This window comes from Coffea arabica, chromosome 4e (genome assembly GCF_036785885.1).
Source record: "Coffea arabica cultivar ET-39 chromosome 4e, Coffea Arabica ET-39 HiFi, whole genome shotgun sequence".
Classification (NCBI taxonomy): domain Eukaryota; kingdom Viridiplantae; phylum Streptophyta; class Magnoliopsida; order Gentianales; family Rubiaceae; genus Coffea; species Coffea arabica.
The window spans coordinates 13,015,209-13,087,297 of record NC_092317.1 but is presented as its reverse complement, the minus strand read 5'-3'; the positions used below and the strand labels follow the sequence as shown (position 1 = coordinate 13,087,297).

At 35.6% G+C, this 72,089-nt stretch overlaps 2 protein-coding genes, 1 long non-coding RNA gene, 1 other non-coding gene and 1 pseudogene across 8 annotated transcripts; all 5 read left to right on the top strand.

Moving 5' to 3' along the window:
* Nucleotides 1-7,634: 7,634 nt before the first annotated feature.
* Nucleotides 7,635-12,948, top strand: LOC113742432 (4-hydroxybenzoate geranyltransferase 2). 2 transcript variants are annotated; one of them, XR_011813639.1, is made up of 9 exons: nucleotides 7,636-8,232; nucleotides 8,955-9,076; nucleotides 9,703-9,772; nucleotides 9,918-10,067; nucleotides 10,239-10,374; nucleotides 10,523-10,619; nucleotides 10,948-11,019; nucleotides 11,104-11,184; nucleotides 12,615-12,948. XR_011813639.1 is itself a non-coding variant. In XM_072047687.1 (8 exons), exons 1-7 carry the CDS (start codon nucleotides 7,681-7,683, stop codon nucleotides 11,015-11,017), a joined length of 1,197 nt encoding a protein of 398 aa, XP_071903788.1. In that variant the 5' UTR covers nucleotides 7,635-7,680; the 3' UTR covers nucleotides 11,018-11,039; nucleotides 12,615-12,948. The 2 variants fall into 2 exon arrangements, 1 of the variants encoding a protein (XP_071903788.1); XM_072047687.1 differs by lacking the exon at nucleotides 11,104-11,184 and having other exon boundaries at nucleotides 7,635-8,232; nucleotides 10,948-11,039.
* Nucleotides 12,949-18,469: 5,521 nt separating this feature from the next.
* Nucleotides 18,470-19,967, top strand: LOC113741549 (uncharacterized). Its single transcript, XR_003460648.2, has 2 exons — nucleotides 18,470-18,967; nucleotides 19,564-19,967. It is a non-coding gene; the product is annotated as an uncharacterized lncRNA (long non-coding RNA).
* Nucleotides 19,968-34,394: 14,427 nt separating this feature from the next.
* On the top strand, nucleotides 34,395-42,141 carry LOC113741296 (serine/threonine/tyrosine-protein kinase HT1). 4 transcript variants are annotated; one of them, XM_027268791.2, is made up of 4 exons: nucleotides 34,395-35,498; nucleotides 36,754-37,209; nucleotides 39,939-40,078; nucleotides 41,606-41,735. In XM_027268791.2, exons 1-3 carry the CDS (start codon nucleotides 35,130-35,132, stop codon nucleotides 40,032-40,034), a joined length of 921 nt encoding a protein of 306 aa, XP_027124592.1. In that variant the 5' UTR covers nucleotides 34,395-35,129; the 3' UTR covers nucleotides 40,035-40,078; nucleotides 41,606-41,735. The 4 variants fall into 4 exon arrangements, with proteins under 4 accessions (XP_027124592.1, XP_071903787.1, XP_027124591.1 ...); XM_072047686.1 differs by lacking the exons at nucleotides 39,939-40,078; nucleotides 41,606-41,735 and adding an exon at nucleotides 37,643-39,225; XM_027268790.2 differs by lacking the exon at nucleotides 39,939-40,078 and having other exon boundaries at nucleotides 34,406-35,498; nucleotides 36,844-37,209; nucleotides 41,606-42,141.
* A 3,318-nt stretch (nucleotides 42,142-45,459) lies between these two features.
* Nucleotides 45,460-45,539, top strand: TRNAL-UAG (transfer RNA leucine (anticodon UAG)). Its single transcript has one exon. It is a non-coding gene; the product is annotated as a tRNA-Leu (tRNA).
* Nucleotides 45,540-71,407: 25,868 nt separating this feature from the next.
* Nucleotides 71,408-71,938, top strand: LOC113740800 (uncharacterized; annotated as a pseudogene).
* Nucleotides 71,939-72,089: the final 151 nt, after the last annotated feature.

Sequence of the window (72,089 nt, the reverse complement as noted above, 5' to 3'; positions counted from 1 at the left end):
TGGCGAATAGCTCTTTGTAATGATTGCACTGCACTTTCAATGTTCTATCGGCCTACTTTACTATTGTCATGTTGTCCCATATCGTTGACTTCTTTTTCCTTTGCTTTTTTTCAAACAGTTTTGCTCCTTCATCAGGACCTTTTTGCCCTATTTCTGCTCCTTTATTCGACTGCTCTAAGATATCTAAATCTATTTCTTCTTCGCTCATCTCATCAGCATTTTCCTTCACCTCAAATTCTTGATCTATAGCTTCATTTCCAATCTCTATAATAGGACTTGATAATGATCCTTGGTGTGAATGAAATGGAGGAGTGTACATACCTATTTTTTTAAGAAAAAATCAATCAATTTTGCTATTAGCATGATCCAAAAAAAAAGAACATGATTAGCTGGAAAAGAAATAACATGGACAATTGTTAGCATGATCCAAAATTCTATGATATTATAGCACATGGATAGATAAATCCCTCTAAAATATAGCTGATTGTGGATTAACACATGCACATTTTATATTCAGAACATTGATGGCCAAAGGTTAAAAAATATGAAAGCATTAAATAATTTTACTACAAACTAAAGCTTAACAAGTAAAAGGTCGCAATCAAAAATGTCCAAAAGACATTTGGAGATAAAGCTTATGCAAGACATAGATTAAATTGCTATAATTGGCCACAAAAGTCACATGTAATAGTTCAGTCAGGAACTTTAAACACAGAGCACCAAATAAAACACAGCATGCGCGATTACATCTTGAAGTAGATAAACTAGTTATAAATCTCATGACTTGGCAGAGCAAAGACAGCTCCTTTAAAGTAGATAAACTCATTCTACCAATAGGGATTTAGATTGTGAATTGACTCAAGCAACAAGATATATGATTATTGAACTCTATGTCTAAAATTTTTGGACATGTAGATGCAGAATAACATTAATATAAAATTGTAAGGCCAAATAAACAACATTCCCAATTCCAACGGCAGAGGATCCTCTCCTCTGTCTAGATAAGGCGTTCTGTCTTCTGTTTTTTTAACCTTCTTCAGTCTTCACACTTGAAATCCACATCACTTTCTTAACCCCATATCCCTAATCTCTCTAGTTTCTCTATATGTATTTCCTTCAACAATGGTCTCCAATGTCCTTCCCCAGGTCATCCTTTTTCTCCAATGCCTCAAGGGTTTCGCTGTGCTAGTCTAGCTTCGATTTTGGAAAATTAAAGGGTAATAGTTTTGTGATTAGAGCTGAAGGGGATGCAGATAGAGTAGAAACTGAAAATGTAGAAAATGAGGAAGAACAGTTTCTTTTCCAAGTTACCACTTTTTCATGATTTAGAAGCCTTCTCGAGAAGGGGAAGTGTGTTACATGTTGGTCATTACCAGACCATTAAAGCACATGCTTGAAACATAGTTTTATGGAAAATTCTACTTACCAAAAATCATGGTGGTAACGGGAAACCAGCCAAATTGGACTAGTTAGTGATTGTTTGCAGTAATTTTTGGTAGAGACTAGAGTGCAAAGATGGTTAAAGTAGCGGCGGTGATGAGTCTTGGCCATGAAAAATGGAGGACTTTGTGATAGTGGTGGATTGGTGGTTGACCATGACAAATGGAAACTTCCGCAGTTCCTCGTGATTGTTTTTGTGGAAAGCAAAGATGGCTAGACGTCCAACATTGTGGTGATGGCTATGATCGGCGGTTCAGTGGTGGTATAGATTGTTAATGGCTGTAGGGTGTGGCAGAGAGGCAGAGGCGAAGTGAAATCGAAGAAGAAGAAGTGAAGATTCGGGAAAAATAACCCTAATCCAAGTTTCTATTCTTTTGATATATGAAATGACATATATGCCCTCCCTTATCAAGCCCATATGAGGTACTCAAATAATGAAGGATCTAAGCTTACTCGGCTCGATTAGTTATCAAGTATGTTTCTAGTTTGAACTCGACTCGTTTACTAAAATTAACGAGTCGAGTTCGAGCCTTATTGAGTCAAGCTCAATCTAGTTTTTGAGCTGCTCGTTCTGTTTAATAGTACTAGTTCCACTAAAGGTATTAGGACAAATGTTAGACCTAAAATTATTTGCATAGTAAACCACAGTGAGGTATCAAGATTCCTGCTAAAAGTAATAACTAACTCATGTGAATGCCTATTTATTCATTCATTTCGTATTCATTCTAAAAAAAATATTAGATAATTTGATAATTTCTCCCTCTGAAATCTTTACTAACTCATGTACCAAATTATATTGAACCACTTTTTGGCATTAACATTTTAATAAACTCTGAGTGTGTTTGGACAATAGATTATTTGGGATAATTTTTTTTTTAAAAAAAATACTATACCACTCTTTTTACATAATATATGTGAGAAAAAAGATGGTTGAAAAATGTGTTGATAAGATAAGCAACTAAAACTTGGTAAATAATCTATAGTGTAGTAGGAGGGAAAGCATGAATCGATATTTCACTTTTGCATTCCAATTTAATAATTCAAATACTGATTTAGAAAACAATAGAAAGTATCATTATGTCATAATCATAAAAAAAACACTCCTCAACCCCAAACCTATGGGTATAATCGAGTCGAGTCGAACTTGAGTTAAAAAACTTGGACTCGAACTTTAGCTCGTCGAGTTCTTGAAAGTTAAACTCGAGCTTGAATTCGATTTTATTTTGCATTACTCGAACTCATGCTTATTGAGCCCAATTGAGTTTAAGAAATATAATTTTATATTTTATATAATTTTAAATAAGGGACAAAATAGATATTTCATGCCAATAAATAAAAAAATTAAAAAAATAGATATATATATGTGTGTGTGTGTGTGTGTATGTGTGTGAAGCTCGATTAAACTCGACGACCTTTCGAACTTCACATATTAAGTTTGAACTCGACTCGTCAAGTAGCTTGAGTTCGATCTCGAACTCGGTCAATGCGAGTTTAAACTCGAGTTTTGATCGAGCAAGTTTGCAAGCTACTCGATTAAACTCGACTCGTTTGCATCCCTAGTCACCACACATAAATAACTTTTGTTTTTGTGATATTCCATAAATACCCCTGTGGGGAAATTCTTGAAGAATTTGACATACAATCCCTTATTTTTGGTTAACGATGGAAATGGGCCTAGGTTTGTTTTTCTTCTTTTGACAATGGATTTTAATATTTGTTTTTCCAAGGTTCTTGTACCATTTTTTGGTTGTTTTTTGGAGATTCCAAACATATTTGTGTCATGGAGCCAAAAAAAAATGTTTGTGTCTATATCAATTGTAACAAGTATCAATGAATCAAATTTTAATTTTGCAAAATTTGGAAATATAGGATAGGTATCACTCAAAAATCCAATAGCTTCATAAGTTTTAAGAGAGATACTATTATATTAATTTGAGACATAAGACATGCATATACTTATATTTCTCAACTTTAAAGTTTTTTTAATATTAAATAAACAATTGTTCTCATGAAAAAGGGAATAAGTTAATTTCCCTATATTTATTCGATATTTAATAAATAACCAAAGTTATTAGACCAAAGTTAGTTAAAAAAATAGTTTTAAAAGAAATTCTTCATATAAAAGTTAATACAAAGTTAAAGAATACCTCAATTTAATAATAATAATAATAATAATAATAATAATGACGTTTGCCTATTCATTACTCTTGATAAAATATAGGAAAAAACTCCGTTTTATTTCTTAAATTTTCAACCTAATCGAGTTAACATGAACACTAGCACTTGTAATAAATCAATTAAGGATATATAATTGATCTATAAAGTGTTTTTACAAATTTTTCAAACATACATGTGTTTATATAGAAATAAGATTTACATACTTATATATCTGTAAAAATGCATACATACATCATTATATAAGTGTGCGTGCGTGCGTACACGTGTTGCATATACCTGCACTCTATATAAAGATTGATAATTACATAGTAAATCATATTTAAATAATTTATTTGATGAAATTCTTTTGATCACAAATTTAAAAAACAAAATTTTAATATTTTTTACCAAGTAAGTGTTTTCAAATTTCTTATTAGATCCAAAATATCTAACATATTACGTCTAACTAATAGTCATCTAACAATTAAAAAAATCTCTATGTCTAAAAATAAACAAGATGATAGATCTAATAAATCAAAATATAATAAACTAAATCAAAGTTAGATTTTTGTCTTTCTAACTTGTGGATTTGCCTTTATATGCATTTTCCTATAGCCAAATAGGCAAATCTTGCAAATTAAATAGAAATCAAACCCAAAAATCATTTGAAACTACAAATTAAGAGTAAGATTGGATTACCTAAACTTCTTCGTTGTTCAAAGACAACACTTGGCTAATCAAACCCAAATAAGCAAATCTTGCAAATTAAATAGAAATCAAACCCAAAAATCATTTAAAACTACAAACCAAGAGTAAGATTGGATTACCTAAACTTCTTCGTTGTTCAAAAACAACGCTTGGCTGATCAGAAAAAAAATGTTATCACAACCTTTGATCTCGAAATAAATAGTATATAAAAATGAAAATCCTGCAAAATAGAGCATAGAATTAAAGAAGATTTCAACCAAATCTTCTATCATTAATTTTGAAATGAACAATTAATTTTTTTTAAAGTTTAAGCTAACCTAAACAAGAAGGAAATGTTGAGATAAAGAGAGAGCGGCGCAAGAGACAACAATTGACAGAGCAGAGAAGAAATAAGATTTTTCCCTAATTAAGTGTATATACAGACTTAGAATTTGATTGAACTACTAGGTGAATTAACCATCCGGTCTAATTATATGAATTGAAAAGCCACAGCAACTTGTTTCTTCTTAAATACATCGGTTTTAACGATTAAAGCAATAACGACAAAAAACTTTTGACACTTCAAATTGCTTTGTATGTGTAACTGAAAGAGAACCAATTGAGTTTTTTGCTTTTATTTTCAAAGTTTAATTTTCTTGTCAGAAATTTTTTAGCCTTAGTAATTTTTAGTTGCATATGATGATTTATACAAGAGTAAAAATTTGCATAATACCAATTTTAATTAGTGAAAAGTTTAAAAGTATGATTAAGTTAAGTCATAAAACCCCAATAATTATGATTAAGCATGTCAATGGGCCAGATCTTATCCAAATTCAACCCTGACTCAATATACTTAGGTAGGATTTAAGTTTAATTTATCAAACCCAAACCTAAACCCTATAATAGAGTCATGGGTTTGGGTAAGGTCTGATTTTCTATGATTCATGCCTAAACTCATATCCAAATTAGAACTTATCCAGAATGACTTTTAGATTGAATATAGTAAAACTTCATGACTGTTAGATTAAAGGATACACTCTTAATTTAAGAAAACACTACCTAATCCAACCTAATATTGCATTCAACTTCTTGAATGTTAATTTTATTATTTGAAAAAAAAAATCCAATATTATTTATATTATAGTTTAGCTCTATATATTTTTAAAATATTATTACTTTAATTCTTCACTATATGTATAGAAAAATACTCATGAATATCTGATGGATATCCAAACCTATGACATTTGGATTTGGATTTACTTTTTCAGACTCATAAGGTTTTGGATTTGGGTCTAACTAAATTTAATAGGTTTGGATCTGAATTAAAGAGATCCAATCCAAATCCAAACCATTGATATGCCTAATTATGATAGCCAAGTCATTTTTTTTTTGGTTAACTATTTTAAGAGCCTCATGTAGTTCCACACCAATCATAATATATATGTCTTCCAATATTGACTTTTAGATTGTTTCCTAGTAAAATATCTTACCCATGTTGGTATATTAAAAGTATCTTTTAAGATTTATTATGAGAAACGGTAGAAAACAAAGATTAATTGTGCTTGGAAATAGGAATCAAATGTATGACATGTATAATAATTCATCTAATGAATTGTCATGGTATCTCATTTAACAACATATTCATTATATCTACGAATTTAATTTGGCAATCATAATTTGCTATTATACGAAAGACAAAATTGTAACAACACCTTTGAAATATCAAATGTGTCACCTCGCCTTACAGTTAAGTTCTTGCCTAGTATATATCTAAATTTATAGTAGCTTTATGAAAATGTGTCTAAATCATATAAATTCTACTAGGGCAGAGGTGCTATACAAACCTCTTTTCTTTTGTTTAAATTTATTTTTTTGTCTTTGATTGATACTATGATCTCTTGTTCTAATTCTTTTATTGGTTTTCTAGTTCTTATAATCATTCTTTGTTCTTGTCATTTCATTTGGGACCCTAGTTATTTTTTTGCCACCTTCCTTCTATCATTACCAACTTGCTATCATTGACCATAACTATATTATTTTGACTAGTATAATCTAAATCTGCAACTCTAATCCCCTAAAGTCGAATTAGAGAAGTATTAAGTAGGAACAACAGCGAGTAGGTTAAAACCAATGCCCATGAGTACTTGATCCGATGATTAATACGATTAGACGATTGATAGGCAATATGTTAGGATTTGATATTGATGAGAAGTTACTGACAGATAATCCGATAGGTTAAGTAAGAGAATTCTAAAAGATAATACCCGACACAGACACACACACACACACACACATATATATATATTGAGGAATTAATACCTCTATAAAATATGTTTATTCTCTTTAGTTTGGATTCAATTGGCACATATGTTTGTCTTATAGACTATTATTCGTCATGCATTTTACATAACTCTTTGTTGGAAAATGTGGGATAATTATTTGAGTCTTCTTTTGGAATACTGTTAAATTTTCCCTTCATAAAATGTTGAATTTCTCTATGGTTTTACCCAAATTTAAAATTCAACGTAGTGTGTTGATTTAACATGATGTCTACTGATTTTAGTTTGATGAAAACTAATTCTTTTTTTTTTAATTATTCAAATTGGCGGGTAGAGGGTACCCAATGAGTAATTCTAAAACTAAAACGAAAGAATTTGGTAATAAGAGCTCAAACCCACAGGGTTACCTAATAGGGTTTAGTAAAAAATTTAAATATACAAATTACGATTTGGTAAGAGGAATTCTTGAGAGTACCTAATCTCCTACTATCTAAGGATATAATCGAGTCGAGTTGAGTTCGAATAGTGTACTACTTGATTTCAACTCGAGTTAAAAAACTTGAATTCGAACTCGAACTCCAGCTCATTGAGCTCATGAAAATTAAGCTCGATCTCGAGCTCGATTTTATTTTACATTACTCGAGTTTGAACTCGAACTTATTCTTATTGAGTCCAATCAAGCCTAATCGAATTTAAGAAATATAAATTTATATTTTATATAATTTTAAACATGGGACAAAATAGATATTTTATATTAATAAATAAAAAATTAAAAAACATATATATGTGAAATTCGATTAAGCTCGACGAGCTTTCAAATTTATATATTAAACCCGAGTTCGACTTGTCAAATATCTCAATTTGCTCAAATTCGGTCAATGCGAGTTCGAGCTCGAGTTTCGACCAAACAAACTCACGAGCTACTCAATTAAGCTTGACTCATTTGTGCCTTTACCCAAACCCATAACCCGGATTTAATTAGCTTCCTAAATGTGGATAACAAAAAATTCAGCTCCAAAAGTTCAACTTCACCCATAATTACGGGGTTTAAGTGTAAATAAGCATTCAAAAACCAACAACCAGACGAGACCCTCCACTTTCCTCCTCTCTCAGACTGATGGCCCTGTATCGGCGCTTCTCTCGAGTATATGGCACCCTCCACCGCCATGGTCGCCTCGCCGCCGCTGCCACTCTTTCCGGTCACTCCTCCGCCGGCAAAGCGTTTCCACAGCACCCGTCAATTCCCTCATTTTCCAACAGTTTAACCCCATTTGATCCCACAAATTCCACGTACAAACACTTCATTTGCACTCGTTTCTATCCCGAAAACCAAACCCTAGTTCAATTACTTCATTATTCAACCCTAGCAAGCCCTAAGAAGGAGAATGATGACAAGCATAGTGGTAAGAATAATGGGCTGGAAGTATTATCATGGATTGATTTGTATTTACCCAAGAAAATCCGGCCATACGCCCGCCTTGCACGGCTGGATAAGCCGATAGGGACCTGGCTGTTAGCTTGGCCTTGTATGTGGTCGATTACAATGGCGGCAGAATCCGGAAGCCTTCCTGATGTGAAAATGATGGCCCTTTTTGGTTGTGGAGCTTTACTATTACGCGGCGCCGGCTGTACTATTAATGATCTTCTTGACCGGGATATCGATACCAAGGTGATGATTATTAATCTGCAAGAAGTTCAATGATTTGGTTGAATATATGGAGAATTTGTTGATGTTCGTTTTGCTCTCTCTCTCTCTCTCAAAAAAAAAAAAAGAAAAAGAAAAACTTGTTAGCTTCGAATTTAGTTTAGTGACTCGTTGCTAAACTCCCATTTCTCAGCCAGACTTTGGACTGCGTTTTATGTGGTGAATATTTAAGAAGTTGTTCGATATTATTCTAGTACGACGCAGGAATTTGAGTTGAAGATTAGCAACTTTTGTGTCCAAAATTAGTTGATGGTTTTTGTTTTCAAGAAATTTGAATAGTTTTCATTAAGCTTCCATTGCTCTTTTGGTTATTGAATAAGGGCTTGATAAATCTTTAGAGCGCAATATGGGTAGCTCGGAATGAACTTGGTATTGTTAGGCTGATGGTTTGGGAATGAGGGTTTCTTTCCATCTTTGTTTTTTCTCCTTACAAATTCAGTTTATTTGGTTTTATTGTCTGCCTTTTGATCCTCATCTTTTAGCTTCTTTCAAACACTATGTGATGGATAGTTGAAGTGTCATTTTCATTTGTGACCATGATTTTTGAGGATCAACAGCTGAAAAATCTCTTTTTGTTGACAGTTGAGGTTCTTTTGTGCATCTTTTCATCTATTGTCATTGTTTTCTGCACTTTCCCCTTCCTCACGCGAACTCGGTTCCTTAGTTTCCAGCATGTTATAGTGCAGGTAGAGCGGACAAGGTTGAGACCAGTTGCCAGTGGTGCTTTAACGCCATTTCAAGGGCTTTGCTTTCTTGGTTTTCAACTGCTATTAGGCCTTGGGATTCTTCTTCAACTCAATAATTTCAGGTTGTGTACTTTGCATTTGAAAGTTATTTAATTAGTATCAGCCAGTTACAAACTTTTGCAAGTCATAGACTGTTGAGACTTGAGAGAGGAGGCGAAGGAGGAGAGGTAAAAATGAACCTGCCACGTTTAAAAAAAAAAGATTCTGTGTGAAACAATTCAAGAGGATAATTTATGATATAACTAGGGAATAAAGGATGCTTTCAAGAGTGATAAAGGTTGTCTCAGTGATTATATATTTCTTTGAACTACATGGTTGAAGAATGGGATAAAGTTCAAACTGCATACCTAGCCCACAGGCAATGATTAGCTCTACTCTTTGGTGGGGACCTTTGGCTCATGAATTAGTTCCTGTTCAAAACAAGACGGTTAATTGACTATTAGAAACCAACAGAGTTTCATATCATTCATCCTCTATTTGGATGCTCCAAAGGGCTATAATAATCCTATACAATGGGAATCTGCGCATTTAAGTGAATAATAACTTTTCGAATATCAACAGTTTTCTATTGTCTTTGATTTTCTTAATTCTAGTTTGAATTCATGTCACTTGCTTATATTGTGTGTGTTCATCATGCATGACTTCACAAAGTTGTTTTTTCATCTGCTGTAGTATCTTGTTTTTGCAGCCAGATTTTAGGAGCTTCATCCTTATTATTGGTCTTCTCGTATCCCCTTATGAAAAGGTTCACATTTTGGGTATGCATCTGAGTCTTTTTTGTTTGTTGTCAGGATTGCTCTCTCTCTCTCTGTGCGCGTGTGCGTGCATGTGTGTGTGTGTACTGCAATGAGCTTGTGTCAAAAATTTTTAATGTCATCTGACATTGTGTCTCTATTTTTGCAGCCTCAGGCATATCTTGGTTTAACATTTAACTGGGGAGCACTACTTGGTTGGGCTGCTATTCGAGGGAGTCTTGATCCCGCAGTTGTGCTGCCGCTTTATGCATCTGGTGTATTTTGGACACTTGTGTATGATACAATTTATGCACATCAGGTACTTAGACATATTTTATGAAGTCTAGTTGTGATACTTGTCACCTGGCAGGTGTGTTCATATTTTATCCTTGTATATATTTTTTATGTCTCATTGGTTTTAGATATGATATAGGGATAGCTTTTGTTGCTGCCTGATACTATGGTAATGATTTAAGTACTGCTTCTCCAGGATAAGGATGATGATCTTAAAGTTGGTGTTAAATCGACTGCCTTGAGGTTTGGGGATTCAACAAAAGAGTGGCTTACTGGATTTGGACTTGCATGCATTGGCAGTCTTGCCCTCAGTGGACTGAATGCTGAAATTGGTAGAAATTCACCTTTTAGTCATACTCTGCAGTTGGCCTGTAGTGGCAATAACATGTCATCTCTTCCCCTCTCCCCTTTCTTCCTATATAGAGTTATAAGTTGTTTTGTCTCTCAGCCTCATTTTCTCTTTTACTGTTCTTGGAGCAGGATGGCCATACTATGCATTTTTAGCTGCTGCATCGAGCCATTTAGCTTGGCAGATACGGACAGTTGATTTGTCATGTCGTGCAGATTGCAACAAGAAGTGCGTGTTACCCATAGAGTTTTGTTATCTAGTTTGTTAAATTATAAGTTTGACCATTTAACTGCTGCTTCTTGTTCTTTAAATTCATTGATATCCTCTTGGAATAGAAGATAATTGCTTCCCTCAATTTTTGAGTAAATCTGATTTCAGGGCATGGTAATATTGCAATTTTATTTTAGTAGTTTTGTTTAGTCAATTGATTTACGAAGGTGTTTTATATGTGTAGCAGTTTATAATTGAGTTTTTTTTTTGTTCTTTTCTTTTTGGGCCTATGCAATCGAATGCTGTGACTTAATGACTTACTTGTTTGTCTCTTCTTTGTCTCTAGATTTGTATCCAATAAGTGGTTTGGCGCGATTGTCTATAGTGGCATTCTATTTGGACGACTCTTTTCTTAGTGGTATGGATACAATATTCAAGGTAAACTGGTGCTTATAATTGGCCTTTGAAAACTATTGACAAAATCTGCATTGTATTCTTTCAGGTTTGGTATAATTTCTTAACTGAATTGTCAATTATGCATATATACCTTAAGTCAAATAGACTGCGAGGGCTGCTGAGTAAGGTACTGAAATTTCTGTCCTCTCTCTACTCTTTTCTCGCTCACTCTCCCATGTGTGTGTCTGGGGTATGTGTCTGTATTAGTAATGGATTTAATCTCATGAGATTTATTTTTGTTATGTTATATTGTTGGACTGGAGCTTATTTTTCCTACTCTGTTTCTTTTAACCAAATTAGTTGAGTGCTTGACTATGATGTAACCACAGAGTTCTTTCACTGCTGATAGTTGAATTGTTCCTGAAGGATTATAATATCTGCATGGGCTTTTGAGAGTTAATGCATGGAATGTGTTTTAGACTTTATTGACTTGAATTCGATATATGCTTTTGGTCTACAATTTGGCAAGTTGATGAATCATAGATTAAAGGGCAAGCAGAACTCTAAATTCTAATATGCTCGTGGTTGGGAGAATAGGCTCAAACTTTATTTGGAGGGAACACCTTAAGGCTGGATACCAACTTGTATTGCAAGTTGATGACTTGTAGACTAAAGGGCAAAGCAGAACTCTGAATTATACACATTGACTTTAGCAGGTTGATGACTATGAGCAAAAAGAACTCTGAATTCTAAGGCTTGTGCTATGCTTGAGTTTGGGAGAATAGGCTCAAACTTTATTTGGAGGGAGCACCTTAAGGCCGAATATCTACTTGCATGAAAATATTAAGTTAATATTACCTCTATCCAATTGAAGGCAAAATTCGATTGTGAAATATGAACTCATCCACATTTATGCATTTAAGTGCTGAAAGTACTCAATCATTGATGACATATTTTTAAGTTTCTCATGTTGAACTGAAATTTTTAAGTTTCCTTGCCATTGACTAACAATGTAAAGGAAAGGATGACGTTCAAACTGAACCACCTGATATAGCAAGTCTATCTGTCAAGATACATGGTCTTCAGCATGTGGTGTGATCTAAAATGAGCTCTGATTACCATTTAATGGTGGTGTTATTTGTTTTATAGCCCTAATGTCGGATAGTTTTTCTTAGAAAAGCATGTGTAGAATAACAAGTATATTCCCAAGATATGAGACAGAGGTATTATATACTAAGAGCTTGCATAAGCTAGTTAGCATTACAAAGTACGATGGGATGCACTTTATCACATCCCTGACTCCCGGCCCTGGATTGTGCTTTAAAAATTTGTTCATCTCAAAAGTGAATTCAGTCTTCACCTTCTGTCTGACTAGGGAAAAATACTTTTTAAGGCTTTACTAGGAAGATTTATCCATCCTTGTGTGCCAAACAAAACTTTTCCTGTGTCATCACCGCTCTCTCTCTCTCTCTCTCTCTCACACACACACACACAATGCGCTTATTTATCATCTCTGTACATGATCTGGTACTTCAATGTTTTCTGAATGTCTATTCTCTTGTTGTTGGTCTGTATGGAGAGAATGAAATTTTGTTTAAATCTTTGCCTTTCGGCTAGAGTTTTTGCTTGGATGGGATGAAAAAAATCACTGGCAAGGTGGTAGAGATTCAGTAATTTGCCTTGCACAAATACGTTGGATACAAGGAAGTGAGCTTCTACGTTCTTTTGTCATCTTGCTCACCGGAAATTTTGCCTAGATTTTGCAAATTTTAGTGTGCACTTCGTATGGACATGGTGCTTTTCATCTGTGTGATTTTATAGCCTTGGAGTAATTATAGTTCCATACACTGTTGTTGTAAGATCTATGTATTAATAGGATGTGCAAATGTGAAGGACAATGTAACAGTTTGACAACAAACCCTCTCTGGAAAAGTCGAATATCCGTTAAATATCTGTAGTTGTTTTCGTGTAGTAGCTGTTGAAATATGAATAATGCTTGGTTTGTTTATTAGGTTGCCAGAAGGTAATAGACTGCGATCTATCGTCTTCCCCCCCCCCCCCCCCTCCCCTTTTTTCCCTGTAAGTGAGAAGTGTTGAACTCCGGATCTCTTACTTACAATTCTTCGCTTTACCATCCAACACAATACCCTCCCTGCCTGGAAGTAGAGGTGGCAAAATGGGCGGGATGGGCGGGATTTGCTTGGGTTTGAGATGGAACCGAGTCATATGGGTTTGGGCCCAACCTTACCCATATGTGTTTTGGGACTAATTTGGGCGGGATCATTTTGGGATGGGTTTAGATTGATCCCGCCCAATACCCAAATCCATTTTCTACATATTTTTTTTCCTTTAATTCATTTTTTTTTAATATAATTTTAATATTTTTGATTTATTAAATTTCTTTTAGTTTTATTAAATAAACATGCAAGTGCTTTATACTCAAGATTCCCACCAAAAATTGAATTAAAAAATAAAGGAAAAGATAGATATACAGCCATATTCCAACATATATCAAGATGGCCAAGATCCTTAGGATGTTGAATATTTATCCTTATCATTGTCCAAGGATGACAGGTCGAAACTAACTGAAATGCTGGAAATTCTTGTGGATAATGACTAGGAAGACTACTAGATTATATTCGCTGGTATGACTATAAAAATTGTTAAAGATTATTTTTGAATCTAAGATTCCGTTTGGATTGACTTTTTTTTCAAAAAATAAGTTTTTCAAATACAATGTTACAGTAATATACAATCAAGAAACATCCCATCCATATTAATATATCAAATATTTCAAAAAAATTTTATAGTAAAAATTTTTCATATACACTGCTACAATAAAATATTTCAAAAACACATACCAAAAACAGCTAATCCAAACGGAGCCCTTGCCATTTGAGCCCAATGGGTACCCAAGTATTTTCCATCCTTTCCCATTCATTAATGGGTATAGTTGGGATGTGTCCCAACTTAAATCCAATACCAAATTATAATACCCATCCCGCCCAAAGTTCCTTTGGGCATGGGTAGCCCATTGGGACTTGGGACAAATTGCCAGCTCTACCTGGAAGCATCAAGCTTCTAGTAACTCAAGGCTGGCAACTCACCTGGAGGATATAAAAGATCTTAGCTCAATGTTTAGGAAATGCTCATTGGATAGCCTACCTGTTGAAGTGAATAGGCTCAGTGAAAAACTGAGTAAACTAGCTATGCATATACTTTAATGAGGAACTCTAAGCTCGTCAGTGGCTTGGTCTACTTTTGTAAAGTCTAATCTGTTTGGATCTCCTGTTTTTGGAGTGTTTTTCAAAAACTAGTTTTTCAAATACAATAAAAGTTACAATAAAGTACTCTAAAAGATAATCTAAAAATTAGTTTAAATTTTTTTAAAATTTTACCAAATATCTCATAATAAAGTGCCAATAAAAAATATTTCAAAATATTTTCTAAAAATATTTCAAAATATACTCTAAAAACTCTGTTACAGCAAAGTTTTTCAAAAATACCTCCAAAAACAGCTAATCCAAACGGAGAGCCCTTGCTCATATAATGTATTGTTCTTATTATTATTATGAATAAAATCTCTATCGTTTCTGGGAAAAAAAAAAAACAATACCCTCTCCGCCTCTTGTCTTTGCCAAAGCTTATATTTTGGTGAATGAATTGTTCACTCAAATGATGATTCTTTTTTCCTTTTTTTGATAATATTTTTGAAAACTTTATTAATTCACTAGTACAAAGCATCAAACATAAAAAAAAAGACTCAAAATATTAAAACAGAAGGATAACATGTAATAAATGTAAACATGTATAAGGAAAAAAAACATGGTATGCGACGTTCTCATTGGATTTCGTAAATTATATATATATATAAAATCCTTTTAAATTCGTTAGGTATGAATATACATCCGTATTCCTACGGTGTCGCTACAACTTTTGGGCCGATGTTGTTTAAATTCTTTGTTGGCCAGCCCAAACAGTACACCTTCTGAATAAGCACTAGTAATAATCAACAACCTCTTATCTTCCCTTTTTCATTTTCCTTCCTTTAATAAAAATTAAAAAGGAAAAAGAAAAACTTTTTCGGATTAGGAAATTAAGAATCATGTCAACCCAATTAATATCCAACAACATTCCAAGAATTGGTACCATTTTAGTAATTAAATGTTATGCATGAAGGTACAAGCATGTGATACTTGGTAAATCTGATCATGAGTCAGATTTGGGCCAGAATTGAATATTCTGGACCCACATCCATTTTTTTGTACGTGTTTCGGATTCAACCCATATATTTGATGGGCTTTATACTTGATCTTTTAGATCTAGATTTGGATCCGATCGGGTCCAAATATGGGGTTGGATATACCTGTACCGGAATTTATATAGTAATATGTATATATATAATATAAGATGTATATATATATATATATTTTTTTGTAACTATTAATTCATTTAAACAGGTTCGAGTAGGATACGGGTCATAATTTAATATTTCGTATTTGACCTGCTTTTTTATTAGGGAAAATAGGTCCGATAAACATAATTATATCTATATTCATACCCGAGGAAAAATAGCAAATTCGGACTAGGTTCGGGTCCAGACCCGACCGTTGACAGATCTAATACTTGTTAACTCTTAACTTTTCCTTTCCGTTTCATCTTTTTATTTTCTTGCTAATTTTTCTGGGCCATGTACGCCCTTTCTAGTTACTACAAAAATTTCAAGTCATTGGTCCATTAGAGAAAAGATGGTAAAAAGAGAGAATCTTGATTTCCATCAACATCTACTTGAAGATTTGATGTCTTTGTTGAGGTCCAACCCTCCAAGAAAGCAAATCTGATCTGACTCCACAAGGGACACAAGTAGAATAGAGAATAGAGAATATAATGTTCAGCATGACTACAACAACCACTAAAAGGACTTGAATTATTACAACTACTACTTAAGTAGCTCTAATTGCACCAGTGTGGCGGTTATGCCATGGTCTGGTTTTACATTCTTATCATTATCATCTTTTAGCACAAGGAAATGATATCCTGCAAGGAAAAAACATGTTCCATTGGTCTATATTACCCTCAAAACACATTATATTCACACCGAATTTCGGCTTGTTTTGACCTCAATTTGAAAATCTTAATAATAATTTGTATAGATTCTGTTTGAGAAAGGTATCTCCCAATGAATCAAAATCAAACAGTTTGGAGCATTATATTGAACAGCGACGACCATGATATTCCCTATCTATTCATACAAATATATCATTACACAGCACATCAACATTGATAGAAAATATTGTTGATGAATGAAAGCTATTATTGTACATTACCATCCATCTAAAGTTGTTTCTAGCTTAGTGTTTAATCAACAAAACAAGTGATTCTGTTCATGTAACATACAAATTGAGCAGAATTTTCCAGCTGAGTTATCAAGAAAGTTGATGAGGACGGCTCGATCCCACATTTTTTACACATTGTCCCTACCAAAAGAATCAATGAAATTCCTACCCAAAAAAAAAAAAAAAAAGAATCAAAAGAAATGCACATGGATGTGAATCATTTATTTGTCATGTTCTTTACTTCTACCCATGTATGGAAGAGAAAACCTTTATAACTGTGTGTGCCCACTTTTCTGCAGACCCATGTCGATGGTACTGTACATAAAGGTTAGATCTTTGGAATCCTAGCTTTTTATGATTAGACTACACTAAGCCATGCCAAACAGATAGTGATAATGATTTGGATTTAAATTATGTGCGCACGTCTTAATTAAGCTTATCTTGCATGATGACGACATATTCCGCCACTAATGTTCAAGGGACTAGATTAATTGTGACATAAGTTAGATATAATTTTAATGTTACTATTACTTGTGCTCACAAATATTCTAAGATATGATGATAGAGAATATATTTATAACGATAAACTTGACATTTTGCTAATTTGAACATTTTAGGATGAAGTTGAAAAGAGCTTTTCTATGATTTTTTTGTGGAATGGAATTCAAAAACAAAAAAAAAAAAGTTGGAATGAGCATTTCAAGGGAACAGTGGCCTTTGTTACTTTAATGATCCATATTCCATACCAAACTTGGAATGGAATCAATAAGTTAGAAAGGCCTTTTCTTTCCACACCATTCTTGCATCCCAAACATAAGTGTATTAATGAGTGCACCCATTGAAGGCCCCGTCAGATAACAACAATGGTAAAAGCTTTAATTTTTACTAGCCTAATTTATGGGAGGTATGTGAGAGTAGAAGGATATTCTAGAAAAACTAGGGTCACAAACTTGATAAATTGAAAATCTTTAAAAATTTACTAGTCTAATTTCAAATTTTTACATGGCTAATTGAGTTTCTCTGCAATTACTAATGACAATTGCACCATAAAATGTATGAACTAACATCAAAGACGTACGTATCAAAACATCAAAATAAAACTTTAGTTACTAAACCAAAATCTCCTCTTCCTTAATTTCTCTCTCCTCCTTTAGCTCTTCTCTCAAGAGGCCTCCCTTATTAGGGTGGTCTACCTTCCGTAAATTCTATTTGCACTTTGTTGTTTCTAATAAAGTTCCTCCTAAATTTTTTTTTTAGTGAGAATTTTCTATTTCTCCTATGCGTTCCTAGTAAGAATTTTCTATTCTCTGGTGAGTTTCTAATAAGATTTTTGTGTAATTTTTTATTTTATTGTTAGATCTAACTTTATTTTAGATCTGGTTGTTAGATCTAAATTTTTTTCTTTTTTTTGGATCTTAGATCTATCTCGATAGATATCATCATTATTGGAGTTTAAAACAGTTGATTAGCAGATTTGACAATTGCAACATGCACACGAGGGAGCTGTAATGATTTACCTTATTAGAAGACATATCAAAATTTCTTGTAATTTTCATATTTGTTCACAATTTTGCAAATTTTTGTATCTGTTAAATTACATATGTATTATTTCTAGTGATGTTTAACCTACCATTAATACAGATTTCTATGATGTAAATCAAATCGTGCTGGACGCTTTTCAGTAATATCGTTAATAAAATTTCATTTTTATCAAAAAATAAAATAGAAATATTATATTATCAACCATATGAAAATTTGTGTTTTTCACACATTATTATCTAATCTTTCCAATTATAATTTTGGTGTTTACATCGATTATATTAGTACATATAATAGGATTAATTTTCTACATACTGACAATATGCACACTATCATCGGTAGATATATGACAATTAATTTCAATTTAAATTTCAAATTTCAAATTTTACATTTGTGTCATACATTCAACCGTGACAATATATACACACTCATTTAATGTGTACAAAATTAACTCCACATTACACTGTTATGAAATCCGGTCTGGCTTGGTGGTCAAACCGGTCAAGCTGGTGAATCGGCCACGAAACCGAGTTGGTTCTACAATTGGATCAAAGTTGTAGCTTGCTTGTTTGGAACCATTCAACCTGGGCGATTCAACCGTAAACTCGTCAAACCCAACAATTATTTCTTATTCGATGGGTTTTTGTAATATTCATGGAGTGACCTTTTTATCCAATTTGTTTAATTTCACCGGGCACCATTTTTAGCTTCATTGTCTTTTCGATGTGATTCAAACCAAATTACCAATTGAATTACAATTAGTTAATTACGGGACAATTGGAATTGGGAATTTGGGAATTAAGGATTTCTCTTTCTCTTGAATCTCTTCTCTCTTCTCACTTTCTCTCCCAAATCTCTAGCAGCCTGACAAAGACGGACGAAGAAATGAAGAAGCAAATCAAGTAATAATTCCGCTGTGTTTGCTGAAATGAAGCCTTGACCTCTACTGATTTCTGAAGCTTTTCCGATTTCCGCTGTGTTTGCCGACTACACACACGGACCTTTATTTCTCCGCTCCTCCCCCAAGCCCTGAGCTTCGTCGATTCTATAGAGTGTAGATTCTGTACTTTAGCAGCTACCGGTGAAGCCTTGAAGGTAATTAATCCATGTTGCATGTAGATTTTTTAGCTTTAATTAATGGTACAATGAAGCTAGTCGACAATCGACAAACATTCGGATTTGATCATCTGCATCCTGATTGGCGAGATGAACTCCTAGTCAAGAATCTAATTCCACCTTTACATGCTTAAAACCCAAATCTTGAGCAGTTTTAAATCGAGCACTTTTTTTTTTTGTCCTGGAAAATACTTCCCTGCACTATTTAGTGGCCGAACCATCTATACGAGGATAGTAGGCATGGATTATGGGAGCTCATAATCTGTCATTTGAACTAGTAAACTTGTTTCTCCAACTAGGAGCATAGACAAATGTAGTTGACACTTGGCAGTGGCGGGAAGCTCCCATAATCTGTCAAGAATATATGCTCTACTTTCTTTTCTAGTTTCATTTTTTACAATGGTTGGAATCCAATAGGAAAGTTTTACGAATGAAATAGCTGCATTTACTATCAACCGACCAAATGGTGAACTATTCTATTATAGAATATAGAATTTTTATACTCATCCATTTCATTTTTGTTAAATACAATATAAATTGAATGTATGATTCGTTGGTTGGTGTTAATTATGTAGATGAAGCTCTAAATTTGGTTGAATTGGATGCTGGAGATGAAGATGAGACTAATAATGAAGAGAATGAGAGAAGAAATTATCCTAATAAAGGCTATGATATGTCAAATTTTGATGATGTCGAGGAATTTGGTGGTACTAAATTCGGCTATAGTTAGGAGCCATGGAAATGAAGTGATGAACAGTAAATGACCTATTGAAGTGATAAACTGCATTATTGTTGTTTATGTTTATTAGTTTATGTTTGGTGGTACTGATTTACTGAATTGATTGTTAATCATGGCCATGTTTCAATGTTTGAGACAAGTTTTGTATGTTGAAAAGTTTGAAATATGAACTATCATGTCAGAATGCTTGAGGCTTGAACTTTGAATTTGAAATTTAAACTTTGAAACTTTGATTGCTTAGGTATCAGATTGTGTTCAAGTTTCTGTACTTATTATAAATTGTAATTTATAAATTTGTATATTTATTTAATTATATTATATATATTTTTTATTATATACTATAGTTTAGTGGTTCAACCAGTGATCCGGTGGTTAAACCGCCGACCCGTCCACCCAATCCCCTTGCCTGGTTGATGGCCAGGTGGGTTTGAATAACCATGCCACATTCTGCGGTGGAAATTGCGCAGGCCTGGATCACTCCGCCAGTGCACAAGGTATATTCTGTATTCTAGCAAGGACAAAAGATACTAGGCCGTACTCAACCGTATGTACTCACATGATCCGTCTGCCAAATTGCCTATAATTAAATTAGTCCTATTTTGTTCTCTTCAAAAAAGCCAACCGCTTGACAGTTGATTCACTGAGTCATCAGATTGTTAGCCTGGATTAAAGTAATACTTTGATATGATACTCTTCCACTAATAAACTACATATATTGATGACCGACAATGATAATCAATCATGAAAAATAGTTTAATGGTTAGTTAAACAAGCTCAATAATGCACTCTCCAAAATTGAGAGCCTATATACTTCATTGAGAATTATGTTTACAATTGAAAAGAACCTATTGAACTAGCCAGGGAAATTTTTGGGATAATATTCCAAGTTGGATGTTGATTTTATGCATGAATAAAAAGCACAAAAATGTGCAGTTTGCCTTTCACAAATCAATATTTGACACCATTTATGCATGAAAAAACTTGCCCGATGAAAAATAAAAATAATATATATTTCAAGATACCACTATTGGCGACTTGCTAGTACTGCAACATTCAATTCTCCTTTCCCCTGAGACAATAATTTGCTGTACTTAAAAATGATAGTGGTTGGTAGATAAGGATCTTCTCAATTATGAGGTAGATGAAGAAACTACCATTAACCCTTAAATGATGCTTCACCATTAGACACAATTAAAGGTGAGATCTTTGCCATATCATTATTCACTTAATGCCGATCCTTCTCCTTGCATGTTTAATTAAACTACAAACATCATTAACACTGAAGAAAATTTTCCCAAAATTTGTTTCAAAAATTATCTAATTTTTAATTTAGAATATACAAGACATATTAAAGATCAAAACATAAAAGAAAAGTTTAGTAGCTAGTTCATCAACTTTGCAGTAACACTGTATTATGTTTTATTGGATAATTGATTATTTTGAAAAATATTTGTTACAGTAAAAATGCATATTTAATAATCTTTCTATCTTTTTAATTATTTTTTTTATCTCACATATATCACATCATAAAAAGTGTTACAGTATTATTTAAAAATTTTCTAAATTAATATTCTTCTATATTGCTCATATTTATGCTAATAGATTGATATTTTTAACTAGTTAAATTCAGTAGTTACCATATAAATAGAAAATGGAGTAAAACTATGTATAGTTTTGATTGTTGACGTGGGAAAAAAAATATAAAAGTTGAGGGAGGCAAAATGAAAAAGAAGAGAGTTGAGGAAAAAAAAGTCCATATAAGAGTGCTTCTTACAAAAGAAACAAAACAAATCTATAATATTCACTCCGATTTTAATCATTAATCAAAGATGTTAGCACTATTGGAAGATTTATTTTTGTTCCCCACATGACTCCCTTCTAACTCTTGGTTGTAGGATTTTAGCCTAGGGTCCAACGCCCTTAATTTGTACAGGAATCTCCAAAATAAAGCATACAGTATATATGACTAAAATCATGTTGCAAGCAACAATTATCTCATAATTGATAGAAGAGATGCTCTATTATCACCGTCCATACCCAATTTTCTGGTAGAAGTGGATTACAATTATAAAATTGGAAGTTGTATGAAGGTGTAAGATTACTATTGTGTGACCTAAATAGTGCAACGGATCTTCTGTCCCACACCTTGTGTCATTCTCTGTTCCACTTTTTATTATATTGTTATTTCTCCTACATAAATATCATGTTTTAGTTCTTTTTTGTTTTCTTAAGATCCAATAACTATTAATTGAGTTATACACAAAATTTAACATACTCAAAAAATCAAAATGCATAAAAAATGAGATTTTTTATGAATTTTCTGCTGTATTTTTTAATTTTTTTATTATATATTACTTTTTTAAAGCTGCTGTATTTATTTTTTGCTCAATTAATAGTTATTGGATCTTAAGGAAACAAAAAAAAACTAAAACATGATATTTATGTAGAAGAAATAGCAATATAATAAAAAGTGAGACAGAGAATGGCACAGGATGTGAGACAAAAGATCAGTTGCGAATAAATAGGCACTAAAATTTATGGTGGCTCTAATATATAGTTGCCTGCCCTTTTTAGCTCCAAATATTTTCAGTCCTATGTCAAGTTTTAGTCTTCTTAATTATGTAGGTTGATTTAGACCAGGAATGCTATGGTTAGATTGATAATTAATCAGACATTTCTCCCCTCATCTTATTTTTGGCACAAAATGGTACGAAACACTTGCCTGAATTTGTATCCTCCATTGTAGTCATGATAGTAGACAATACCATCTTGTTTCTTTGATTAGGTAAGATTTTGATACTTTTTTATTTGCTTAATGCTAGTCTTAATTGAGCAATTAAAATCTAATCAACAAGTTGGTCACGATTTCTTGAATCACTTATTCTTATCATTGGCGTCATATATAGTTTTCAGAAACTTTTTGTGCATAGACCTTTAATTAGTTTTATCTTTAGCAATCATGTAAGCACATACAAGGTGAAAATGCAAGATTACGGCAAGGACAATTGTCAGAAACAATCATTACAAATCTTTTACAATTTGGATTTTGCCAATAATTAAAAAATCCAAAAGGTACGGATGAGGTAATGCCATGTAAATCCGACATAATTGACATATACTTTTTTTCGTTATTGTAAACAGTAAAGAATTACATTGCGTTACAAGATTGTACAAGTTGTATCTTGTATATAGTAAATTAAAACTTAGTTATTAAAGTTTAGGGATATTTAAAAACCTCCCCTAAGGTTTCTAATAATTGCGGCTACCTCCCCTAAAATTTAAAAAATTACACTTACCTCCCTTAATGCTATGAAAAGACTATGATAACCTTCACAAATTTTATAAATTTTAAGTAAAACTGAGTTTAGAAAAGAAGAATGAAAATTCTTTTTTGGTAATATTTCTTTATCCTAAAACTCTAATGTCATCTAATCTAATATATTATACTTCATTCCCAATTTTTATGACTAGATTTATTAATCAATTTACAAAAAATGACCAACCAATTAGGAAGGCATTTATTAAAATAAGTATCTTCGAAAATTAATTAACCAAAAACTATGTCCAAAGTACCAAAAAAGAATGCTTTCAAAACATGGTTTAAATTTTCCTACAAAAAACTAACTTGAAATTTGCACCTAATTGATAGTAGTGATAGTTAACTTTTTAGCATTTAATTTGTTTTACATATCGGAGAGGGATAATATTGGATATCCATTGGATTTTTTTTTTCACTTACATCATCAATTGTTATAGCTTTTCAAACCTCAGGTAAGGTGGCTACAATTGTTAGAAACCACAAGGAAGATTTCTGAAATTATCCCTAAAGTTAATTACTAATCACGAACAATTACATGAAAATTCTTCCTACCCGTACTTGAAATGCAAAGACCGGGATCCTCCGCCACTACACAAGGTGTACTTGAAGGTTAGAAAGGACAAAAGATACAAGGCTGCCGGACTCACCCGAATGCAATCACCTGACCTGTTTAGCTAGCTAATTGTCAGTGAGTTTTTTTTGGATATTTGTATAAAATTTTAACTTTCCTCCCCACTTTTCAGTTCTCCCCACCTCTTTTTTTCTTTCTTAATTTCCCCCCCTCTCTCTCCTCCTCCCTCCCTCCCTCTTCCTCATCTCTTCTCCTCATACTCTTTTTCTCCCTTTCCCCTCCCCTACAGGTTGCACGACCGGAGCTGGTCACTAGATTTGGTCAGATTTGGTCACATAACCAGAGCTGGTCATGGCTCTGGTTGCGTGAGCAGTAGAGGAAGGAGAGGGGAGAGGGAGAAAGGGATGGAGAGGGAAGGGGGAGAAGACAGGAGGAAGAGGAAGGGAGGGAGGAGGAGGAAAAAGGGCGATGGAGAGAGAGAGAGGGGAAAGAAAGGGGAAAAAAAGGGTCGCCAGCATCGGCGCCGATGGAGGTGACAGTAGCACCAGCTAATGGCGGAGGTGGAGGTAGACTGAGATGTGTGGAGGAAGAAGAATAAGGAAAGAATGAAAAAATTTTTGTGTGTTTTTGGGTATTTGAGGTGTATAATTTAAAAATTTTGAAGTTTTTAAAATTATTATATAGTTAAAGTTGTTAAAAAATTTGTACAGAAAAATCTCATCAAAAAAATTCACCTTACTGCAATTTTGTTCTCTATAAAAAAAGCCAACCATAGAATGGCATCGTAACCACTTGGCAGTCATCAAATTGTTATTGTGGCTTATAATACTACCTTGATATGGTACTCTTCCACTAATAAATTACGTATTTTGATTAACGACAATGATGATAAGTCACTAATAGTTTAAAGGTTAGTTGAACAAGCTCAATAATGCACCCTACAAAATTGAGTTGTGAGTCACGAGAATTATGTTCGCAATTTTATAAGAATCTATTGAACTGCATAGGGGGATTTGGTTATAATATCTCAAGTTGGACGTTGATTTAGAGGAAGAAGTAAAAGTCTGCTGTTTGCTAAAAAAAAAATAAAAGAGACACAAATCAATATTTGACACCATTTATGCATGAATAAACGTGGCTGAAGAAATATAAAAAGTGTTTGAAGAAAATAATAAAATTCATGCATTTCAAGATACCATTATTGGCTACTTATTGCAGCACTCAATTCTCCTTTCCCCTTGGGAGATAATTTGTTGTACTTAAAAAAGATTGTGGTTGTTCTATAAGGATCCTCTCAATTAGGAGGTAGATGAAGAAATCAACATTTACCCTTTGATGATGCTTCACTATTAGATTCCACCAAAGGTGATATCATTATTTCACTTAATGCCGATCCTTCTGCTTGCCTGTTTAGTAAACTTAAAACATCATCAGAAGAAAATTTTACTCAAATTTAGTTTAAAAAATGATCCGATTTTTAATTTGAAATATACAAGACTTGTTAAAGATAAAAAAAAAACATAAAAGAAAATTATAGCAGATCAGTCCCCTTATATCTCTTGGGTTGTAAGAAATTAGCCTAGGGTTGTAGGAAATACATCCTGCTTTAATTCTTAAACTTCAATTTTGGATACTTTACCCTTTAAATTATGAAATTCGTCTCACTTCAATGTCATTATTGATGGACTCTTAAAATTAATGTAATATTTTGTACCACTTTAAGCATCAATTGTCTAATACACTAATTATTTTCGACAATTCCGTAAATGATTGTATTAAAGTGAAATGAATTGTATTAAAATTAAGGACTAAAACAGAAGTGCATCTATATTTTAAAGGTCCAAAATAGAATTTATCCAAATTTATTAGCCTAATTTCTACCTTTGATGTGGCTCCACCAATGCACACGGTATATTTTGCATACTCTACCGTATGTAATCACATGAGTTGTCTAGTTAATTCGTCTATATTTATTATAATTTTATGTTAATCCTATTTTGTTCTCTACCTAATCCGTCTATATTTATTATAACTTTATATTACTCCTATTTTGTTCTCTACCTTTGCATGAAAAAAGCCAACCGTCACAAACACTCGACAGTTGATTGACTTGATCCTCGGAGTCATCAGTTGTTAGAATACTTTCATAATCTTTCAATAAAATATCAGTGCACATTTTGATAAGCCACAATGATGATAAACCAATGGGATTAGTTCAAGGGTAAAGTTAAACAAGCTCAATAATGCACTCTCATTCAGAATTTGTGCCTCAAGGATGTTTACAATTGGGAAGGAACTATTGAAGTGAAGAGGGAAATTTTGGTGATAATTTTACTCCTTAACCAAGCATGTAACCACTTTTGGAAGATTTATCATTGTTCCCTGAAGGATTCCCCTTCTAATTCTTGCTAGTGGAATTCCAGCCTAGGGGACGAGCCCCTGCCCTTAATTTATACAGAAATTCCCAATTAGAACATACAATTTAGATGGCAATAATAACAAAGTTTAAGCAACAATTACCTCATAATTGAGAGAAAATACGTTCCATTCTCACCTGTCAATACCTAATTTTCAGGTAGAAAAATATTACAATTATGGAATTGGATCAACTACATGATTGTGTACATAGGTTCATTTCATTGTGTGGCCAAAATAGGCTACTAAATTCTGGTGGTTCTATGATTTACCTGTCCCTTTTAGTTCCAAAAATTTTTCGGCCCTATGTCTGTCAAGTTTTAGTATTCCAAATTATGTTGGTTGGGTTAGACCAGAAATGCTAAGCTTAGATTGATAGATTTAGACATCACTCCTCTCATCCTATTTTTGGCACAAATTTGTGAATTCATTTTTTTTTAAAGTCATGATAGTAAAACATCATGTCAAGTTAAGTTAACACCTGTTTGTTTCAGTTGATTAGGTAAGATTATGATGGTTTGTATTTGCTCAAAGATTCTCAGAATTAAAGCAAGTCGGTCATGATTTCTTGAATTGCTTCTTTTTCATTAGGTAAGATTTTGATAGTTAATCAACAAGTCGGTCATAATTTCTTAAATTACTTCTTTTTTCATTGGCACGTTATTTTCAGAAAATCTTGTGTATATGCCTTGTGACTAATTTTTATATGCATATTTATGATAATTGATTATGTAGTTTATAGATTATGATGCTATTAGTCGGCAATCTAACTTTTGTAAATTGCCAATTGAAGTTTTTACCACAATTCTAATTGATAATTGTCCGAATTTTTTACCATTACAAACCAAGCTAAACTCCACCAGATCATATAAGAATTTAAAGAACAGAAATGTGGTTTTTTTAAAAGGAAAAGATATATCCCTTTTGTCCCCTAATTGTGAGCTACTTGTGAATTTAATTAGAGACTAATTAAAGAAAAAATCCTTTAATCCTTCAATTTTGTGAACTTGATTACATCTGTTGCAAAAGGCTAGAACTAAAAGTCTTAAGACTATAAAAATTCAAGAAAAGAATAAATAAGAACATTCAATTGGGGTTAAGTATTTAATAATTTGTTCGGATAGTGTAGCACATTTTCTGAACAACTATAATAGATTCCACATATGATATGGAGATGAGGGAAAATGGGAGTGGATTTTATACATCTTTTATGTTATTTTCTTCTTTTTGTGTTCTTTGTCTTTTCAAAGACGGAATGTTAGTACTTTGTTTAGAAATGATGAAAAACACAAATAAAGCTAAGAATTGTATAAATAAAGTTCAGTCCAATTTCAACAAATTTATGTTGTCATTTCTTTACTGAGGAAATTCTAATTTATATATTTGAGGGCATACAATAAGCAAAGCTTTTTTCATTTTGGTCGCCACCTAAAAAAGAAAGTAATTATTAATATAGTAATCCAATTAGCCAACATACATGCATGCAATTGAATAATACTCCATACACATGCATCCTATTAATGGTTATCACATTATGTCATTAATTTCGGTGAAAGAAAAATCTAAAAGCATTTGGCAATTTATATCTATAACAGTTCTCCTTTTTGCAATTGATATTCAAATGACAAGTCAACAAATTTTTTTTAAAATACTATAGCATCGTAATCTTGCTCTGATTTGCCTTTGGAAATTGTATGCGTATTATTGTAACTAGCATTTGGCCAAAAAAAAAAAAAAAAAATCCTCATTCTTCATGGAGTATTAAAATGTAGTTCAAGAAACTTTTCTTGTCAAAAATATTCTGAGTCAAAAAAACATATTGTAACTTTTCTTGTAACTAGCATTTGGCCAAAAAAAAAAAAAAAGATCCTCATTCTTCATGGAGTATTAAAATGTAGTTCAAGAAACTTTTCTTGTCAAAAATATTCTGAGTGCATATTTGCGTAGCTTTTGTTATTTTACTCTTTAAAAAAAATGTTGCACTTGAAATTCTTTTAATAAAATTAAGCTTATTAGAGATCTCTCAAGGAGGTCTTGGTATAGCAGTTAAAATTGAAACTTCAGGATTTAAAAGTTTTGGGTTCTAATCCTCCTCTCTCCCTTCTTGCTTCTTAAATTTCATCCCTCTCTTACAAGAAAATTTAAAAATAAAAGTAAAAAAGAAAGCTAAATACATAGAAAATTTAAAGAGGAAATTTTAGAAAAGAAAGCTGCGTAGAGATTTAAAATTTCATCCCTCTCTTACAAGAAAATTTAAAAATAAAAATAAAAATAAGCTAATTACATAGAAAATTTAAAAAGGAAATTTTAGAAAAGAAAGCTACGTAGAGATTTAGATCTTGATCCTTGTCATAAAAAATATAAATGATAATTGCATAGAAAAGCAAGAGACAATTGAGTGAGAACACTATTTCAATGTCAACAGAGTTTATTCAATTGGTAAGTTTCATTCACCTTGTTTAATGGACGTCCGAGCGCAAATTGTCTTGATTAAGCAGTTTAAGATGACAAATATGGGAATCATGTTGTCTTTCCTAGGAATTGAAGTTTTTCAGTCTCACAATGGGATTTTTATTTCTCAAAAGAAATATGCAAATGACAATTTGAAAAAGTTTAAGATGGATACAATGAAGCCAATTTTGACTCTTGTTGAAGAATAATTAAAGTTGACTAAAAAGTGTGCTGGTGGACATGGAAATCCTACTCACTTTAAGAGTTTGGTACGAAGTCTGAGATATTTAACATATACGAAACCAGATATTGAATTTGCTGTTGATTTAATTAGCAGGTTTATAGAAAATTCATGTCAGTCACGCTTGCAGGTGTGTAAAAGGATTTTGATGTACATTGAAGGCATTCAAAATGATGATATTTTTCATTCAAAAAATGATCCAGTTGAGTTATTTGGTTATATAGATAGTTATTGGATAGGTGATACAATTCGGAGGAAGAGTACTTTAGAATGATATGCATTTTTATTGGTTCTGAGATATTTTTCCGGTTATACAGACAGTTATTAGACAGGTGATACAGTTGAGAGGAAGAATACTTCGGGATGATATGCATTTTTTTTTATTGGTTTTGCAGTATTTTCTTGAAATTCAAAGAAGTAACAGGTAATTGCATTGTCTACTCTAGAGGCGGAGTATGTGTTATTAATCTATTAGTTACTACAACAAATTGCATTAAGTTAGTAAGATTGGCCACATGGGAGCCAATCCTATAGATTAAAGGAATAAAAGAATGTTAGTAGTAGTTGCATTGATGCGGGCAAGGTTATAGATTAAAGGAATAAAAGGATCACGCAAAAATATTTATGTGGAAAAGAAGGAAATAATAAATTCATAATATTATTGAAATCTTAAAATAATGGAACAAAGTTACATCACAATAACATGTTATCAAATTTCATTCTTCTCAATTGATAACAATAATAAAACTCGCTATTTATAGACTAGCTGACCTGTTAAACAAGTCTTACAACTACAAGAAATTTTTTAATAAAATAATAATTCCTAAATAATAAATCTATTGTAACTTGACTCCAGTACAATTACACCAACCTTAATTTGGCTAAAACACTTCTAAATAATAATATGGAATTTTTATTTTTGATCCTTGATTTAATATGCCAATATTGCTTTCCTTCCATTAAATTAGGTCCAACACAATCAAGATCAATAATCTCCCTTGCAAATTTTGCTAACATCACTTTATGCTGGTCCTTTACCTTTAAACATTTTTCTCTTTGCAATAATCCACGTACTTGGATAGACTATATTCGTTGCACAATTTGATGTTAATTTATTGACAACTCACTTTGTAATTTTAATAATCACAACTCAAATGACAAAATTCTCTCTGATCTCTAACTTTTTACTTACAATCAATTTGATAGCTTAGACCAATTTTATCGTCCAATTTTCATCGACTGGATGCTTTAAGATCAACCTTGTGGTCTAAGTTAATCAATTGACTTCTTTACAACAATTTTTATGCTATAACTCTAACAACGAAGAACACTCAAGAATAGTCTCGTAGTCAAATAATTCTTCAATATCCACAGACACCCCAAGACCAATTTCATGAATCTAGAGCTCTAATACCAAATGCAAAACTCAAAAAATTTCATAAAAAATCTATAGGGGATAAATCTCCAATGTATAGGAGATAAAAACTTCTATCAAAAACTATATGGATGATCAAATTGTCTCTCATTTATGGATGATTAGCAAGAAGGTATAAATAAGATGCAAACCAAACAAACTTTTTTTTTTCAATCGTCATCTCTACTCCTACTCTATCCTAATCTAATTACGGGGAAGGCCCAATTGGGCCTACAGGGGATCGATGGGGATAGAACCACCACCGAACCATATGAGTATTTTTTTCGAAGAACCACATAATGTAGCAATTTGATGGGAGACAAGGTTCGAAACCTTGCGCCAAAATTGCACTGCAAACTTACTAGTGTGAACTAGTCAAAATTGCGCCAGTGACCAGTTCTTATTGTTCCATTTCTTACTCTTGAACTATCATGCTCCATTTTGCACCCTTGAACTATCTCCCGATTCTTATCTTGACCATTAAACTTTAGTTTATAAATCTTTGCTCCTTAAAATCTTAAATTTGTCTCACTTTAGTTCATCTTGTTGGCCGAATGCACAATTACTAATGGAGTAGTTGTCCTTCAATTATGTATGTTCTGTTGGATAAAATCGAGACAAGTTTAAAACTTTAAAGAACAAAATATCCCGAATTTTGGCTCAAGAACTACAGTAAAGATTGCCATAGAGTTCAAGGGTGCAAAAAAAAAAAAAAATTAACTCTGTATTCTTTTACCAAAAAGAAAAGGGGAAGACTATTTGGACTTTGGATTAGAGGAGTTAAGGGCTGCCAGGGGATTCGGAATTTAGTTTGAATGTTGAAGAAGAGTGGATTCATAATTGGAAGAAGATGTGAGGTTAAGTGTTAAGATAAATTTATATTGAGTATTAAAGTGAGTTTGAAGAAGAGTTTAAATTTTTGAATAAAAATTAAATTATTAACTTACATATTAGATTTTTTTGATGGACTCTCTCAAACTGTTCCCCTTAACACAAAAAAATGAAATTAACTCTATATGCTTTTACCAAAAAGAAAAGTGGAAGACTGTTTCAACTTTTGGACTAGAGGAAGAAAGAAGTCAAGAATAAGCAAGCAAATCAGCAATGAGGTCAAAAGAGGAAACACATTTTCGTGCTGATGATCAATCTGAACAAACAAAAGTCTTAACTCTTCATTGATAGCTTTTCCGTATGTTAAGCAGTACAACTGGCTAATAAAGTAGTACGAACAAATAAATAAAATAGAGTATTCTAAGTAGTTAAGTTAAAAAAAAAAAGAAGAAGAGTGGGTAACAAATAAAAGCGATGACCGTATACGGAAACCGTATACGGCAAAAAAACTTTTTAATGTTTCCGACACGAGGCACCAGCCAGGGCGGATGCCCAACACAAAACAGGATGCTAGTGGGCACCCACCAAACAGCCCCTACCCCACCCTCCCTGTTGTAACGTATCAGGTTTCGTGGCCCGCCGTACCGATGCACGTGCTGTTAAATGACTCATATGCCCTCCTTGGTTCATCCCGATTTCCGCTGGCTGTCTTACTAAATTGCCCCTGTACGGGGAGAATTGATTTTTTTTTTTGGATAAAAATAAAATCATCATTCGCACTAATGGCAACTATTATATAAATATAAACAAAGTTGAAGGCAAGAGAATATTTCACTGTGAAATTCAAAATATATTTAAGGGAAAATGACATGTTTCATCCCTTACATTTCACAAAAATATTCTTTTCGTCCCTCACTTTTAAAACGAAGCAATTTGGTCCCTGACATTTAAAAATTAAACCTATTACATCCCTGAATCTAATTATCAATCTAAATCAAACCATCCAATAACCCAGTGATAAATTTCGGAGATAGAATTGATAGATCATTCCGTCAACTCCATCATATTCACATGACATTTATTGAACAAAAAAAAATAAAAAGTATAAGATCATAAAATGTCATTCTTTGTCTTGAAATAATAGAGTTTTTTTTTTGGTAAATCTTTTCATGTACCGTTAGTATATACGCTTGCGAGTCTAGATGTATATCATAAATACAAAATGTGGCGTTTAAATTTAAATTGAAATGATGTGACAGGTACATAAACCCATCAGTGTATACAATGACATTGTAAGAAAGATTAATTCTTCTTTTAGATGTTATAATTTTTTATTTTTTATTTTTGGGTTCATTAAACTTCACTTGAATATCAAGTTGAGTTAGTCAAGTGATCTACAAATTATACCCCCCAAAATTTGTAATTAAGTTGATAGATGGTTTGATTCAAATTGATAATTGGGTTCAAGGATGCAATAGGTTTAATTTTTAAATGTCAGGGACCAAATTGCTTCGTTTTAAAAGTGAGGGACGAAAAAGAATATTTTTGTGAAATGTAAGGGATGAAACCGGTCATTTTCCCTATATTTAAAAGATAAAAAGCTCATAATCTTATGATTATCTATGTATGTTTCCAACAACATCTATTACTTTCTTTCAAATATACTAATAAACTGATTCAAATCCAAATGTAAATATGAGATCTAATGAGATAGATCTAAAATTCTAACGTTTCCGGAAAAAAAAAGATAGATCTAAAAAATCTCAATCTAACAATCAAATCTCAAAAAACTTAGATCAATAAGAGAAATATAAAACTAACAAAATTCTCACAAGGAATCCTTAGAAGAGGAGAAAATTCTCACTAAGAAATTCTTAAAAGAGGAGAAAACTCTTATTAGAAATCATTAGAAATTCTTGAAGAGAATAAACTCTCACTAGAAAATCTTAGAAGAGATTTTAGTATAAATACGATAATTAATTCCAACACTATTAATGAGTTCACCTATAAAAAAAAGTGATTGAAAATCATGGTATATGTAAGTGATAAATACACATGTGAGAATAGCTAAAATCAAGGAAGATGGCCATCATTTAATTTATGTCTATCATATAATTTGTATTTTTGAATTTTCCTTGTTAAAAGGTTAATATTATTTTTGGACTTATGCTCATTTAACTAGTTTATTTTTTATAAGATTTAGACTATTTCTAATTAAGATTGATCTTTTGATTAGATGATAGTGTCTTGATGATTATCCATTAAGTTTGGTACTTATTTTCATGTTGGCATAATGATCAAATAAAATTTGGTATAATTTGCATTTTAGACTTTCAGTTGATAAAAAATACCATGTCATCTTTTTCTCTATGTATTTTTTGAAACTTTAATAGTGTTCTATGTATTTTGTCCCTGTTTTTCATTATGTAGATAGATTATAAAATTCTTTCCATTTTTGCACTCATTACTTTCAATTTTATTTATTAATTTCTACCTTGGGATACTATAATAGCAAAATATATGTAACTATAAATCACAACCATTTATGTATTACAACATTTAAAACTAAAATAATGAGCCTATTTGGATTCCCAATATTTCCAATATTTTAAAAAAATAATTAGAAAGATTTTTTCCCAAAAATAATTGAAAACTTGATACTATAGGATTATTTAACATGGAATTCTACCCACAATTACAACTATTTAATTTACGAGGAGTATGTCAAGTGTCAACTGCTCTTTTTTTTTTTTTTTTAAAAAAAAGAAGCTTGTTTCATAGGAAGCTTAAAAGGCAAAAAGTTGTTCACAATACTTACTGTAACACTTTTTGGAATATTTGAAATATTATTTGAGGAATTATTTGGAATAATTACTGTAACACTTTTTGTAATGTGATGTATATGAAATAAAAAGGTGGTTGGAAATATAAAAAGGTAGGTTGAAAAATATATTTATAATGCAAGCGAAATATAGTTAGGGATAATTTCACTATCCAAACAAACCCTTAGATTAATTTTTAACGTCATATAATCAAAGTTAATATGTATATGAAACACGAACAAATATCGAGTTAATAAAAAAGGGTTCACAAATTCTGCTAATCTTATATTTGTTACACAAACGCTTATGGAAAAAGAAAAACCATAATTTAATGTTCACAATCTAACCCATAATCCATAAAACTCGTGTCTTTTGTGGCTGGATTTAGACAATTCTTTGAAGGGAAAAAAAATCAAATTTTCCAAATCAAGTAAGTAAATCTTTAAGCCCAAAAAGAATTGGAGTAAAAGGTAAGAGGGCATCCTAGAAATTTCACAGGTACAAATATCATGTCAATTTTGACGATCCAGGCAATCCAGGGGGCAAAGAAGTAGATCCAGGCACTCCAAGGGGCAAAGAAGTAGGAACCAAACAGATGTCACTTTCATTGTACACCCATATGTCTCCTCACAAGAGGATCTTCGCACGTTATGAATGTTTGGCACTAAAATTTTTAGTACACAAACTCTTCTAGTACTGTTTTGCTGTGTTATTATTTCCTCCTACCAATAACACCGATTCACGTCAAAACTTGGTTCAAGAACGGCACAAAAATAGAGGAAAACCACCACCGCCACCATCGGCACCACCCCACCTCCCTTCTCCTCCTTGTTCAGCTTCATATGCATCACTGCTTCACCATTCATCACTTTTATCAACACCCCTTTTGCTCCATTCCCATAAAATTTTGAGTTTTCTGTTCTTCAAACCTCAAACTTTCTTTCATGGGTTCCAAGTCTAAACTTTATAATTCTGAGCCTCATAAGATGGCTAAAACTTCATAACCCTCAATTCTTTTTCCTTTTCCAACACTAAACTGTGGTTGTACTTGAGAAGTTATGCCGTCATCTTCTGTCTTTTGCTGTTTTAGTTAGCAACGTGGCTTTTCTAAAGACTTTGTCTCTTTGTATTGCTCGTTATTTCATGTGACTTGTGTATGAGTTTTTATCTGCATATATGCTGATCTTGATGTTCGGTGCTGAGGAAAAAGAATTTAAGATGTAGAGGTTAAATAAGTTAGGAAAAGAATATTAACGGCTTTGTTGGTTTTTTGAATTTTGGATGGATATCAATTAGAGTGACAAATTTGATATTTTTTGGTAGTGTTAGTGAAAACCCATGAAGAATTTTCAGTTTCATTGGTTCAAGCAAATTGTAGCAAGTAATGGGAAGCTAGAGAGGAGGCTTTCATTAGGAGAATACAAGAGGGCAGTTTCTTGGTCCAAGTATCTTGTATCATCTGGAGCTGAGATAAAAGGAGAAGGAGAGGAGGAATGGAGTGCAGACATGTCAGAGTTATATATAGGAAATAAATTTGCATCTGGAAAGCATAGTAGGATTTATAGAGGTGTTTATAAGCAGAAGGATGTGGCCATTAAGCTCATTAGTCAGCCTGAAGAGGATGGAGACTTGGCTGCATTGCTGGAAAAACAGTTTACTTCTGAGGTTGCCCTGTTGCTAAGACTGAAGCATCCCAATATCATCACTGTAAGTTCTTCTTTTCATATAACTTTTGAGATATATTATCTGAACTTGATGGATCTGTGGCTTTTATGAGATATAAATGTAACTTTTTTACTGTTTTAGTTGTGCTTTTGTTCAACTCAAATTGATTGTAATTGTTCATTGAATTCTTTTAGTTGTTCATTTCATTAAGTCTAGTTTGGATGGAATGATTCGCATAGGATAAAAAAAATGGTGAATTTCTCTCTTTGTTTGGGAGTTTTAGGAGGGATAAAAGAAGAAAACTAGAGAGGAATGGTGAATTTCTCTCATTTTACAATGCCAACTTTGCTTGCAGAATGTTGAAGAACTAGATATTATTCCTAATGAATCCAAAATCATCGCATTCTTTCCTGAACTCTTTATGTTTTTTCTTTTACTTTTTGTCTTCTCTTAAACTCCGGAACGAGGGAGGAAAAGAACGATGTGGATTGATTTTTCTGTCATGAGAATAAGAAAAAGAAAAAAAAGAATCTAGGAGTAATTTAGCTGTTCACTTTGATCTTTTCCCTAATATTTATCCAAAATGAGATGTAGAGTCAGTTATTCAACAGTTTTTCTTTCATTTATTCAAATGAAAATTTGAATTGGTGTTTGATTATTTTGTTTATAGGATTGAAATTCAGCTAATCAATGAAAGTATTTTTGGAAATTTTAGGTGCAGAAGCAAATTGTTGGATGAGTTCGTGGTAAGTTGTAAACTGACTCTAGGATATCAAAGAAGTACACGAAATTCGTTGGGCAAATTTTCGTGTTTTAGACGTCTGCAATAGAAGAAGCTTGTAGGTGTTGTAATCAGGTCATCTCCCTATGCCTAGTGTGGTAAAATTGTGAATGAAATCTTACAGCTGTCTAGTGAATCATAGAGAGCTTCTGTGGACATCTTTGATCGTCTAATAGCAATTTCAACTCCTCTTACTTGGCTGTCAAATATGCCACTTATGCGTAGTCTTCTAATGTGTAATTATTTAATATGAAGCTGTAATTAAGGAAAAGACAAGCAATTATTAGGAAAAAGACATGAACGGGTAATCTTTGAAATAAAGTTGTGTCAAAGTACCAGTATGGTAAGAATCGCATTCATCTGATTTTATTGCATGCTAGGTTATCTGATAGGGAACTTGATTTGTTAAGAGCCTCTAGCCTCATATAGTTGACACAAGCAGCATTCTGCTTTTAATAATCCAAAGTTTGAAGTTCCAATTGACCCCAATGTACTTGTTTAATTTCCTGTTGGCAGCTCATTGGAGCATGTAAGAAACCCCCTGTCTTTTGCATTATCACTGAGTACTTAGCTGGGGGTTCCTTAAGAAAATTCCTCCATCAGCAGGTGCCATATTCTCTTCCCCTCAACCTAGTCCTGAAGCTGGCACTTGACATTGCACACGGAATGGAGTATCTTCATGCTCAGGGAATACTTCACAGGGATCTTAAATCAGAAAATTTACTTCTGGATGAAGATATGCATGTGAAGGTAGCAGATTTTGGTATATCATGCTTAGAATCCCAGTGTGGCAGCGCGAAAGGATTCACTGGCACTTACCGCTGGATGGCACCCGAAATGATCAAGGAAAAACACCATACAAAGAAAGTTGACATTTACAGTTTTGGCATCGTTCTGTGGGAGCTTTTAACTGCATTGATACCATTTGACAACATGACTCCAGAACAGGCAGCTTTTGCAGTCTGCCAGAAGGTATCTTAACTAGGTTACCTGAGTTCTAGCTTTTTCCCCAATGTTTTTTGGTTGGAATGTTTATCTTAAATATTTGAAAACATGAATGGTAAGTTTATAAGTCAAAGGTCAATATAAAATGCTAAAATCAATCCAAAATTCATCGTCTCTTAGTTACCTCACCTGTCATTTACTTAGTTCCTTCTAAGCTGCAACAGATCACTGGATCCACATTTCTTGAAAGCATAATGAATTACAGAGTGAAATAACAAAAATATAAGGTAAAAGCTTTTATACAGAAAGGAAAGAAGTCTATCAAGAATGGTGGATATAGTTGCAAAATTCTAGTCTAAAAGACTGCACTAGAAACCAATTTAACATCCAGCATATATATGTTAGTATCAACAACAGATGCAAAAGTCTATTAATTAGAATGTTTGTTATATGATGCCAGGGATTTACATTGAGTGTGTTGCATGATGAGTTCAACAATAGAGGTCTCAGTAGGACGAGAGCATACTAAATCATTCGGTTGAGATTCGAAACCCCTATCTTATTTACTAGGTTACATCCTGTTATTGACTTTAAATACAGTTTGATAAAATGATCTATATTTTATAGCTGTACAATTGTTAATTCCCCTTCCCAATCCTCAATTATGATCCTGACTAGCTGCACTTAGTCTGGAAGAGATTTTTCAAAGCATGTGTTCTTTTCAGCATTATTTATTTTGGTAATCTTCATAGATTGAACATGAAAAATATTCTGCCAAATTCAGGGGGTTGAACTCTTGTACAATTAGGTGCTAGTTGAAAGCATGCTATCCTGAAACCCTAGCTATGTATTTCTACTATTTATGGCATTACATCAGATTTTTGCAGACGGAAATGTATGGACTTGCTACTTTGGATCACACTGTGGTTTAAGAGGAATAGTTTTCCTTCATGATACAGAAATAACCAGCTACCTTAGATAGTTATTTTGTGCATATGAACAGTCTTATTTATAGTCTTCTGGCTAACTTTTCTTCCCGATGTCTATGTTTCTGTATTTTCCAATAAATATCAGCTTCATTTAGTGGAACTTCTAGTCCATTTTTCCAATCACAATTATTATTTGGGAATAAGATGTAGCTTAGAATAATCACTTATGACAAATCATTCGGATTCTGATGTTCAACTAATTACAAGTGCATTTGAGAAGGCTAAATAAGCTGGCAGACGGTAAATCTTCTAGCAGCAAGAAATTATTAAGATTGCTGAGGTGGCTGTGACTACATTTCATCTTTTTTTAGCTAATAATGCTTTCTTAATGCATTTGGTATCTCTTTCATAAGTCTTAATTTTTTGTTTATTCTCTGAGTGCGCTTTTGAAGTTTGAACTTAGTTGTAAGAGTATTTGAGATAGGAACTCAAGAACTGAAATGGAAATGTTTAGCATGTGGAAAGTTCATAATTTAGACTTGAATGAAGCATGTGATCCATTCTTCTTTCTAGACTATTTCAACACCGTCCTGTTAGTTGTCATTTCAACTATGTTTACAAATCCTTTTTTTCTTTCTTTTCACTTCTAGTGAGTTTTGGTTACATATGGGTTAAATATTACTTGGAATATATAGCCTTCACTTTAGTGGATAAGTTTTATTGATGTGTGTGGAATATCATTAGGAAGTAGTTGTCTCCTGCTATAAAAGTGTAAATCAACATTTTCTTGTCTATTTTAAGTTTTCAGAAACGAGTTAGGAATCTTGGCCTTCATGCTACACTCCTTTTTCTCTTTGAGTTTCTGTGTTTATCTGCCTGTTATTATCATCTGTGCTGGTCCAATATCTCTCTCTCGAACTCTTTCTCTACATGCATAAACAATGCACATGGACATGAAAAGGCACATATGCTTTCATCATTTTAGTCTTTTGTGTATCATTTTCTCTTTTTTATTTTTCCACATCTTCCAATTTGCTAACACATTTCTTTTTTATCCTACAAATTTAGCTCCCCACTGTTTCTAGTCATTCTCATCTGTTCTTATGTTTGAAAAGGAAGACTTTACAGCCAACCATTGTGCCTTTTAGAATTCGCAATACTTTGGCTAAAACTGCTATTGAATTAGTAAACTTTTGTCAATCAAGATAATGCTCTTCCTATATTTATAACTCCCAAAATGCCTCTGGATTATTCATGCTATAGAACAAGGGGATTGATAAATTCTATATCAGGATACGAATGACCTGTCTCATGTAATATATCAGGGCAATCGAGTTTGCAGGAATGTGGCAAATGTGATGATAATTTTTTTTCCCATTGCTGATGAGTATTTTTGAACTTCTAGCTTTTAGAAAAGTATTTATGATTGGAGAACTTGAAGCTTCTTTAAGTTTTAAAACTAATTCGTCTTGCATGGACAGTTTTGCATCTACATAAAAGGAAACTTACTCAAGGTATTTTTCTGGTTGCTCAACCTTGCTGCACATTATCCTAACTTTCTTTCTTTTGTAAACTTATATATCCATCCGCTAGATTCTCTGTGGCAGTTATTTCTTCTTTTTTAGGAGCACTATTCATTGGCCAATACTACTCCAACTTTGGGTTCTGAGATTATAAAATAGTTTTACTGTTGGAGCATTGGGAATTTTTGCAAACTAACGTTACTTTTAATTCAACAGCTTCTTTTTTACATTTTGTGGGGAAATTCGACCTACTTAGCTTGGCTTTTTCTTGTTTTCGTTCTTATGAGAAACCATATTTCGACAGTGGGGGTCAGGCATGGACACCTTACCTCCTGAATACTCCGGGTTTCCCAACTCATCTAATGATCGGCAGGAAAGTGTGTTTGTTTACAGAAGCTAGTGAATGAGGGAGTTTGAGAATATAGGAACAGAACTGGTGTTTAGGTAAACTATTCTCTATTTTCATTTCTTAACATGTGCAGAAACAAGAACTTTATCTCTTGAATTATTTTTCTTACTTCACTAGTGCAGGGACAAGAATGAAATCTGTTTCTTGAAGTACTGTTTTTGTCCACTTGTTATGTTGCCAAACTCAAGATTCTTCAACATTAATCACTTACATTTTACAGCAGCTAACCATGACATTGCAATAGCTCCATTTCCTTTTTGCAGGAAAGCAAAATATTATTCTGCAAGTAAGATCATAATTCCCCTGGATTTCCTATCCTCAAATAGTTGCTTTCATAGATATCAGCATAGTGTTCCTAAAAAGCCCTAAGTTGTTGGTGTATATTAATCTAAAACGAAGTTCTTTCTTGATAGCATTTTGATTGAGAAGAAACCTAGTGTTTTGCTCATACTTATTTGGGATTTCATATCTCATAATATTATTTCTCGGTTGCTCTTGAAAGCAGAATGGAAATGCACTTGAATGCATTACTTAAGCTTTGGCTAAACTGTGAGAGGGAGGGAACTAGAATGCACTTCACAAACTTATGCCCTTTTGGAGGATCAGTCACTACCCTCTGATAATCCATGTCTGGTAGTCATAGAACTGTCTGTTACTAAAATAGTGTAGTGTCTGATTTTGCGGTTTACCCTCTAGCCATTCTTCATTTAGAGTTCCCAGAGTCCTTGTTTTAATATGGCCTGTAAAACTGAGTTTCAGCAGGTTTAATCAGGGTAGAGGGGCAGGAACCATTGTAGGTGCAATCGTTCCTGAACAGTATAAGAGTTCTTGAACAGTTTGTAACTCATTGCAAACTGCTGGTACATTTTTTGTAATCAGAGATGTTATAATCAACTATTATTCAAGTGGGCCTGTGCATGTTAGTTGCATCAGAGTTACATGGCTTTCTCTCGTCCTTACAATTAGAATTTTTGCTGTGTTGGCAAGATTTGGGCCATGAATCTCCTGGGATGGTTGACATTGACAACTATCTGTGCCCTTAGCATGTTTCATCAGTATCCATTGCAGAGTATTCTGAAGTCTGACCAAACAGCTAGAATTCCAATACATTAAAGCATTCCAATATAATACTTTAAAGCATTGTATGTCTGAAGCTGTGTGGGAAATGCAAGGAATATGGTTGGCATATTGTTACTTGTTAGCCTCCAACTTGAGATCTGGAGGAAGGTCCCTTTGACTAGTTCCAGATTGAATAACAAACGTTTAAAATTTGAAAAAGAATAAAATGTTAAAGTTCCGATTGGATATGCTGTCTCGGTGCTTGTATGTTGATGGAAACTGATTGAACCATGTAACTTGACAATCATGTAGTTGCAGCTAACATTCAGCCTGTGGTTATTCTACAGGTCGCTATTGACTTCTGTGATCCAGAAGATTAATTTTTTGATGAGTTTGCTAGCAATTTTTTTTAACATGCTATTGTCCCTTCAGCATTGAAGAACTGATATTCTTTTTGTTTGTACAGTGAAAAGCTTTAGCATCTTATGCTTTGTTCTTTGCAGAATGAAAGACCACCATTGCCTTCAACATGTCCTCTGGCGTTTCGTCATCTCATCAATCGGTGCTGGTCATCTAATCCTAACAATCGACCACATTTTGAGGAGATTGTTTCAGTTCTTGAACGTTATGCTGAATCTCTTGAGAAGGATCCAGAATTCTTTTCTTCATATGTACCTTCTGAGGATCATCATCTAATTCGATGCTTACCGAGGTGTATCGCTAAACGTCAGTCTGCTTCTAATAAGTCCTAAGATCCCTCCTAAGAATGTAGTGAATGCAAATTGCAAAGTGTATCATAGTGCTTTAGTTTTAATTTTGGTTTGTGACAAGAACCATATGACATGGTCATGAAGGCTAATGTGCTCTCTCATCTTTTAGAATTTTTTTTTTCCTTTTTTCTGGTTTCTTGTATCCAGTACCGTTATTGCAGTAGGCAATGATCGATAGAGTTGATAGGATATGGGGTATTAAGTGAGGGATTTGAAATGACAAGTAATTCCAGTGGATTCCAAATTCACTAATTTTAGCATTCAAAATCCCTCCTACTAGTGCATGTATTTCAATTTCCAATCTCTATCAGGCTTCCCAAACAATGGAGGGATTTGGAATGAGTATTTGAATCCAAATTCATCTGACTCCCTTGTTCCTAGCAGATCCCATTTGAAATTTAATGGAATAATTAGGTTTCAACTATCAAAGCTAACTTGTTTCCTGTGCCTTTGCCCCTTAAGGCTTTTACTCGTAGCAGTTTGATTCGATTGACTTGTACGAAATCTGTTATACGGTCTTTCTGACATTCATAATTTATAATATGTAGAGGTGGAGGCGGGATGGGCGGGATTTGCTTGGATTTGAGATAGAACTCAGTCATATGGGTTTGGATCCAATCTTATTCATATGTGTTTTGGGACTAATTTGGGCGGGATCACTTTAGGATGGGTTTAGATTGATCCCGCCCAATATCCAAATTTATTTTCTATATATTTTTTTCCTTTAATTCATTTTTTATTTTTAAAATAACTTTAATAATTTTGATTTATTAAATTTCTTTTAGTCTTATTGTGAATTTATATTTTCATGAATTCATTTTACACTCTAGAATGATTTACACTCTTGAACGATCAATAGATACTTAAAAAAGACATAACATTTTGATAAAAATGAACATATCTTCTCCCGAGACAAAACCAAAAGAATGAACGTTTTGGTGTATTCATCCACAACATCCAGAATGAACCCAATCATAACTCCAGCCACAACATCCAATCTCCAGTGCTTAAGTCCTCTGCTACTTGTAATCCAGGATTTCAGTATCCTCATAGACCTGCCAGATCAAAATGAACTTCAAACACAATAAGAGATATATGCATAAAGGAAAACCATATATTGCAGCAAAGCATAGTTAAGAAGAGCCTGAAGTACAAATTATAAGAAAGGACGTGACTTTCTAAGAGACTGGGAAGAACACTGCCTGGTCTTGCCACCAAGGACTGGAAACGAAGAAGCTTTAACACCAAATTCATTCTTACTGACATTCTTAAAATTTCCAAAATTTGATACAAAAGAAATTCACATTAAATGCTAAATAAATCTGGCACAGAAATGAAGAAGCTGATTAAAAATTGATAAGAGATTTGCATATAGAAATCTATGTAGATAGTTCAACAATTAGCATTAAATCAACATAAAGGGGTGCCAACAGTTATTAGTAAAGCATTGATCCTTGCAGCTAAAAGAAGTCTCTCAATAAGAGGTAAACACAAAGCAAACTGTCATGATTTAGTTGAAGAAACTGACGCGCAATGCAAAACTAAAAGAGGATCAGAACATGCAATATAAACTTCTGAGATTACAAACTGTCATGTTGTACCTTATACTCCACTACCAAGTTTAGCCACGAATCTTTGAACATCAACACTCATTTCTGCGTCCTCTTCTACCTCAGAAGCATCATAACCTGCCATTATTTAAAAAGAACCAAAATTAATAGAAAAGAAAATAAACATATTTGACTTTTAAAATTTCAAATCAATATTACTTTCACCACCATAAATCCAGTCCCGAGAACATAGCAATGCTTCAACATTGCTTGGCAAAAGTGCATTTCAAAACTTTCGAACATAACAATGCATACGTCGTCGAAGAAGAAGGAGTAGCCGTGGAGAGCGGAGGAAGAAAGGGAGGTGGAGGAATAGTTGAGGGAGCTGCGGAGGTCAGAGATGAGAAAGGAGAGGAGTTGACCAGAGACGGACGTTGTTGCGGTGGAGACCCAGGGAAAGGACATTGAGAGCTTCGACGAGAGGCGGGAGCCAGAAGAGAGAAGAGGAACAGAGATGAATTTTTGGATAAATGAAATTTTTTGGAAAGATATTTGGACCCAATGGGTACCCAAGTATTTTCCAATATTTTCCATCAATTAATGGGTACAATTAGGATATGTCCCATTTTAAACCCAATATCAAATTGCAATATCCATTCCGCCCAAAGTCTCTTTGGGCATAGGTAGCCTATTGGAACTTAGAATAAATTGCCACCTCTAATCAAAAACCAGGGTTTAAACAATGATGTGGAATCTAGAACACGGGTGCATTCTAAGGAGTCTGAGATCTTACTACTAACTAAATCCATTGGATGACACGGGTGTTAATTGAACAAAGTTGGTAGAGTTAGAATCCTTCATTTTGAAGGAAGGAGGTTTTGTTTTCTTTTGATGTCCGAAGAATGAGATGTTTTGGGTTCAATTCTTGCAATTGAGGTGTAATATAAGAAAGATTAGAGAATCGCTAGACTTAGGTCTAATGATCATGGAAGTCTCTTAGAGATATATAGAACACGTCAAATTGAAAGTTCAAATCTCACTTGGTGCCTTCAAGTGAAAACACAGTGCTTCCTTTCTTTAAATGGATTTAGAGCATATGAGAGGTTTGGACAGTATAGGTCTAGATATTAGTTTCACTTTTTTTTTTTAATTTTATTTATATACGTTCCTGTTAGAATAGGGGTCCCTACTCGGGATTTGATTGTCTAAGGTATTCAAAAAAGGAAAAAGACATAAAATATAATCTCTGCGACTTAAGTGATAAAGATAAAGAGAAAGATATTCCGTTTTATTATCACTCATTGTTTTTCCTCACTTCTGCAGATGAGATTAATCCTAGAGCCCATATTAATCACTTCAGAATCTCATGTTACTCTTTCTTTCACTCAATATAACAATGCTCTTCAAGAAAATGGTAACAATGGATGGTACTTTTGGTATATATACATACAAATATATGTATAGTGAAACACCCTATTACTTATGTATAGGTGTATGTGTATGTGTATAGGATGAATTTTGAAATATTCACTTTGGTGTTTTTAATAATAGCATTGATGATTGAAAACATGACATTGATGTGCTGCAGAGAATTTTAGCACATTGATGTATAATGTATTGAAGCACTGTGTACCGGGCACAAGTATAAACATTATAGGTTTATAACATTTCTACCCAAATAAATAAATAAATAAATAAACATTACAACAGAATGAATTATCTTCAGGTCAGAAACAAGATTTAAAATTAAGTAAGGAAGATTCAAGAGAGAAGCCAAGCAACCCCAAAAAAAAAAAAATCGTAATTTTGCAACAAAGGATGAAGAGGAGAAACAACTAAGGTGGCATCGATGGAAATGTAAAAAATTTTGGCATCAAACTTTCTTAAGGTTTTGTTTTGTTAATTTTGGTGCTTAAATGCTCTTAATCTGATACGAATAAGGATTTTTTCCTCACTTATAAAAGGGAAATGACAATGAATTAATTTGTCAAAAAGTTAGCTATTTATAGAATAATCAGATGCTTGTCAGCAAATAAGGACAGTTTGGCCGAGTGGTCTAAGGCGCCAGATTTAGGCTCTGGTCCGAAAGGGCGTGGGTTCAAATCCCACAGCTGTCATGCATCATTTCCTTTTTTTTTTTTTTTTTCGTATTTGCCATTTTAACAGATCACCGTTCGAATGTGTGTTGTGTGTTCATGCAATTCGCGGTTGAGTCAAGCCGCACGATTTTTTTCCCATCCAAACTCAAAATTTCATAAAACCCATGGAGTCCTACTTTTTATTTCGATTCTTTCATGACCAAAATATTAATCTTCATCACCGAGAGTAGAACAATTTATAATATATGTTAGTATATATCCTATTATCTGTGGATTAGTTAGTTCATCATGGAATGACCAAATATCACGTATTTACATTTATCCAAATATATTTTTCTACTTTTAATTTCGATTTTTCCATAACTCAAGATTTCATGCAACCAATGGCATTCTACTTTTAAATTCGATTTTTTCATAACTAAAATATTAGTGTTCATCACCAAGAACAAAACAGGTTTTAACGTGTACTAGTGTTTATCCCATCAATTGTAGATTAGTTAGTTCATCATGGGATGCCCAAACTTATTAATGGCAAGTTTATCCAAATACATTTTTCTACCACACTGCCAAATTTTAAGATATGTAGTGTAAGTTTAAATTAATAATTGACAATTTTTTAATAATAATGATATTTGTCTATATTTAAAATATTTTTTTCCTTTTTCCTAGCAAACAAAATGTTTAAGATAAACTTTTCAAAAACCTTTTAGTTTTATTAAGAATTTATTTGAATTTTCATATAATAATAAGAATAAAGTAAGAAGAGAACATAATTGTTTGATATCATGTAATTTAGACTTTACCTTATTAATTATATTACTAAGGAATATGAAATTTTAAAATAAAATTTAGAATTAATCAAATATTACAATTGAAAATTTTGAAATGAACCCTCAATTAGTCTTAAAGGCAAAAATGTCAAAATTCCACATAGATATACAAATAAAATGGTAAAAAATAAATAAAATAGAAGTTATAAAACATGTTAAGTCCTATAAAATAATCCAAGGGAACTTATGCTAAATTTATACAGATTTAATTCCAAGCCAAAAACCTGGATGACCCTCAAACTCTTTATCGGGTCAACTTTTAGCCCTTCAACAATTAAGTGGAGACTTTTAACCCCTTGACCTACAAAAGTGTATACTTGTGACCTTTTTAACCAATTTAGCTAGTTACACAACTGGTAAACCTATCACATGAGATGCAAACCCCCTAAACCAGAACAGTGTTTTTGTTTGCACAGGAATAGAAAAGCAAACAAAAACATGTATGTGAGATAAAAAGGTGATTGGATTGTAAATTATTTGAGTGTGTTTGGATGTAAATTATTTGAGATAATTTTGTGAAAAAGTACTGTACCACTTTTTTGATATGATATATGTGAGATACTAAGGTGATTGGAAAATGTGTTGATGATGCAAGCAAATCAGTGTATGTAAATAAGGTGTAAATAAAGTGGAATAATTGACAATCCAAACACACATAGAAAACTTAAATCTGCCTCCTCATTTTACCTTTCTTGTTCCATCACCTCATTGATCAATGGCTGAAGGGAGAAGGAGGAGCAACAGATATGAATAGAAGTGAGAGACTTGAATTCGGAGAAACCTTTAAAAAGCTGGCTGTCGGTGACGTTAGAGGTCACTGATGTACAGTGGGGCTGGCGTCGAAACCGTCACGGAAGCAACCGTAGTCTCCTTTGTTATTTTTTGGATTTTTTTAAGAATTAATTGAGGAAAACGATGTCGTCAAATCACTCAAATGAAACACATTAATTAACAACAACTGAGAATTTCATATGTTACATAGGACTAATCAGGAAACAAGAAAGAGAAGAAAAGGAAACCACTGGAAGACTTGGTGGAAATTTGTAGTGAGCAGATGAGAAGTAAGGCAAGAGAGGTTTTTATAAGGGAAATTTTTTTGTTGTTTTCTATGAAAAAAAAGCATTGTTAATGAGGAAAAAAGGAGTCATAATGAGGAAGAGAGGATCATAATAGGAGAGGATGGAATTTTGGTAAAATATTTGGGTGGGAGGATAAGAAAAGTAGAGGAGGATGAGGATAAAGAGAATGAGATTATAGAGATTTGGAGGAGAAATGTTGGTTTATGGCAATGCTAGTGAGTTTTGGTTTTGGTGATGATGAGACGACAAGACAGAGACTCTGAGGTGTGGAACGAGATTAGGAATGATGAGACGACGAGACAGAATCTCTAACTTCTGTCTTCTTCTTCCTTCAGTCGTCGGCGATGAGATGATGGAACGAGGAAGGTAAAATGAGGGGCCACATTTTGGTCTTCCAAATTTTTGTTCACTTTTCTATTCCTCTAACGACTCGTGCTGCTCGCAAAGCTCGACTCGAGCTCGGTCAACACGAGGTTGGGCCAAGCTCGAGCCGTTCGTTAATACAAATAAGTCGAGCTCGAGCCTTCATTTCTTAGGCTCGATAGCTTGACGAGCTGCTCATTAGGCTCGAGTAAATGTGAAATTAGAAAAATACCTTGAATCAATTAAAATTTACAACTTATTCTGTTTCTCACTTCCTCTATTCTCACTTCCTCTATTAGGTTACATAATTTTCCTTCCTCTTTTCCTCCAATCGAACTTCCTCCTTCGCCGACTGTCCCAGCTGCCAACTCCTAATTCGTACTTCCGCCACCGCCATCTCTGCTAGCTCCACCTCCACCAATTCCGCCAGCTCCTCAGCAACCTCCAAGCTTTCTCTGCCGACTGTCCCAAGTCCCAGGTCCCAAACTCTCAATCCCCACTTCCGCCACTACCATCTCTGCTAGCTTCATCTCCACCACTTCCGCCAGCTCCACTTCAGTAACCTCCAAGCCGCGCAAGAAGCTGAGTTTCTTTGCTTTCTTTTGTCACAAAAAATGAAAAAGTTAAAGCAGCAGACGTGCGTAGGGTTTCGTCCTTCAATAGCGGAGAAAAGGCCAAAGGCCCAAATCTCTGCTTTGTCTCACCACCTGGAGATGCTTCTTCACCCGATCTCAGATGCGCTATTCCCCATTACTAGTGTTAGCCTATTAGCACTTTACTTTCCCTCTTTTCTCACACGAGGCTGACTGACGGCCTTTCCTTGTTTTTACCAATGGGTTTCAACTGCTAATATCTGCTTCTGCGTGAAGGATGCTTATCTGCTCTCTGTAGACCGGAAAGGATTTGATGTGTGAAGAGGTGAATCCTGACCGGCTGAAGTGGCAAGGATTCGAGATGCCCCTGGCGGGAAGGGTCACGGCGGCAAGGCTACCTGTTTAAATTATAGGAGGGGCTGAATCCCCCGGTGCAACTCCGAAACTTAAGTCAGTTCGGGAATGAAGAAGTAATAAGATGGTAGAGGGAGTCAATATAGTTTTACCAGAAATTGGTCATCCTCTTTCTCAGTGGAAGTGTTGAGTATTTCTAAAGGATTGACTTGAAGAGAAACTGCTGGTACGAGTCCCTAGAGATCGGATGGGAGCAGTGTATCAATTTGATGTGATATCTCTGCGGAAAGGCGCGCCGGAACAGGTGTCAGAGTCAGGCGGTGAATGTGTCGGAATAACTTTCCATAGTGTCAGATGTGTCAGGGGTCACACCATCTTTCTACAGTTGTCGAGTCGTTTGAGGATCACCTCGGCTTATGCTTAGATGATCTCCGCCGATGTGATTAACGGGTTAGGACCATCTAGCTACATGGAGGCCGAGGTAACACTTCAGTAACCTTGCGGGATGAGGCCCAAACCATCCGGACTGGAATGACCATTCTCACTAAGCCCCCCAAGTTTCGAGAAGGCCGAGATCATGGTTTCTAGAAATCGTTGCTTCCCGAAGTTAATAAGCGTGTGAGACACGGGATATAGGAATCATGACCCTGTGGATGAGACTGCTGAGGAACTGACATGAGGGCTGTTTATGCACAGGCACCAGATTGACAGGCGGGCGACCGCCTTTTTCATTAATGAGGAGAGAGAGAACACAATCTCGAAAATCCCAGAAGTCCCGCTCCTTCATCTTCCCCCTGGTGCCTATAAATAGGGCACTCTTTTCACCGTTTCACCCATTATCGAAAATCTTAAATCACCCCAGAGCTCTGTTCTTCTATATTTTCACTTCGGCAATCCTTCCAAATAACCTCTTCAAAGTAAGTTCACTTCTTTCGTTTCTATACTAATGGCTAGAACAGCTCGCACACACAAAGAAACAGTAAGACCCAACTTTATTGAAACAGAGAGGCCTGGCCCCTCCGAGGAGAGAACCGCTTCCGACGTCGGGGAAGGAGGTGCGGAGGCTTCTCATCGAGTCCGGGCAGCTGAAGGGCAGCAAAATGCCGAGGTGGAGCAGAACGAGGAGATCGAGATCGAACCCGAGATCCTATATAACGATGACCTCGGGAATGAGGTCCCTAGGGACGCGGGCGTGCAAGAGCCTTCCCCTCCTCCGGAGGTGACCATGCTTAACTACGGTCAGATGCCGTCCTTCAGCAGCGCTATGGGACAAGACTCCGTATTCGAGGTGGTCCGAAAGTACCCGTGGAGGAGGGACTACAGTATCTATCTCCCCCAGCCGCACCAGTCGGCGACTCTGCCTCCGAAGGGTAGGGTGGCCATCTATGTGGAACAACTGGAGGCCGGGCTCAGGGTGCCCACAACAAGATTTCTCCGGGACTGCCTGAGGTACTGGGGAGTGAGAATCACTCAACTCACCCCGAATGCCATTCGCGTCCTCGTCGGTTTCCAACTGCTTTGCCAACATCAGGGGATAGAGCCCACTGTCAACCTCTTCCGCCGTTGTTACTCACTCAAGAACAGCAGAATTGAGAAGGGCTGGTTTTACTTTGGGAACAAAGTTCCTAAATTGGTGGTGGACGCTCCGAACTCGATAAAGGAGTTTTTTTTCGTCCCAGTCGAGAACTTCCCCCGAGAATTCTGGTGGAAACCTCCCACCTCGATTAAAGAGACGTTCCCGGGCCAGTTAGAGGAGCGCAATTTTCAGAAGTTAACGGGGTCAGGCCTCAGAATTAACTGTTGGGATTTTGCTGAAGTGGTGCTCGTGGAAGGCGGACTCAGCCGAGCCTTAATCAGCTCGGATCATCCCATTCTCATTTCTATTAGGCTGAAAAAACCTTGTACTTTTCCATTTCCCTTCTTCATTTTTTCATCTTGAGTTCTAACTAACTCCTTCACTTTTTGCAGTGACGAGAATTTATGATCTGATAACCTCGGAAGACGTCGAGGTAGTGAAGAGGGCACCGAAGACGCGCAAGGACACTGCTGAGCCCTCCACTAGACCAGCCAAGAAGACCACCGAGGCTCAGGGCAGCCGCGAACCTGCCGTGGTGATTATGGGCGAAAGCTCACACACCTCCACCACGCCTGGGAGGTCCAGCGCCTTCGCCATCCCGGTGGAGGTTTCCGTCCGAGGTGTCACAATAGCCACTCCGCCTCGGGGCCGAGGTGCGACTGTATTCCCGGAGAAACCAGTCACGGGGTCTTCATTGTTCAACCTCCATCACGTGCCTTCGAAAGAGGTCGGAGAGGACAAAAGGCACCCCGGAGCACACTGGTGTCCGGAGTGGGAGATTAACGTCAACGACCGCCGCAAAAATCCTTTGGTCGCGCACGAGCTCCTGGTGAATTCAGTCCTGCCACGGGACAATGCTTATACCAGAAAACTCAATCCCGCCGAACTGATGCAGAGCGCCTCGGTCTCCTGGGCTTCCACCACGGCGTTCTTTGCTGAGATGTACCAGCGCTTCGGACACTTCATAGAGACTTACGAATCTCCTACAGAGTTCCAGAAGAAGATCGCCGATCTGGAAGAAAAACTGAGGATGGCCGAGCTGGAGCGAGACAAAACCGAGGCGGAGAGGAAGAAGGCCGAAGTCGCTAACAACTCCCTGATAACCACTCTTGATGAGGAGAGAGAAAGAAGGGCACAAGAAAAACGGTGGACCAGGGAGGCAATAGAAAGGGTCGGGGTCACCGCCGTGGAGGCCTTCCGGAAGTCGAAGTCCTTCACTCGCGACCTCGGCGAGCTCACACGTCCAAGTTTCATGTTCGGCTATACGTCGGCTGTTAACGACGCAATGCCCTTTCTATCTTTTGAGCAGCTGGAGTCTTTTCAAAGTGCTCAGCACTACAACGAGGATGCCAAGGAACTGTGCGATCGCATGGCCGAAGGCATCTAAACTGGAAAAGACCTAGCCAAGGTCCGTGCCGAATTCAACAAATAGCTCCAGGAGTTCGAGTTAGAAGGTGATGGCTCTAAAGGGGACCAAGCCGGTGGAAGGGCTGAGAGGCAGCAGGACGCCGAGGCGGGGGGTGAGACCATGGGGGAGCGGGACCCCGGGGCAGGAGTTGCTTAGCACTTTTTGTAATTGCAGGCCGAGGTCCTGGATGACCTCGGCCTTCTATTTTTTGTACTTATGTTTCAATTCAATCAGTTTCATATTTTTGCAATCTTTTTAATTGAGTTCGGTTTTATCTTCTTGACTGCTACTTGTCCCCTTATTTTTCACTTGTAATGAAATGAGAAGAAGTGGAAAATAACTCAAAACTTAATATTAGAAACACGTACCCGTCAAGGGTAATACAGTTTAAGATTTTCAGCGTGCCAAATTCGGGGGCACCCGAGAACCATCTCGGTACGCCAATTTACAATATCCATTTTGGCTGGATTCCACAACTCGGTATGGTCCCTCCCACTTGGGATTTAGTTTTCCTTGAGGCTCGACTCGGCTAACCGAATTCTTCCGGAGTACAAGGTCTCCCGGATTGAATCTTAAATGTTTGACCCGAGCATTGTAATAGCCAATTAGGATATTTTTATAAATAGTAACTTTGGCCGCGGCCATATCACGCTTCTTTTCGGCAAGGTCGAGGTCAACTCTCTTCGTTGACTTCGGCAGCATACGCAGCCATTCGTGAGCTGGGAGTGATGAACTCGACGGGAACGACAGCCTCGGACTCATAAGTTAGGGAAAACGGGGTTTCTTGGGTTGCTGACCTCGGCGTAGTTCGGTAGAACCACAACACGCTGGGGAGCTCTTCCATCCACGACGATCCAGCCCGGTGAAGCCTGGTCTTGAGGCCATGGAGGAGAGTTCGGTTGAAGTTTTTGGCTTGTCCATTTGCCTGAGGGTGTCCAACCGAGATGAAATGTTGTTTAATCCCCAAGTTTTCGCACCACGCCTTGAAAGGGTTATCCCCGAATTGCCTACCGTTATCCAAGATGACTACGCGGGGTAAACCGAAGCGACAGATTACATTCTTCCAAAAGAATTTTTGAACAGCAGCCCCCGTGATGCTTTTTAGGGGTTCGGTCTCGACCCATTTGGTGAAGTAATCCACTGCCACCACCACATAGGCGTAATTGCTTGGAACTTTGGGAAATGGACCGAGTATGTCAGTTCTCCACTGCTCGAACGGCCATGGCGAAGTGATGGGGATCATAAGATTGGTTGGCTGGTGATGCTCTGGGGCGTGATGCTGGCAAGAAGGACAGCTAAGGACCATGACCTGGACATCTACCCTCATGGTGGGCCAGAAATATCCGAACAGCAAAACTTTTTTAACGAGCATCCTATAGCCGACGTGAGCACCACAGAGTCCTTCATGAATGTCTTGCAGGATCCTCTCTCCTTCTTCCGGCGTAATACATCGCAGCTACGGATCGAGGTATGACCTCTTGTACAGGAGATTGTCTCGGAGAACGTACCGAACTGCTTTACGTTGCAGTTTTCTGGACTCAGCTCGATCTTCGGGAAGTTCACCTCGACTGAGAAATCAAACTAGTGGTCACATCCAGGTGTCCCCTGGATAAATGAGATATACGACTTCACCAATATATCCCGGTTCGGCTAAGACCTCCATAAGAACCGTCTTGTTCAGGTCAGAGAAGGAGGTAGAAGCGAGGCGGGAGAGGGCATCTGTCCTCCGGTTCTGTGACCGCGGTATCTTTTGGATTTCAAAAGACTCGAAGTGTGCCACTAGTTGGAGGACTTTGGAGAGGTAGCGATGCATCACCTCTTCCCTGGCCTCATATTCGCCTAGTATTTGGCACACGACGAGTTGGGAGTCACTATAGACCAAGATGTGCGCGGCCCCGAGCTTACGGGCTAGTTGCAGGCCGGCAATGACAGCTTCGTATTCAGTTTCGTTGTTAGAAGCGACGAAATCAAATCTCAGGGCATATGAACATATTTCTCCTTGGGGGTATTCGAGGAGCAAACCTGCCCCACTACCCTCACTGTTGGATGAGCCGTCCACATGCAAGATCTAGCGTTGAGACTCGACGGTAACTGGGGTGGTAATCGGAGAGGCTTTATTTGCCTCATCAAAAGTGAGTTCGGCTAGAAAGTCTGCGAGAGCCTGAGCCTTGACTGTTGTACGAGGTTCGTAAGACAGATCGTACTCTCCCAATTCGATGGCCCACTTGGTGAGGCGTCCAGAAGCCTCTGGCCGTGATAAGACTTGCCGAAATGGTTGGTCAGTTCTCAAGCAGATGTGGTGGGCTAAAAAGTAGGGCTTAAACCTACGGGTTGCATGGATTAAGGCCAGCACGAGCTTCTCCGCCTGAGTATATCTAGTCTCCGGACCTCGGAGGACTCGGCTGACATAATACACAAGCGTTTGTACACCTTCCTCCCTTATCAACACGGCACTTACAGCTTCGGCTGCAGCTGATAAGTACAAGAATAACTTGTCCCCTGGACGAGGTGAGGTGGGTGTTGGGAGGTGGTGAAGGTATTTCTTCAATTGTTCAAAGGCCTGCTGACATTCCTCGGTCCAGGAGAATCTGTCAACCTTTTTTAGGACCTTGAAAAATGGCAACGCCTTGGAAACTGATTGCGAAAAGAACCGATTCAGGCCGGCCAACCGCCCTGTCAGCCTCTGGACGTCGCGGATGCACCGAGGTGGTGACATTTCTTGAATTGCTTTCACCTTATCTGGGTTTGCATCGATACCCTGTTTCGAGACGAGGTAACCCAGAAATTTCTCTGAAATGATCCCGAAGACACATTTCTTGGAGTTTAGCATCATTCGCGTTTCCCGTAGGACTTCCAAAACCTCTCTCAGGTCAAAGAGGAATGAAGAGGTGGTCTGGCTTTTGAGTAGAATATCGTCCACGTAGGTTTCGACATTTCGCCCTATCTGGGATTTGAAGGCTTGGTTAACCAAGCGTTGATACGTGGCCCCGGCATTCTTCAGTCCAAAGGACATGGTGGTGTAACAATAGGTGCCTCGATCAGTGTAGAAGGCAGTCTTTTCCTGGTCTTCCTGACTCATGCCTATTTGGTGATACCCCTTAAAGGCGTCAACAAAACAAAGGATCTCATAACCCATTGCCGAGTCCACCAAGGTGTCGACCTTGGGCAATGGGTAGCAATCCTTGGGACAGATTTTGTTGAAGTTGGTAAAGTCAACGCACATCCTTCAAGCCCCCGTGTCCTTCTTGACCATAACCGGATTGGATAACCAGGTTGGATATTGGACTTTCCGAATTATTTTTACAGGCAGGAGCTTGTCCACTTCTTCACCGACAGCTCGGCTCCGTTCAGGGCTGAGGTGTCTTCTTTTCTGTTTAACCGGACGAATTTGGGGATCAACGTCACTACAAGAAAACTGGTCTTCAGTGACAAGCCATTTTTGTCACAAAAAAATAAAAAGTCGTCACTGATAACTTTTATTGACAACTTTCTAGTTGTCACAGAGTCGTCACTGAAGGCCCGTCGATAAAAGTATATAGTGATGACCCTAAAAGTCGTCAGTGAATGGGACTGTTTTGTGACAACTAGTTTCGTCAATAATTGTTGTACTTTTAGTGATGACGTAGTATCTTGTCAATGATGTATAAAGCAATGTCGTCACTAAAATTAATTCATAATTGTCATTGGTATAGACTAATTACTGACAACTTTTGTTGTCACTAAACACTTTTTAATTCTATGACAACAGGTTGTTATCAATGGAGAATTCTGATTCAGTGACAACACTTTATCACCATGAAATTTGAAGATTTTGCTGCTATAATTATATCTAAAAATGAAAAAGAATATATCTTGCATGCCATTAAAAAACAAATAAAAGCTATAACTGCATTAGAAGCTGCATGCCAATATATCACAAATTATCTCCAAATGTCATATAAGTTTTACATCGCAAAATAAATGTTTCGATAAGGGATCTGGCATCCCAAATTTTACAGCAAATTAAGGTCGTTTTACAAAAGACAACTGAAATAAAGAAATAGAAAACTCGTAAGTGAGCTACATGAACAAAAGACATATTCATCTCCAATGTCGGTCAGTCAAAGGCATGAACTCTAGTGTTGGAAATTTCAGTAATATTCATTGATCTTCCAAAAAGGTTGAATGAACAGCCATTTTCTGCATTAAGGAAGAAAAATAAGTTGTAAATATGGAGACGAGCAAAACATCAAAGTAAAACAACTTTGATTAGCTTATCTACCCAAAAATGCAGTTGATTCACATGAACATAACAAATTAAGTACATAACAAATCATTGTTAATCAATTGGCTGTGTACATTGCTTCAATTCAAGTAAAGTTCATTGCAAAAGGCTATTGAAACAATATAGTTTTGGCAAAAGTTGTGAGAACCCGAGAAATTAAGTGTACACCCTAAAATATTTTATTTTATTTACTGTGATATTAGAAAAAAAAATTACAAATTAAATAAATATATGACGTACATATCGTAAATTGTGTTAATTGCAAATATTACTAGGCATGTAACATATATTACAAGTTTAACTAGAACATGTCTAATAAGTATTTCTTAAAACTAAATATGTCAAAATCGACTAGATTAACGTAAGAAAATTTTCACGAAAATACAAATGAAGTTAGGAATTCATACATGAGATCATAAAAATTTTAGGCCTTGGAGAGCAATTAAACTACAACTAAAAGACCAAACTAACCTTAAAATCCTGGACTAACTACCATGCGGTCATTTTGAGTTATCAGAATGTAGAAACCATGAGAGAAAAGAACGCATTTCATTGAACCGAACACAAACACCTAATAGAAGCCAAGCGGTGAAGTGTGGAAGTTAGCTGAATTTGGGGCGGTGAGTGAAGGGAAAAAAAACAATGGAAACAGCTCCCAAAGCTGCTAGCAGAAGCGGTGCATTGAGAAATGAATAAAGGTTGGTTTAGGCAATAGAACCAAGGGAATGCACCTTATAACCTCCTGTCTACCACTTCCCACCGAAAAGAAGTAATCTAGGCTTTCCTAAACACTAAGGCCGAGAGATAAACAAGAGAGAGAGCTAAGGGAGTGGAGGAAAATTGTCTTCCTGAGGGAAAGATTTGAGAAAGAGAGAAAACAAAGCTTCTGCTTCTACTTCAACCAAGAGAGGAAACCAGAGTCCAGCTCCATTTGCAGCCAAAAAGACACCAGAAATTCTCGTTCTTTTCTAGCCGAGGAGAAGGTTGAGGGGTGAACTGATCTACACTTGAAGTGTCGAGTAGAAAAGACCAGGTAATATAGCTAAAACACCATCACCTTCTACGTATATATTCTAGACGAATTCTGATGCATAGAAGAGTTGAGGTTGGACCGAAGTAAAGCTAGGTAGTAAAGCTAGTTTCTTTCCTAGAAACTTATCAGCTTGGACCGAAGTAGTGTAAAGGCAATTCCTTTCAATTTTCTTGCCTGATCAAGTGTAAATGAACTAAACTCAGGAAGTATGTTAGCATGTTCACTATCTGGAGTTGCATGTGAAATTTAGAGTGGGAAAAAAATCTACTTTTAATGGCTGGAACTTGGGTAGTAAACCGCACCACTGTTAAAATATTTTCCAGCTTAACCAATGGGATTCTTGGTATAAAGTTGCTGGAAAACATTGATGGACACTTATTGTTTGTTGTACATCAGGTTCGCAGGCTGATGCAGGCTGCTATGCATCCGATTTTGCAGCTTGACACAGACCTGAGTTTCATTCAACTCTCCTCCTAAATATTTAGGTTCATTGACTCCATCTAAATATTTCGGATCTAGGTAATTCTTAATTGACATCCAGCTCCTATCCATGTTTATGCAGCCCTTTATCCTAACATCAAGAATAAGAACATATAATATTAAACTGAAGACAGAGCACTATGTATGGGAACTTAAATTTGCCAAATACCAACAATGAAAACCCAATCAAATAAAACCCATTTTCACTAAACTCCATGTCAGGTACAAATAACAACAATTCATTAAAAACAAGATAGATTATGTACCATTACAAAAGATGCAAAAGAAAGCTCCAATTAATTTAAGCCATTCCTAAAATTATACATCTCAAACTATACAACATCAACTGCCAAGTCTGAAAAAGAATAACCGAAGCAGATTTCTAGTCATGAACAACCCCTCCATATGACCCATACCCAGCCTACTCAATCATATTCAATTTGAGAAGGAAAAAAATTGGGTCAAATCAAGCACATAGCATCCCATCTGTTCCTGTTCTGCGTACCCATACAAAAGCCCCAATTAGCTTGTTAGATAAACTAAACCAACCCCAAAAACTAGTAACAAAACACATCTAATTTAATGTTTTCTAAGTTTGTTGGATAGGTTTGTCTAATGAGGGAAAGAAGCACAAAGTGTGATCAACATTTTACACTACCAACGACAACAACCAGAATTTTCCAACCACTAGTGAATTTTGTTCAATTCTCCCCCTACCAAGTCCAGCCGTAGCTGGGTTTTGTACAAAAAATAGTTGGGAAACAGCAAGTCCTTCCCAAGTGGGCCAAGAAGTAGAGGATACAATTAATCTAGGGGATTCACAATAACTAGGCAAAAATTTTTCCCTAATTTTTTCCCTAAGTTAAAATTTAGGGCAATAAAATTTCAAGGGATGAAAAGATTAATCATGTAAATAACCATAAAATTATACCCTCAATGCAGGTTCAACAAGAATGCAAGTAGAAATTTTCAGAAAATAAAAAAAAACAAGCGTAGGGCCAAAATATTTGCAAATTATCTTAGAGACAAAGAAGAGAGGTAAAGAACTAACCTTTGCTGCAGAGACTTGGAGAATTACTTTGTCTTCAATGCCAAAGAGCCACGGTACTTCACTGGTCTTCAATCGTCAGAGAGATCAAGAGTGTGGTGGAGGTGGAGGTGGAGGTGGAGGTGGAAGTGGAGATGGAGGTGAGTGTGAGGTGAGTGTGGGCATCTAACGGTCTGAGTAAAAGTGAGGTGATTTGCGAGAGTCTGAGTGAGAGTTTAACACTTAAAAGTTTTTGTTTTACATCGACACGGTATAAGAGACTTAGACAAATTTGCGCCTCTTTTTTTGCCTTGAATTTTAAAATTTGCTCCACTTTGTTTTTGTTTTGAATTTTAACTAGATTTCGACATCATAATTCCCCCCATTTTACACAAGAAAAAATTGTGAAATTTTTTCTTTTATAATTGTATTTGAAATATAGATTTTATTTTTATTCATTATTTTTGTGTCACAATTTTAAGAATTTTAGTATGAGTGGCAAAATTTTAAATAGATTGCCATTCATTTTTAGTAGATTTTAAATAGAGCATATTCAATTAAAAAGCACATTTTAAATAGCGCACTTTCAATTAACATCCAATACAAAACTTTGATATTAATCCATTATCTTCAAATAAGAAAAAATGCACAATTAAACCAATACATAAAGTGTATTAGTTAATTAACTATGGAGTTTAGAATTTATCCACTTCGATAACTGGTTCAATTTGAAAACTCTTATTTATATTCATATCAAATTAACTAATAATCATTGTAAGTTAAGTAGTCACAAGTTTATTTACACTAATGAATTTTTATTTTTTAATTATTTTTTATTCTAATGAAGTTATTACATATACAAGAAAATTAAACTAATAAGGAGGCTCATAACTATATAACAATTAAAAATCATTAGAGAACACATAATGATTATAAAAAATTAGTAGTAATAGTTGCAGAAGCCATGAATATTTTAAATCAAACAGTGACAAAACTAGGTTGTCACTAATGGCTATACAATGTTATCAATGAGAACAATTGCAAAGTTGTCAAAGAAAGGTCTATTAATACTGACGACTTTCTAAAAGTCGTCACTATTGCAGTTCCCGCTCTCTCCATGACTCCTGGCAGGAATCAAATTGTGACAACAATGCAAGATCATCGTTGATGTGTTGGCTCCCCTGACTCAATTATGACAACTTGCTGTATTGTGGTTAAAGGACTCCATTTTGTGACGAATTTTTTTCGTCACTGAGAAATGTTGTCACTAATGATCAAATTTCTTGTAGTGCATTCAGCTCATGTATCATGAGGTGATGTGGGACTCCTTGAACCTCATCGGCGGCCCAAGCAAAGACGTTCCGGTATTCTTTGAGGAGGTCCACCATCTCTTTTTTAATCGGACCAGGCAGTCCGGTGCCGATGCGGGCCATTCGATCAGGCTCCATGGGGTCCGGGGGAATCTCTTCCACCTCATCCCCAGTCTCCAGCCTCGGGATCTTCCCAACTTGCATAGGATCGATGCAATTTATTAAGAGGATATTTGACCTCTTCTCGGACCTCGTATTGGAGGTAGATGGGGAGGCTGCTTGCAGAGTGGCGAGGTAGCACTCCCGGGCCGCACAAACATTGCTGCTGACCTCGACAACCCCCGCGGGAGTAGGAAACTTAAAACTCAGATGGTAAGTGGAATATACTGCCCGCAGAGTATTAAGCGTGGGCCGACCTAGGAGCAGATTGTATGGGGAGTCAGCCTTAACCACCACGAAATTGACCGGAATAGTTCGGCAACGGGGGTGGTGCCCCACAGTCACTGTCAGGGTCACCATCCCTTCGAAATGCACGATGTGTCCCCCGAATCCTACAAGAGGAGTCCGCACCGGGGTCATATGTTCCTTAGCTAACTTCAGACTCTCAAAAGTGCGAAGGTACATGACATCCACCGAACTCCCTGGGTCGATGTAGACCTTCTTGACGATGTAATTGTTGGTGAGCACCTCGATCACCAAAGTCTCATGGCTACTTGAGGCGGTCGGAACAGGATTATTAGGGCCATATGAAATTATTTCGGATAAACGAGAGCTCGGCTCGGTTTGATCTGGGTTGGCTTGCCTGTAGGTCCTCTTCCGAGAGTTCTGACTATCCCCTCCCGTCGGACCTCCAGCAATAGTATTAATGACTCCAGCAATGTTTGGCCCATATCCTAACCCCTGACCTGAAGATCCGTCTCGGGGAAGCTTTTTTGTCTCCCTAAGATCCTCAGGGGGTCTACAACTGCTTCTTGACATCCACCTTTCATCTCGGCGTTGGTCACCTCGTTCATCACGCCGTGGCTCATTTCGATGACCTCCCCCTCGGCGGATGAACTGTTTTAAGTGGCCTTGCCTGATGAGATTCTCAATCTCTTTTTTGAGATCATTGCAATTTTCAGTATCATGTCCGATGTCTCGGTGATACAAGCAGTAGAGGTTCGAGTTCCTCTTGTTTCGGCTACCAAACATCTTAGGGGGTGCCTTCCCGAAATTGTTTTGTTCCATTACGGACAGCACCCGAGATCGGATAGTGTTCAGGGGAGTCAGTTCAGACTCAGGGATAGGCGACTTCCCCTTGGAGATCCTGTCGAACACGCTGCGGCGATCTCGGCGGGGACTTTGGAAGCCGCTCCCGGTCCCCGTTTCACTTCGGCCAAGCTCCTTCCCTCTTCGGGGGTCAGCCCTCGGGCAGGCAGTTTGGACTTCTTTCTTCATGCGGTTGAGGTCCTCGGCCTGTATGCCCTTCTCGATCTTCAACCATAACTCGTGGAGTGTGCGGGAATACTTCTTGTGGATCCCTGTATTGAACACCCCGACTACAAGTCCATGGGTGAAAGCGGCAATGGTGACCTGCTCATTGGGGTCAGGTATTTGAATGCTTTCTTCATGGAACCTCTGAACGTACGACCGAAGTGACTCTCCCGGGTTCTGCTGCATGTTCAGCAAATAGGCCGAGATCCTGGTCGCAGGTCGGGAGGAGATGAACCGGTGGAGAAATCTTTCCACCAATTCTCCCAGGGTTGAGATGCTCCTAGGTTCTAATCCCCAGAACCATTTTCGAGCAGTGCCCTGCAGGAATACTGGGAAAGCTCGGCATATGACAGGGTTAGGGATGCAATATAAACGGAAGGCCGAAATGAAGGCATGGACGTAATCCTCGGGGTCACCTCGGCCATTGTAAGATGGTATAGAAGGAAGTTTAAAATTGGGAGGAAACCTTTCCTCGTTGATATCGTCGGTGAAAGGTGGGGCTCTCATGTAATTCACCCCAAGCGTCCCCAACAATCGAGGTTCTTCCTCAAGTCGTCGCCCTAAAAGTCTTCGGGAGAATGTCTTGGTCAGGGAGGCTACCTTAGAGGTAGCCTTGGAGTAGGCACGCTTCGAAGCACTCCGGCTTAGGCGCCTCCCATCAGATTCGTCTTCAGATGAACCTTCGGGAGATCCGTCTGACTTCCTTTTAGAGGATTCGACCTTTTGCTTGCCTTGCCTCTTGAGATAACTCCCTAACTCTTCAAAGATGTTAGGATTTTCGACCACAAACTCAGCCATACGAGAGATGGCTTCTTCGTTTGCGGGTTGAGCCCTGGGAGATTCCTGCCCTTCGGACATGTCTTCTTGTCGAGCTGCGTTGCTTTGTTCAGCCCCAATAGTGAGAGCTTTCCTGCTCTTAGAACGCGTAGGCTTCATATTCTGATGTCTTCACGTTTCCCACAGACGGTGCCAATTGAAGAGGTGAATCCTGACCGGCTGAAGTGGCAAGGATTCGAGATGCCCCTGGCGGGAAGGGTCACGGCGGCAAGGCTACCTGTTTAAATTATAGGAGGGGCTGAATCCCCCGGTGCAACTCCGAAACTTAAGTCAGTTCGGGAATGAAGAAGTAATAAGATGGTAGAGGGAGTCAGTATAGTTTTACCAGAAATTGGTCATCCCCTTTCTCAATGGAAGTGTTGAGTATTTATAGAGGATTGATTTGAAGAGGAACTGCTGGTACGAGTCCCTAGAGATCGGATGGGAGCAGTGTATCAATTTGATGTGATATCTCTGCGGAAAGGCGCGCCGGAACAGGTGTCAGAGTCAGGCGGCGCATGTGTCGAAATAGCTTTCCATAGTGTCAGATATGTCAGGGGTTACACCATCTTTCTACAGTTGTCGAGTCGTTTGAGGATCACCTCGGCTTATGCTCAGATGATCTCCGCCGATGTGATTAACGGGTTAGGACCATCTAGTTACATGGAGGCCGAGGTGACACTTCAGTAATGTTGCGAGATGAAACCCAGACCATCCGGGCTGGAATGACCATCCTCAATGTGCTAGGAAAAGTTCTAGTCCGGGGTGGGCTGATGGCTCTCGTGAATATGAGTGGAAGGAATTTAGAATCATCTTCAAAGAAGTTAGGCAAACCAAGCAGTGGCAGACAAACATTTGAAGTAGTGGCAGACAAATCATGTAGTGGACTATTTTTGGCTGGACTGATTCAATAGATTGGTTTCTCATGTTACGAGCTCGAGCTCCTACCGAGCTAGAAATCGAGCCGCTCGCGAGCCAGAATTCGAACTAGGCTCGCGAGTCGATCTTGAACTTGTCTTTTTCTAAATCGAGCCGAGCTCGAGCTTCATTTTATGAACTCAAGCTCGCATATAAATAAGTCTAACTTGACTCGATAATTTTAAAACTCGAATCACTCTACTCGTTTACGCCCCTATTCCTGAAACACCTTTCAGATTTGAGAGGTTACATCTCACACGATGGAGTTATCGGTTGTGTAACTGGCTAAATTGGCTAAAAAGTGTCACAAGTATATACTTTTATAAGTTTAGGTGCTAAAAGTCTCCACTTAATTATTGAGGGGTTAAAAGTCGACCCGATAAAAAGTTTAAGGGTTATCCAGGTTTTACACCCTTTAATTTCATTATGATATCTAATTATTAATTATACCAAACATTGAAAAAGAAATGTGTAACGCCCAACCAACCCCCCATTGTAAGGGTGCAGTAGGGCACCTGTCTAGTTCTCTCCAAAGCTCAGTTTGGTAAACTTATATGTAGTATTATTCTCCATTACTTCAATGTTACAAGAACTCAAACTCTTACAAGCTCAAAAATGGCAAATACAAATCTTTATATGGACAAAAGCTACCTATCCATTAGCTATTACATTAGTTTAATACTCAAAATAACTCCAGAAGCTTTTTACCACCAAGAATTATTTACACTGAGTCCCAATTAAACTCCTAAGTTCTTGGCGTATACCTTACACAAAATATGTAGAAACATAGTAAGCTAAAGGCTCAATGACTTCATGAAGTGTGTGAACATCGCTTCATAAATAATTTTCAAACCTAAATGTCGTTATCTGTACATATTATCAATACTAATATATACTCCCTCCCTTCTTGTTTAACTGACGTTTAAGAAATTTGCTCTAGTGTACTTTGATCTGTCGTTTTATTATCTCTATACAGTATTAATTATTTTTTCACAATTTTACCCTTTTATCTCTCTTTTCCAATACAGGGTTCTTAATTACTACTCCTAGTAATTATTGCTTGGTGGGAGTTAGTTTGCATTGCTTTTGGCCTAGTAAAACAGCACCATTTAGTACTCTAGTGAGAGAAAACATGGGTGAATTGGACAATTAATGAGGTTACAAAAGCAAAGTAGTGTACAGATTTAAGCAATGAAAAACTTTTCTTAATTGGTGTGCAAAACCTTAAACGTCAGTTATAAAAAAAAGGGAGGGAGTATAATATTACAATAAGTTTTTACAAAAATAAACATTCATAATTCACTTAGTAGATATAAATAGACTAATCTGTCAGAAGTAACATAATTCAATATCAGCCATGATAAGAGTAAACACCAGGAGACAATAGTAACATTAACAGTTACAAGCCTCTACCTCCTTATCACAACCTGTGCACTTTTGATCCCAAACACTCCACAGTATCAGTTTGTATCAACTTTAGTAAATCCATGCGTCAGTCTCGGTCCAAACATGTAGAAAGTAGAAACCCCAGTGCACCTGCATGCCGGGTTGCTTTGTCAAGATACCCAGAATTGATCGACCAGGTCTATACTGGCTCGTTGCATTTTAACTAAACTTGACGTAGCCCACCCCACACCCACCCAAACCCCCCGCCCCCCCCAAAAAAGAAAAAAAGATAATCAACCATCAGTACATTAACGCTAACAAGAAATCACCACAGCAAATGCATTTACAAATTTAGCACATTTAAGCACTCAGTGGTGTCAATGTCTAAAAGGCCACTAAATTATAATATTAGCAGTATTTGGTAGCTGGCAAAGCACAAGCAAATGCTAAAGCTTAAGTCTTAGTCACTTACAATACCATTACACAGGTATATTAATTTTCAGCAAGGAAGAGAAACTAACACAATAAAAAAAATACTAAACATTTTCTATCAATTTTTAATGGTTTAGAGCTATACACATATATCTTATTTAGCTTAGTCCCCCGGATGTTCATTTTTTGGTTCTTAGAGTCCTTCAGATGGTACTAGCCTTTTATTACCTGTTGTTTCTTTATGCAACTAAACTTACCACCAGCCATTGGACTAGACTACTGAGATTATAATAGAAGAAGGATAACACATTTGTAGTGATGCTTTTTATTAGTTTGCCCTAATTACTCTTTTGCTCCATTTCTAGTTCTTTATCCAAATGATTAAGTAGTTCCAGAGTTACCATCAGCTGAAACTATCCTTTGAAGCTGACCTGCTGAACATATTTTAATGAACTTACAATTAGCGATTTACGTAACTTGATGGATAACTTAATTCAAGATAAAGATTTATAAATCTTCAGAATCATTCATTTAAAGTACTACATGATGAGTGATTACGTCTTCAGTTGTTTTAATTACATCTAAATAATTATTTGGTTCACACACAATGCTGGACCTACACCAGGAATATTATCATGCAAGGATAGCGGAAAGGGACGAGCACAAAACGGTGATCACAACGAGGTATAGCTCATATGAGTTTTACATGATGCCAATTGAACTAGCAAATACACCAGCCACATTCTGCACTCTTATGAAGAAAGTACGTGGATTTTATAAAAAAATTCATCATAGCCTACCTCGACGATATTATCATTTATAGCAACAATACGGAGGAGCACATCAAACACCTAAAGCTCATGTTCAAAGCCCTTGGAGACGACAAGTTATATGTGAAGAAGGAGAATAGCGAGTTTATGATATAAGAAGTCTCTTTCTTGGGACATGTGAGGGTCGGGAAGTCTCGTTTATAGTCTAACAAACTGTTTAATCACGCAAGGTAATTTGTAGGAGCTTTCGTATTCATATTGGTCAAGCATTATGGAATTTAGGTAGACATTTCACGAAATTTGTTTTTTCTCTAATCAAAGCGATGACCATGTTCCGAGACTAATCTGACTGATTACTAATACAATGAGACTATATGTCTAAATGTCTAAACTCACATAAAAGCCATAGTACCAGTCTTTGTTGATTCGGCCAGCAAGGATTATTTGGGGAAACATGAAGACGAGCTTTAAACAACGAATTATTTGAGTCTGATGTTTTACATATGACTAGAATATTACAATTGATATATTTAACTATTATTACGACCTGATTTGTTCAAAAAAAAAAATCAAAATCCACTTATCATTCACGACTTGCATAAAAGTACTTATATTGGAGAGATGATAATACTTGATTTATGGATTAAGAAATGGATACAATAAGAGGGTATAAAGGCTTGCTGTATTCCTTTGTTTCTATTCAACATTTATACCCATATAGGTTAAGTAAAGATGTAATATGGATTGGTTCCTCTCTTCCTCTCACTCTCTCTCTCTCTCTCTCTCTCTCTATAGGACTCTCATCCTTATTCTCACCCGTTTTTTTCAATGATAGGTTTGCAAGACAAATAAAATGAAAATGGTTCTAGTTCTTATGTGTACGCATATATACATATTCTTCACCACATAAAATATTATTAAAATCATTTTTAGGAGAAACTATATTAGACAAGAGGACATAATTGTATTGATTGGTAATCAAACATTAATGATATTAAACGTATTTTAAATCTTAACATAGAAAATATCCTAATTAGTAATGGCAATGGGCTTGATTGATGAATTATTACTGATATCAATTGTATTTAAAATCTTACCATAGGAATTAAAGAAAATGGAATGATTGTATTATCCTTATGTTAGTTGGTAATGTCATATAAATACGCTTGATTGATATTTGACTGGTAATGAAATATTAATGATACTAAATGTAATTGGAATCTTACCATGGGAATTAAAGAAAATGGGCAAACTACATTCATTGAATCTTATGACTAGTGTTTAGCAATATGACTAGGTTCATCTACCTAAATTATATGGTAGGAGAATGAATTTTAGGAAATGGTTTTGAAAATATTCATGATACTAAAATACTAAATGTATTTATACTTACCATGTGAATTAAAGAAATCGGAATGACCACGTTTGTCTAGCATGAATAGGAGGAAATAAGATAATCAATTTAAATTAGCTTGAGGTTATCTTCTTTGAATAACTATTATGGTAGCTTATATTATCTACGTAGAGAATTGATTCTTGTGACTAGCTAATATAATATTCAATTTAATTCATATACAATTATGGTAAGTAGACAAATTAGGTGAGGTGACATATCTAACAATAACGTCACTACTGACTATGTTATCAGAGAGTACCAATTAGTTAATGGCATTAGAACACTTGATAATTGCTTAATTTGTTAAATCTCTAAAAGGAAATAATATGTATAGAAGTATGGGATATTACATTAATTACGCTGTAAATGAAAATTTAGATTTTGGCTATTATAAGTGTATATAGAAGCTAATAGAGTTGCTCATGAATTAGTAATATTTGCCAAAACCATAAATGTATATAGTTAGCTTCTTACCATGGTACAAATAATAGTGCAATAACATGCAATAAGTAGAGCTCTTTTCCAAAATAACTGTGTTCGCAAAAAATATTTCCATCATAACACAATCTGAAATAATATATCATTTCTAATGTATTTAGTGCCACATAGCCAGTTCAATAAAATTGAAATATGAAATATGAATTCTAAATCTTGAAAATTAAGTGTTGAAAGTATTAAGTTGCTGAATTGTTTAAGTTATATGTGTTTGATAACTAACTGGATTATAATTTTGAATTGATATATCGCACAAATATTGTGTTCCTATTTTTAAAAAAAATTGCCTTAATTTGTGTATTTGAAGAAAAGGAAAAATGTGTGTGTGAAAGAGAAAAACTAATGAAACAATTTAAAGGCGGTTTTAATTATGTGTATTTGTTTATAAGAGTCTGTGTAAGAGTCTATGCATGCGTGTGTTTGTGTATGTCGAGCAGAAAAGAAAATAAATATGTACCGTGTGCGGGAATAGTATGAGAGTGTGTTATATATATATTAGAAATAGGAGTGGGCAAAATTATCCGCAAACCTGAAAATTAGTTTGATAGGGTCAAAAGAGGGTTGGGTACCCACTAAGATACGGGACGAGTTAGGGTTATATAATTAAAAACTTGCGGGTACTCGACCCATCCCGCATATATATTTTTTATTTTTATACACATATTACAAAATAATATTTTTAGAATTAAATAAGCAATATCATTGAACAAATTGCATTACAAATATGAGATACTATAATTTATTTACAAGCTTCATTTATAAAGGTTATGATCTTATGTTTTATAGAAAAGAGTTTAATTAATATGGAACATATATTTAAAAAATGTGCTCCTTATTTCAAACTTTTTTATTGATTTTGAATTCTTTTAATTTTTTTCCTTTTTCTTGTATTCTCTTCATACGTTTGTTTCTTAGTGGGAGACTTTTTTTGAGAAAACATATTTATTAAATCTTAGTTAAATGTGTAAAATTCAAAATTAAATTAGTATAAATTATTTTTTGAAAAAATTAAATAATAAGTTGGGCGCAGTGGGTACCCGTTGATCCGACCCTATGTCAATGGATATTCTATAACTAGGTACCCGCTGATATGCGCAGCGGATAAAAATCAGAAAATAGCTGACCCCGCAAGGTACGGATCATGTCAGTCAAATGATGAATGGGGCGAGTACATTAATTACGCTGTAAATGAAAATGTAGATTTTGGCTATTATAAGTGTATATAGAAGCTAATAGAGTTGCTCATGAATTAGTAATATTTGCCAAAACCATAAATGTAATAGTGCAATAACATGCAATAAGTAGAGCTCTTTTCCAAAATAACTGTGTTCGCAAAAAATATTTCCATCATAACACAATCTGAAATAATATATCATTTCTAATGTATTTAGTGCCACATAGCCAGTTTAATAAAATTGAAATCTGAGTTATGAATGGTATATAATAATGTGAATCTTTTGTTTTGTAGAATAAAAACGGAAGATAACGGATAGTTCTATGGTTTGCAACTGGCAACATATATAACTCAAGCCAAAAGTTCTGTGGTTTCCATTTTGACCCTTAAGATCAGCAAGCGAAAGTAGGCAGGGAACGAATGATGGCAACAGTCTAATGCATGGACTTTGACCGTAGGAATGGTGGCTCTAGCATTGGAAAGGAATAAACGCCAAGCACAAGCCTACAGGAGATTAATTGATGTTTCAAAATTAGGGATCCCACCTGGCATCTGGCTGGCGGGAAGTGAACTTTGCAGCAATTGTGAAATTTATTCCTAGTTTGAACTCTGAAGTAGAAAACAAGCACACGCATTTGCAAAATTTTTTATCCCTAGTAAATTGTACACGTTTTGATTCCGTCCATTTCATCAATTTGTGCCCCTTAAATTACTTTTATTATAATCTACAAACATTAATGCAATATCTTATATATAATAATTTATTCAAACAACTATATAACTATGTTAACTACATATTAATAAAACAATAGAATTTTGGCTTTATTTGCTATAACTAATAAAAAAATTAAGTTTTGGACTAATCTAAGTTAATCATGTACCATGATTTTGGACCGATATCGTGATACAATTAACATTTTACCAATGACTATAAATGACTTGTTTACCAATGACTTGTTATAAATGATTATTCATTTATATTGTAAATGACTATTTTATTCTTATTTTAACAAATAAAATAATAACCACTTGTTATTATTTTTCTTGAGCTTAACTAGGCTCGAACTCAAGATCGATGTTGAACTCGAGTTTTAAAATGAAAGCTCATGGAGGTCGGGATCGTGCTGGAAGTCAAGAAAATAGAGTCGATTCAACTCATTTTGCAATCCTATAAATGATAACCTTTTTCGTTAAATCTATATGTTTTTTGTAAATTTAATATTAATATATGTAATCAAAAAGTGATTGAAAAAAAATTAAGTTTTGACTAATCTAAGTTAATCATATACCATGATTTTGGACCAATATAGTCATACAATTAGCAAAACTAAATTTTTTTTTATCTATTTACCCATGTTAAAGAAATAAATAATGTTTTCTATAAAACCCACTCCTGCGAATACAAAATTTATGTGTTGGAATACTTTGGCCTTGACAATTAAAATTTACTTTTTTGGACTAATTTACCCCTATTATTGATAGAATTAAAAGTAGATCTGCAAAAAGCAATTTTGGTCTATAAGTAAGTAAGCTCATCTCATCCTATTAATAAGGAAACACAAAGAACCTAGTTTTTTTGTTAAACTAAACATCTAACGTAAAATCAACCAAACATTTGACAACAAGATTACTCATCCGAAGATAAGTAACCATCTCTCATTTCATGAAGAGTTCGTTTGGTCCATCGGATCATATGATAATTTGGAATTATTTACTTCTACTACTATAATGACATTTTATTCTAACAAGTGCATCAAATCTACTATTTCCCTATAACATAATCTAATTTGTGAACTAATTTCACCATAACTATAAATGACTATCAAGCTAAAGTTGATATTATTTTCTAGGGCAAAAAGTCCCAGTGGCCCTCAAACTATTAGCCGGACGAACTTTTGATCCCCAAATAATTAAAAGTAAACTTTTGGCCCCCAATCTATTCAAAGTACAAAATATTAGACCTTCTGTCAAATTCAGCAGTTGATATTGACGGAAACTATGACCACGTGAGACGCATGCCGAAATTTGAAGGGCATTTTTGTCCATAAATGAGCTGTGTTCCACTCGATAAAATGGAGTGAAAAATAATTTTGACCAAATCATTTACTTTTACCAATATCTCTTCCTCTACCATTGTTGGCGATTGCTGCAACTTCCCAACTATCAACACCGTGGAAGTAGACGGTGATGCAAAATGGAGTGGAGAGCAAAGAGTGACCAAAGGCCCAGGGACCAATCACTTGGAATTTCTGCTGTGTCGGGTGTGCGTGCAATCACACGTCTTTGAAGGAGTGATATAAACAATGTTGATTCGTGTTGCAGATGGGATCGGGATGAGCCTTCAAACCTCCTTTGTTCTCTTCATAGATTATTGCCCCTAAATTCTTTCAGATGAAATTGAGTGAGCTACCATCCACCCTTGAAACCCCTAACCTCACCCACCTTTCCCATTTATATTTTGGGTAGCTTAATTTCTCGAACATCCCAAACAAACAGTCAAACTACTTGTAATCAGTGGGTGGAAGGATTCCCTCTCCAGCATCATCTTGCCAAATTCTATTCTACAAAATATCAGTCAAACCCTATTTGCTCTTCGTCCGTATCGATCCAAAATATCATCTTGCATCCCAGCCCCTAACCCAATTTTAGCTGAATATTATCAACCTTTTTAGGCATTTCAGCAACTCCCAAAACTTGTTGATCTTTCACACTGGAATTGAATCAAACTTCCAGCTGAGATTGGAATTTCCATTGCAAAACAGTTTTATCGAGTATACTACAATAAAATATACTTTCTGATTTGGGTCTGTTGTGGGCTTCTTTCCATCTCTTCCATCGGAAAGATCGATCCCTTTTTCCCCACAGTTTTGATCCGGGCTGATCTCTGACTGCATTTGAGGTATGAATTTCCAAAGCGTGGAGGAGTTTTGGCTATTTTACATGAATCAACACTCGAAACCAGCCACTAGGTGTTGGCATTTTGTGGGCACGCTTTGTAGCATTATTTGCTTGATATATTCAATGCTTTTCAACTGATGGTTTGTGATCCTTGTGCCCTTGTTGGGATATGACTTGGCATGGTATAGCCATTTTTTTGTGGAAGGAAATGTTCCTGCAACTTTTGGGCATCATTTTTTGTCCCTTTTGTGTGATTTCAAGATGTTTAGATTGATGCTTACTGGTCAAATGGATAGAGAAATTAAGAGGCTCAGTAAGAGGCTAGTTCTGCAAGCTTACTAATCCTTTCGGATTTTCTATTTTACTCTTTTCTTTCGATATGGTTCACAAAACCGCATGAATTTCCCGCTGCAATGGAGTTTTTCTTTGTTCAACTCTGTTCAGGAAGAAGGCCCATTTTACCGAGTGAAACACAGTTTATTGTGGACAAAAA

What these genes read in the sequence shown, in the direction of transcription:
- LOC113742432 (XM_072047687.1), top strand. Translation starts at nt 7,681, where the DNA reads ATGGCCCTGTATCGGCGCTTCTCTCGAGTATATGGCACCCTCCACCGC. An exon ending in ACCGGGATATCGATACCAAG is followed by an intron (nt 8,233 to 8,954) that starts GTGATGATTATT and finishes GTTATAGTGCAG; the next exon opens with GTAGAGCGGACAAGGTTGAG. An exon ending in TGGACTGAATGCTGAAATTG is followed by an intron (nt 10,375 to 10,522) that starts GTAGAAATTCAC and finishes TTCTTGGAGCAG; the next exon opens with GATGGCCATACTATGCATTT.
- LOC113741296 (XM_027268789.2), top strand. Translation starts at nt 35,130, where the DNA reads ATGAAGAATTTTCAGTTTCATTGGTTCAAGCAAATTGTAGCAAGTAAT. An exon ending in AGCATCCCAATATCATCACT is followed by an intron (nt 35,499 to 36,753) that starts GTAAGTTCTTCT and finishes TCCTGTTGGCAG; the next exon opens with CTCATTGGAGCATGTAAGAA. An exon ending in CTTTTGCAGTCTGCCAGAAG is followed by an intron (nt 37,210 to 41,605) that starts GTATCTTAACTA and finishes TGTTCTTTGCAG; the next exon opens with AATGAAAGACCACCATTGCC.